This window comes from Spea bombifrons, chromosome 11 (genome assembly GCF_027358695.1).
Source record: "Spea bombifrons isolate aSpeBom1 chromosome 11, aSpeBom1.2.pri, whole genome shotgun sequence".
NCBI lineage: Eukaryota > Metazoa > Chordata > Amphibia > Anura > Pelobatidae > Spea > Spea bombifrons.
This window is the reverse complement of record NC_071097.1, coordinates 22,490,291-22,562,379: the sequence shown is the minus strand read 5'-3', so window position 1 is coordinate 22,562,379 and position 72,089 is coordinate 22,490,291. Positions and strand designations below refer to the sequence as shown.

Below are 72,089 nucleotides of genomic sequence, written 5' to 3'. Positions count from 1 at the left end.
TATTTCAGAGGATTGCCAAGTAATTTACATTATAGCTAACTTTCCATGGCCATTGAAGACCTAATCTGGCTTTAAATAATTTTCAGGACTTCCCTTTCAACATACAAGGTGGCTCCAATAACATTTGGGGTTAAATGTATCGTTCAAATTCTGTATTAACTGGATTCATTTGCATATCTGGAGCGAGACGATAAGCCTGGCTGTGTGACTGCTGCCGTATATGCTATAAGCATTTTATTCTGCTTACGCTCTGCGTTCTGCTGCCTATTCCGTCTTGTTTCGCAGATTCCATTATTAATATTCATTGCGTGTTCTCCACAAAGCCACCTGACTTCTACAGTGTGACAATCCAGAATCAAAAAAAATAAAAAAGCTCTAGTGTGGAAATCTTTTCCTGGAAAAAAATAGAATAAAATACTGTATGACGTGGGACCCTTTTTCCACTAATGGTGCATCTGACATGGGGTCTACAGATCCCACCTTTGTCATGATGGATGTTCTATCGAGATGGAGTGTTGACAAAACTGAGAAAATGTCTATCAAAAACATGCAAAATCTGTAGGTCAGAGTTTATCATTCTTCCCCATAAACTTGATGATCTGTACATTGCTTATGATTTGTTAGGGAGAGTAGTGGGTATATGGGCTACAGATCAGGTTGTCCCAATGCCCCAAAAGGCATTAAATACCCCTGATTTGTAAAACAATGGAATGTGATATATATATTTTCCAGAATTAATAATTCTTGTGCTTTACGTTGACCAAAAGTTTTCATGTGCTATAATATATGAACACTTTGCTAAATAGTTGGTATATGCAAGAAATTTGACTTAACGTAATTAACGTAACTTAACACATTACTCCATTTATGGAGTCAGAAACTCTTATGATGACATTTGGTTTTTATGTTTTTAACATTTGTGTTTTTAAAGCCCACATACAAGCATCGATGATCCATGTTAAATTACTTATTTGTCATATTAAGCACAAATAGACAAATCTGAACTGGTTTTACATTTAAGGCACGTTCAAAAGCAACAAGGTAGAGCTGTGTCTGAAAATGCATTCTGTTCTGGAAGCTTTTCTCAGCCGTAGAATTTATTATTGTGTTTCCATGCTGTTCTCTGCAAAGGCAGTTCCTACTGAAAGGTCATGAATGCTTTGCCACTGTTTGTTGGTTACTTAGCTCTCGATGGGAGCATGCCAAAAAAACAAAGCGGAATCCAAAAGCTTCCACGGCTAAATGCCTTCACTAAATCTTTGCGCATTGGCAAAAAACAACCATGCATTGTGAACTGGTGAGTTAGCTCCAGAGTGCATATTAATGCAAACTATTATCAATACATGGTACAGAGATGTTTTCAATTATGTCTCAATTTGAGCATTATCTAGACATTTATAAAACCTATTTGTTTTACTTTGAGAAATCACAGTTTTGTGATATTAAAATGGACAAAAATTAGTCAGATGAAATATTGAAAAGCATTTTGGGTGCTAATGTGAAAAGGAAGAAAACTGATAAGAACTAGAGGTCAGAGGCTTAGATGTATTGCGTGGAAGTTTTTATTTACTGAAAAAGAGGCAGATAAGCTGAATAGCATCTCAGTGGAAGTGGTAGAGGCTAATACAGTGACGCACGGGACAGGCCTGTGGCTATCCTGAATCTAATACACACAGGGCCGAGTTTGAGGTTTGAGTTTCAGTCATACCCATACCTAACAGGTGTATCAAATCGAGTGCATAGGCAGCAATCTCCATAGACAATAGACTGGGATTAGAATGGGTCATACTAAAGAGCTCAGTGACTTTAAACGTGGCACTGTCATAGGACGCAACCTATATGTTTGTGACATATGTGTCTGCCATGGCTCACTGTAATTGCTATTATTGTGAAGTGGATGCATCTAGGAGCAACAGTTCAGGCACAAAGCAGTAGACCAGGCATTCTCACAGATAAGAAGCATATAAATCACCTGTCCTCTGTAGCATCAGTCACTACAGAGTTCCAAACTACCTCTGAAAGCAACATCCGCCCAAGCACTGTGAGTCAGGAGTGTCATCATATGGGTCTCCATTGCTAAGCAGCTGCACACAAGCCGAAGGTCACTATGGGCAATGCCAAGTATCGGAAGGAGTGATGTAGACTACACCGCCAATCGGCTCTAGAGAAGTGGAGGCATATTCTCTGGAGTGACAGTCTGATAGAGGAATCTGGGTTTGGTGGATATAGTTTGTGTTATTTTAAGGGTTTGGGTTCGGTCCCTTATTTCTACTGAACTCTAAAGACATTTTAGACAACTTTGTGGGAGCAGTTTGGGGAAGACCCTTTTGTGTTTAAGCATGACGGTGCTCCTGAGCACAAAGCAAGCTCTATAAAGACATGGTTTTGATACGTTTGGTGCAGAGAAACTTGAGTGGCCCGCACAGAGCCCCGAGCTTAACCTCATCGAACAACGTTGGAACGCCAATTGTGAGCCGTACCTTCTCGTCCAACATCAGTGCCTGACCTCTCAAATGCTCTTTTTGGATGAATCGGCACAAATTCCCACAGAAACTCACCAAAATGTTGTGAAGAGCATTCCCAGAAGAGTAGAGGATATTATAGCTGCAAAGTCATTGACATAACTTTGTATGCAACTTGTGTAACACCAAGCTTGTGATTTATACATCAGTGGAACCTCAGGAATGTAAATTATTCTTGTATGCAAGATTTTTTTTGGGGGGGGGTGGATTACAACAGATTGTAGGCTTAAAGTCACTCATTCGAAGCAAGTTTTAGATATAGTGTGAACAAGAAGAAATCATGCAAATTTTTCCAGACACAGCATGCAGCAGTCAAGGGTTACTGTATCAATAGGGAGCTTCCTGACACAGAGAGAGAAAGTTATGGGAACATAAACTCAACTAAATGTTAACTTGAATGTCTATTGTTTTGTCAAAGCATACCTAACATTATTTACAAAAAAAGTTGTGATTTATGTTCAATATTTTAGAAGAGTGGAAGATTTACATTTCCTCTGATATGAATTCTATCTTAGGTATGTTTTCTGTAACTTGATCAGCTATCTATCATGGCTTTATTTTATTGAAAAGAATGAAATGTTGAAACTGCAGTCACTCAGAAAATGTGATTTGATTTTAAAGGTGTTCTTCACTACTTTTATCCCACACTCGAAAGTATAGAATAAAAATCCTATGATCATAAAAATTGAGTCTCAATAAATTATGGTTTAACTCTCTTGGTCTTAACATCACACACTCAAGACTATCTTGGTGTTAAAGTCTGTAAGAATTTACAGCTACCTTGATATAACGTCATCAGGCCCAGTTTTATGATGGAAAGTGATGGATATAGCAATATTGGCAAACCTGGGAAACTTTAAATGATCTGACCCTGAGACACTTTAAATATGAAGCGTGTCATTGCCTATCATGGAGAATCTATGTGGCAACTCATCAAACGTTATCCAAGTGACTCTAATACCTGTTCTCATGGAAGCCTTGATTTGTCTTTATATAAAGATACTTACATGAGAGACATTCATTCAGACGAGTATGGCAACCATAACATACTGGTAGCAAAAGCAATAATTAGCACTTTTACATTTCATTAGATCAACGTAGAGTATGAATGAGTCAGATCCAGACTGAGATGTTCACCCTGAGACTGGTGCAGAAATCCTGAGAGTTCCCAAGTATCCATAGTGGTCACAGAGAAGATGGGATCTATATTTGTATGGTCCAATACTGGAAAAAAAATGTAGAATCCTGTGAGCTTTCAGGAGATCTTCACACTGAAACCACCTGCTAATATTACTTAAACCACTTTTTATTGCTTTAAAAAAAAAGCATCTAAAAAGTTTTCACTGTTCAAGTCTGTGGACTATTCCTTTTTTTATAATTCATACTGAATAATAAGTTATTAATCCTCACAGAAAATGAGAAAAATATTAAATAATAATAAATAATAGTCTTCTCCACTTTATGTTATGATATAACAGTATATCTATCTCTATATATATAGTAACTGAACGTCCTTTGAAGCACAAGGAGTTAGTCAGAGATCTTTCAGAATCACTTGTCTTCTAGGGTAAAAAAAGCCAATTCCAGATCCAGATAGAATTGAAATATTTATTTTCTTCAAATCAAAACACGCCAAAACAAAATAAATCCAGCAGCTCCCCTGGCTGGGAATAAGAAGAGACTGAATTGAACCAAGCTGGGCTTTTTAAACCCTCCTGATTAGACCAGGTGAGCTATACTCGGTCACCTGTAAATCCTGGTCTGGATTTTAAAAGCTATTGGAGCACCAGCCCACCCGGCTCTTCTGGATACTCCACCCCAGGGACCCATTACACAATTTACAAGTCACCTCCTATATTGTAGTTTTTTTTATTGTGCTTCTTTTTCCCTGGGGCTTTAATTTTACAAATAAGGATACACAAAATTAGCCAAAGTAGGGCGTATATACCGCCCATCCACTACTGTACCGGCCTTTCTGTCACAATATATATATATATATATATATATATATATATATATATATATATATATATATATATATATATATATATATATATAGTACAGAGAGGGATGTTAATGGCAATGAATGAAATTAATAGAATATTTAAATAAAAAAAAGTTCTTGTTTTGCTTGTAAGTATATATAATGTGCTCAGATCAATCTTTTATTCTTTATTGAGTAACTCCATATTCTCAAAGAATTTTCTTAAGTTGCTGAAGAGTCTGTTTCGATTCACAAGCCCCTTTTCTTTTTTACAAACTAATCTTATGTATATTTTATTGTTGCACCACAAAAAATACTAATTATTAAGATATATTGAAATGGTTTTCATTTTTTTTTTTTTTTTACAACCTTTATGTAAAATGACCTCATAAACATTTCATCTGCAGTCTTGTGAGTCATAGCACATCTCAATTATAAAGAAAATCAATAATATCCACAAGATTTGTCCCTGATTTCTATAAAACAGGGACATTGCTTAGAAACAAAGCAACACGGATGGCACTTTCTTTTTTTTATCATCAATCATGTTATTTCCTTGGAGTTAAATCAATTGATGGGCCTTCATGAATTTATGTAGACCGTATATTGTTGTATTTTAATTTCATACATAAAATTGCTTGTTGTGTTATATCTCAGCTCATGCCATTTTCAAAATGCATATAATATATGATTCATATGAAACATAATAAGAAATAATGAGTAAGAGAAAAATATGAACATTCATTATCACCAGTTTAATATTCTGTCAGATTTTAGTAGTAGTATTACCAAGTAGGAAAGTTGGACCATACTAAAGGCACACTCCTAGGATCATATACATTTTAATGTACGTGATAGCTAAGAGGACTCTTTACATTTCCATGGTGTCCCCTTTTCAACTGCATGAGGGTATTCTATAGCATCCCCTCATATACAGTTTTGCCTTTGCCCACCCTCCAGCAACTTTACATGCAGATGTGTTTGGTGCAACACATCTCCTTCGCGTGATATACTTACCACCGGCAGGGCAGATGGCTAGGAAGCAGCCGGACAGGTAGGTACGTCTGGGAAACAAATCGGGATCGTTGAAGTAGCCAAGAGTCATACACGGAAAACAGAGCAGATGCAGACCCACAGTAGGTCAGTATACAGGGCCAGGAACACAATGCTCTAGCGATCAGGTTAGGCTGATGTCTGGTTTATATTGAGCCTTAATTGCCCAAACGAGAGGCAGGTGTTTCAAGAGCATTATGGAACAGCATGGTCCAAGGAGAGGCAGAAGGAACCTGCAATCCAAGATCCACCCGGTAGCGTAGCGGATAGGTGAATTACCTAGATTCCACAGGGTTGCTGGTTCGAATCCCTGTGGTGCCTGACGCATGCTTTAATTATCAGACCAGCTAACAGTGTTGTACTAAAATCCTATCCAATAGTACAAATCTTCACATGTATATAATAAAAAGGTATATTTACTCAATCAACATCTCTGTTTATTTTTTCCATCTAATGTATGTTCAGAGTATGTTATTGTCCCCCCATTAGGGGCTATGCAATAAGGTTGCGTGGATTCTTTTTTGATACATGGCACGTATTGTTAACCTCCAAGCGCTACATATACGTTATACATGGGTGTGTACTATACTCTTTATACAATCCAGATCCCAAAATGCAGTATGTTTATTATCTTTTAAATGACATTATATGATAATAGTGATATAAGAGTATAATAATATTTATAACAGTTAATAGTATTCATAATATATATATATAAAGAATGTGTAACTATATTTCATTATCATATAAATGTAAACTATTATTAATAAACATTTGCATACTTTTGCCCAGGAATGTTATGATTATTAATTTTGTATCCTTAAGGTATTGCTGACATTTTTACTTATAGGGAATGATGAAGCTGATCCATTCATGTGTGAGATGTCAATATTAATGATTTATATGATATGGTGTAATGTTAATGTTTGATGTTTGTGACATGGACCTTATAAGAATGCTGAAATCCTGAATTGAGTCAATGTTTTAAGGGTAAAAATCCAGAATTATTTCATGTTTATTTTTCTGTGCATTTCTGCACCTCTCTTTCTCTTTAAATCTGTCTACTGGCCTGTGTGCCCCCTACATGACCCCATTAGGTATATGTCAAGCAGCATTATACAGGTTTTTTTTTGTCATTACATATATTAAGATTAAAGTTCCTAGCCGCCCAATTTTAGAATGTAATTTATTTTTAGCAAATGTATTATTTGTGTTTCAGCTCAGATCTTCCTATTTAGTTCTAAAATATATTAATCTTGTAAAATACTAATTATTTTATGTGCATGACCAAAAGCAGTTAACATAGGCTTCATCTGGGTTTTATGTGTTTGGATTAGAATTTGAGGTCTTTGAAGTCACTTTAATCAGAATAAGTCTTTGCAGCTAATGCAAGAAAGATTGGCAATAGCCTGTCTCTCCTCCTGGGATGAAAAGTTCCAGAACGTTTGTAAAGTAATTATAAAAGATTTTTATATAAGTATTGCTCAAAGAAACTTAAAATGGACATTTCCAGAAAGCGAGATAGGTTTCTTAAAACATATACAATATTTTTAGTCATTTGAGTTCTAGGGGTCAGGGTACATTTTTCTCATGGAAAAAACCATGGTTGATATGCTTCCTTGTTCTCCAGATAATGTTGTTTATAAAAATTATTAAATTAATTTTAATTATAACATATTTTATGCTGCACTTTTGCAAAGTACAAAAACTTTCACATTTCAGCGTTTTCAGTGATTTCTTTTTGTATTAGTGACATCACATTTGCTTCTGCGTTTACTATGACATGTGCACCGTGATGTAAGACTGTAATTACACGTGTGCCTTATTTAGGTGGGTATTGATGGCAGCTTAAAGGCAATCTAATATTCCATCCCCAACTGTTGCCACTTACAGTCATATTTCTTACATTATCCCAGAGAGAATGCATGCGAACATTCTGAAAATCAATGACCATAATGATAAAAGCCTTGTTCACGCACTGCTGCCTGGCCAACAAATTGACCTTCTTAGTACGGTATGCACTCAACGTTTTTTAATGACGTCTACATTTATTCAATCTCTAAGAATCACCCATTTCACTCAGTGCTGAGAAATATGCTGTTGTATTCCAAGGAGTAATAATGATATACCTACTTAGGTTTGTTTCAGGATGTCGCTTTTGCGATATAAATATCTTACGGAGCTTCCATTCACCGTCTCCTTTGCCTCTCAAATGAAGACCTCAGTAAAACTGGTTTTAGAAGATGATAAAAACCTCCACAAGAAAATGGTGTCTTAGTAAAGAGTGTGTGTAGGATATTTGGACTTGAAGTTGAGTAGTGTGTCTAGTTAAAGGTTGAGAAGACCTACCATACTTGACTCTATTATAGTATTGACTCGATAAAGGGAGGTTGATACTCTTGAAAGCTTGTCCTTAAAATGGAACATTAGTCCAATAAAAATGTATTATATTATATTGCAATACTTTTTCCATTTTACGCTACTGGAATTACACAGCTATCCCAAATTGCATAACGATGGAAGATACAGCATTTGACCACATACAAAGCTAATTTCACAATAGATATACATTGTTACTACAATTTTATATTATTTTTGTCTATTTTGCATTGCGTCCGTTTAGCCTCTATCTTGCTCATCAACTTAGTGGAGAACCTTATTTTTGTTGAATCAAGACTAAAAAATGATCACCTTTATATGCTAATATGCTGATATGTGAAAGAGAAGACTGACGTTATGAAACCTGAAATGAGAAGATATTGTATATATATAACTTTTTCAGAGTGTTACCTTGCTGCTTGTAAGGTACATTTTCTAAGTATCAAGACTTGCTAACACATTAGTATACGGATCAGGAGATGGTCACACAGATCCCAGATGGTGAATGTTGTCAGAACAACACTCTTTAGGCTTGTAGCAGATTATTAATGTATGGTGTGGGATAAAAATAGATACAGGATTGGCCTACTTCATAAAATATATTTAAACTTCCAATACGAGTCTGCTATGAACTATGTAACAAAATGTCTAGGTTAAAAGGTCATGTAAAGATGCACCCTAACCCAAAAATCATAAAAATCACATTCGAAAAGTCATAAACAACTAGTAAACAGCAGTATGATTTGGAATCAAGACCATGAGTTAAACAGAGGGACAGTTTAATGTCCTTGGCAAGTTGGCACCCCTACTGTAGAAACATAGAATAGAAAAGTGCTCTGCTGCAACAGTTGGCCTCTTCTTTCATTGTCCAGTTATTCTTGCCACTGACTTGGCTACATTAAGCCGCCCATGAGCACGGAGGTCTGAGACCCCCATCTGTAATGTTCCCTAAGCCAGTGTAGGAGCTGACTGAATGTGAGTATATCTTATGCAGGGAGATGTATTCCACCAGATTCCCTGAACAGGATTTATCTCGGGATGGGGAACGGGGCAAATACATATGGGAGGATTCTGAAGAACTCCCCTAGGCATTTGTAAAAGGGACATCATAAAATGTTAAAGGGACTATACCGCTATTATATTCATTAAAGTGGTGATATCCCACTATGTTGAAAAGAGGCAGGTTTAATCCTTAAAACATAGAGGAATGAATTACCAGTGCTCACAGAGATTGTAGCATGGGAAATAATCTGGTGTTTTTGTTTTTACATTTGTCTCATGGCTTTATGCCACACAGTAAGTTGGGAATGAGTGCAGACATAGTATATTTCAGTTTAAAAGCCTATTTAACTAGCAGCTACAAACCTCTTTCAAAGCTCACAAAAGGTTCTTCTTTTTAGTATTAAAGTGTGCTAGCCTTTAGATTGGGGGGGGGAACGATCCCACTAATGATTAAATGGTTGACATATACAAAGCCTGCCCTCCTTTTTCTCACAGATATTTGGTTTTAACTTGGTTTTGTGACATAATTTTGTGCCCCCCCACCTCCGTATGCCCCCTAAAGCATGGAGGACAAGTCTGGAGATGCTTTGGTAAGTCTGGAGGGGGGGGGGTGGCATATAGGGGTATAAGGCATTTCTGGGGGACAGGGGGGCATAAAAGGGGTTGTAAGACATATCTGGGGGCATATAAGGGAGGAAAAGGCATATCTGGGGCAGAGTGGCAAGCAAGAGGACAGATGTGCATAACTGGGGGCAGGTTGGCACATAAAAGGAAATAATAAAAGTCTTATATTCAGGCTTTTCCCCCTAAATTAATATTCAATTTTTTGGGGGGTCATCTTATAATCAGGGTCATCTTCTAATCAAGCAAATACAGTATATATTTTAATTAATTGTCCTGAATTTGCATGTCCATGCCTTGAAAGTTGCAGGTGCCCCCAATGAATTAATTAGTTAATATGTGAGTTGTTTTGTGAGCATGAGTGTATGCAACTGGATTCAAATCTGGCCAATCAAGTTAAGCCTAAACTCAACTGGCCACTCCCCTTCTTCAATTTTGTCAGAATAATTTTATCTAGTGATTGTTTTTTGTTTGGAGAAAGGCCACACGGAGGAAATCAGAGACACCCAGCTTCAGGCACATAATTGCAATAAAGACATATAACGTGGCTTGACTTTTTTAACATCCTGTTTTTTTCTTGAACACTTTTGGTTTACTGGATTATCTTTCAGAGAGATTGCGCAATCAAAGATCCTTGCTTTAAAAGGCGCACTCTACATTGATTTTCACCTTCTTGCGTTGCTAAATTTTCAGATTAGAGCGACTCAAATGCCATTTTTGTTTTTAATGGGGATTTTTTTGTTCTAAAAGTGGGGAATTGATGGAGTTGTAAAGTGAAGCAATCTCAGTGATTACATTTCAAGGGTCATCATTCATGGAGGAAGGCTTTTAAATACATGAAAGCTACATTTCTCTTGTGTTTGTCTTTAACTTGCATGCAAAACTGCTCTTGTACCTATAAGATCTCTAATGGATGTTAGTGTTAAGGACCTAACACCATAACCCCTGGAGAACACATCAGACGAATTATAAATACTTCCATAACCTAGGAAAGGGATTTTAGACAAGTCTGGCAACGGCATGGCTTTTAATACTACAAGAGTTCTAATGAATGAATGAAGGCTTTGGGGAAAGCAAAGCATAGTTAGTTAAATGTCTACTGAATGAACTATATAACTGGGAATATTATGAGTAAGAATTAATCTTGCAGAGTCAAGTATGTTGTTGTTGGATCTATCCTTTATGCAAATGATTATGTTGATGTTATGGTAAAATACTGTTGCCCTGCTCGTGAGTTGAAAGATTTCATCTCTTTAACAATATATTGTGAATGTGACCTGTAAAAAGCAGAACCAACAAACGTTGTTAAAAGTTGCATTTTAGGAGTTTATTGTTCTGCTTATGTCTATATATATATATTTGCCCTTTACAAGAATTCGTCATAATTCACCTTTCAGAAGTTCACAATTTCTTAAATATTGCAGTCAATCGAAACGTTGGAAATGTGAATGGGATGGTGTTATAAACATAATAAGCTGAAATGTTCAGAGAATAATGCAAAACAATAAGTGAAACAGGGACAGACATTAATTTTGAATAATTCATTTGTCCAGGCTTTCAGTTATTGACCAAAATAACATATTTATTAGCAAACACTACTTTTTATTTTGCTTACAAATGTGCCATTTTTCTTGTTTATTTATGCTATTAATTATGTTAATTTTGTATTGTTTGTGGTGTTTGTGTGTTTTTTTGGAATGGGGGTTCATTTTGTGAGTTTCATGCAAGGCCATGCGAGGCCTCATTGAACTTGGATGTTCTCACCCACAAAATGTTAAGTTTTAGGCCCTCACATGCATTTGCAAACAACTCCCATTTTAGTGAATTTGTGAGTGGTTTTGCATGCAAATTTAGTCGAGTCTGGCCCTTCGAGTTGACCCTTAACTTGACTGATCATTTAACCTCTTAGTGAACAGACACATTTGACAAGACTACTCAATGTAAATTAGCTTCACTTTATTAACCATATTTAACACATTTTAAGTACGATTTATACAAAATTTAGATGCTTTAAATATCTTATCTAGTCCTAATAGATAATGACAACTGCTTTTTTTTGTATATTAGCACACATTGTACAGAACATGCCTGTTTAAAGTATAAAACTATATGATTTAACTTTTTTCTTCACATATGTGAAAATAGAATGTTTTAAAAAGAAATATCCTAGACTGGTCAAGATAAAAACAAAAACAAATGTCTTAGGTACACACAGAGAACTTTTTTCCAACGTACGGAAGGATTTATGCATATTTTTCTCCATCGCCAAATTCAGCCCGTACTGTCAGTGTGTTTTTGGGCCGTGTTTGTGTTTAATTAATTCCCCGAATAAATACAGTTGCCAGACGTTTGTACTTGGATGGACAACGTGTTTTCTAAACTGCATGAGACACAAAAAATACCATGTTATTTAAAAACAGCAGGGGTCAGGTCTTGCCTGTGGATAGTATAAGATAATAATAATAATTATGGTCAAATGAATGGTTCACAAATTTACCAAGGAAAATAACACGCCAACAAAACTGAAATAGACTGCATTAAAAAAATAATGATACATTTTGTCTTGCATAATTAATCTCGCCATTAAGGATGTGCATTATAGTCCTATAGTGAATTTAGGTTATAAATATTGTTTTCTCTAAAGGAAACATTTAACAGAAATTCAAAAGTTTAATTATTATTTATTTTTAAAGTCCAACTAATGTTTCTTTAAGAAAATCAGCTGTGAATACATAAAGGCAAAAAAGGACTGGGAGGCAAGTACACAAAAATGAAAGAAGGTCCTGGGAATCTGACTTCAAGAAAACAAACTGTGATCAGGAGCGTAAATTAAGTGAACAGTGCGTTGTTTTACAGAAATTGATCTTACCCTGGAAATCAAATGGTTAACATAGAGATAAGTAATAGAAAAAGCCGCAGATAAGGGAGGTCATGGGAAATGACATAAGGGGAGTGAAAAGCTGAGACCTCGACTAACCCTTATCAGTACCAGAGAGAAATAAAATACATTGCATGTATCTGGCAATCAAAGGGTTAAAAAACATCAACACATTGAATAAATCCCATGTTAAAGGAGATCCAGGGAGTATGACTTTATTGGTCGTTCGTACCAGTGGTCTCTCCCGGCCAAGTTACGGCACCAGGATTTTAAAAGCCTGTACGAGCGACTCTATTGGTCGCCAGCAGGGGGCTCGTCTGTGGTACGCGTTAACCCCCTATTAACCCCTTATAAAAACCCGGAAAAAAACGAAGAAAAAACGAACACGAAGAATGTCCACGAATATTCGCCCAAGTCTAGAAATTACGCAGGTGAAGAGTTCTGTTAAGAGGCATTTATAGTATATATATATATATATATATATATATATATATATATATATATATATATATATATATATGTGTGTGTGTGTGTATAATTTTTTATGACCACAATACAAGTATTTCAGGAGTACCTACATTCAAAATGTTTGATTATTGTTATATTATTATGATTACTGTAACCATTGCTATATTTTTTCCAAAGCCTATATTTCAGTTGGTATCTTTATAAAAGAAAAATGAAAGAGTCAAATATTACTTTAGTGTTTCTTTAGTGGTTCAATTTTTAGAATGTACAATTTTTTCACAGCCAGTAAAAAATATCATCTTATTTCACTATTGGAAATATGAAAAGTAAAAAAAAAAAACATGTTCCAAAAAGCATTCAAATGTTTATAGCGCATGTAAAATTTCATAGTTTAATTAAACCCAATGATATTATCAATAAGACAATTTTGTCAGCTTTATTGGAAAAAAAACTTGTGTCTATTGCAATAGATATTAAAAATGCATATCTCTGCATGAGAACAGCACTTTTTGCCGCTGTGAGCAATGACAGTAACATACAATGCATTCCTAAAATCCCCAAGGATAACTTACTTCTGTTTAAATACAAAAGGAAAACAGAGTTAACCCAGAGTTAATAGACTTTTTCATTTACAATATGTACAAAAGATATTTAAATATATATATATATATATATATATATATATATATATAGTACAATTACTGAATGCTGAATGTCTAATATACAAATGGAATACGTTTCCATAAGAAGCTTAATTAACCTAAACATATTGATCAGTCCAGTCATTTGGTTTCATACAAATCTTAATGTTAACAAAATTTGTCAATTTAATTTATTGGTATGAATGTCCTAAAACATTGGAGCCGGTGAACGTTTGTGGGATGCACACAACCTCCGCTGCTGCCGGCAATTCCGCCGGGGTTTGTGTGGTGGAGGACCAGAAGGTCATGTGATGCCGGTGCTCAGTCATAGAAGTACTGGCCACCAGCAGCAGAGGTCTACATCACACAGACCTCCACCGGCTGCCCCACTAGACACCAGGGAGTCTGACGCACGGGTCACACATAAATGCACTGGTAAGTCGGGGGGGGGGGAGAGTGGCATGGGGGGGTAAGAATAGCATGGGGGGTTAAGAGTTGCATGGGGGGTCCAATGGTTTCCTGGAGGCAGAGTGGCATATAGGGGGTTAAAAGGCATATCAGGGAGGCAGAGTGGCATATAGGGGGTTAAAAGGCATATTAGGGAGGCAGAGTGGCAAATAGGGGGTTAAAAGGCATATTAGGGAGACAGAGTGGCATATATAGGTGTATAAGGTATATCTGGGGGGCAAAGTGGCAAAAAGGGGTTAAAAGGCATATCTGGGGCAGAGTGGCATATAGGGGGTATAAGCCATTTCTGAGGGCCAGAGTGGCATATAAGGCATATCTGGGGGGCAGATGTGTATAACTGGGGGCAGGTTGGCAAATTAAAGGAAATAAAAACAAAAAAAAATCATTTTTTTCAATCAATAGTTTTTAGTAAATACGGAAAAATAGTTTACATGTGAATTCATATTTACTAGTAGCACTTTTTTTCCTATAGGGTAGTCTAATATTCAGACTTTTTCTTTTTTTCTTAAATTAATATTCAAATTTTGGGGGGTCATCCTATAATTGAGCAAATACGGTATTTTAATTGTAGCTGCAATGTTTTTGGAATGCCATATTGGCCCCTGCATATTATGGGTTAGCCTTTGTTTAGTGGCATACATCAAGATTTATTTACTGTCATAATTAAAATAAATTAGTGGATGTCATTTATATATTGGTGGGCTTCACTTACAAATAACTGTTCTACAGGGCAGATTGGTTAAAATAATATTAATATTATTTTTATTTAACGCATTGTTTCAAACCATCTGGCATTTGTTTGAAATAATCAGTAACTTAAAGAATCCAGTACTTAACAATAAAAAAAATGTATTTTCAAAACTTCCGCAGACAAAAAGTGCCATTTAGAATGTATCACTGAACATCAAAGAGAAAACAAACTGTTTCCTATTTACTTCTCGGTACATTTTGTCTGGATAGTTAAAGCTCTATCACCCTTCACATCTATGACCTTTAAGAGTATGATTGGATTTTTCAGCACAAAATATACAGCGCTGTGTCTTACAGATAACAACATCTAAGTTCAATCTATGTTCTGAAACTTAGTGCAACTGTTTTAAAACATTGACAGGTTTAGAATACAGTCTACATTAAATATACGTATTAAAATGGTGTTAGCAATTATGTAGTTCGTGTATAGCAGCTTATAGAGGATGCGTTACTTTTTCAAATCCTACAATGTATAATCAAGTGCACTTAAGAAACCTATTTAAGAGTGCTTGTGTACTGCGGCGGGCTGACTTCAGTAAAAGCAAGCCTGCTCACGCAGTGTGTGTGTCAGCAGCTTGACAGGCGCATCGTCCAGAGAGGGCTAAAAGGAACAAGATAAAAAAAAAAAAAACAACCATCAACCCAACACCAATTTGTTGGAAAAATATTGTCCACAGCTTTATTACAACCACAGAATTAAATATATAATATATATGATATAAACATATAACAATACCAAACAATAAGTCATTGTCCAAACAACATAATGTAACCCCTTACACATCCCCCTACATGCCAATAACACATAGACAATGCCCCCCCCAGATAACTGATATAACAATAAACATCACCATACCTGTAAGGTGTCAATAACCTTACCAAACCAACAGTAGGGGCATACCGTGACACCACTACACCCCCAGGTTCTGAGCCACAGACCAGCTCGAAACCTACCATACCAACCAACAATACCAACCAATCAACCAAAACCAACCAAAACATTCCAATTCTACCCCCCCCCCACCTACCAATCCAGCCCCGCCGCTGTGACAAAGCGAAGCCAGAGCAAAACCAAAATTCAGGGAGGGAGGGTAAGAAGCTCAAATTAAATGTGACCGTTACCTAAAATGTCCACCCATTTATAGCACCCAGAAAGACCCCACCTACTAAACCCTGTAACCAACCCCAGAACTAGTAACATATTAAAGCCCTCCTCCTAGCTCTGTCAAGGCCTGCTCCGCTAAGCTGCGCTGCTCCTCTGGCTACAAGAAAGAACGGTCTGGGCAAGGTAAAGGCTTAAGGAAGTATTTATGTATGTGTGTGTATCTATGTATGTTAGAGTGAATGTAAATGTGTTAGCATGTGTGTATATGTGTAAGTGTGTTAGCATGAATGTGTATGTGTGTGCCAGAGTAAGTGTATGTTACCATGAGTGTGTGTGAGAGTACAGATATGTTATTGTCAGTATGTACTCTAGCATGTGTGCATATGTTAGCGTGAGTGTGTAAGTCTGTCTGTCTAAACATGTACGCTAGGTTACTGGGGGGGGGGCAAGGGGCCCATGGAGTTTCTTGGCTTCACCTGCCCCTTGGGTCAGAAGGTGCCAGCCTTCCCCTGTCTGTATATAAAATACAACATATACCGTATTTGCTTGAATATAAGACTAAAAGACTAAGATCCAGATCCCGCAGAGCTGCAGGGGACCTGGATCCTCTTCTCTGTCAGCCGGTAAAGTATGTGCACAGTTAACCTCCGGTTCTACCTGGCACTAATTTTCATTTTCTTTTTTTACATGCAATTCGTTATAAAGCCTCTAGTGTAACAATACCTTTATGAAAGAATTCACTTACTGATTGTATCCCTTCTGTCCTCCCTTCATGTGTTAAAGAGCCAATGTTACAAAACGCTCCGGAAAGTATTTCAAATAACAAACCTAAATAAAGCATATTTCTGTCCATGTTAAATATTCTCTTCTCCTGGCAGGAGGGCATGCGTGTCCTCAAAGTAGAGTGCTCATTAGACAGGCAGCAAAGTGGGAGTTATTGAATTTGCTATATTGTGGGCATTGCTGCTTCGTTTACATTACCATGGCAACTGACTGGTTTGCCAAGCAGTACTCTTTTTTTCTAAAAAAGGCAATTTGGTGGTTGCAAAACAATTGTGATAGACACAGACCATAATAAACAACAGTTTAGGTATATGCTACAAGGGTGACAAAGTCACTTAGATTCCAACAATATATTTTTTTATGTTTTTGCCTATTGTCTGTGTTTAACCCTAGAATGATATGTTGGGCTTTAAGTAAGATGACAAAATATTTTCGTAAAAAATGGGGAACCTCACGGAAAATGTTAACTGTAGGAACAGACTAATCTTTGTTGACCTCCTTAAACATATGGCCACTCTGCCCTTGTGGGTTCCCATTACTGGGACTGAAACCACCTGTTTTACATTTGAAAGAACTTTAATTTTTCCCCAAAATCTGCAGCATTCCACCTTTAATCTGCAGCTGTCTGGAAAAAAGCAAAATATGACAGAGTCAAAAACTGTTTCGCCATAAATGTGGCATATTAATCCAGTCACAGCGCCAGCTTTCAATACCGGAGAATTATGCATATTTAAAGAACTAAAGCATGTAATTTGTTGCCAATTTTATCAAACAGCTGGAAATTGCAACAAAAGAATGAACTACAGTTTATGTTAGATAACACGATAATAATTATAGTTACTGTTGATTTTGTTATTGTCATTCTTTGCCAATAAAACATCTGATTCACAATGATTAACACTGGAGGGAGTTGTGCCAATGAAATATGTCTCAAAGTTGAAAAGAATTCTCACTTGGGACGTAACTCAGAGACCTTGCATTTTTTTGCTTGCATATACACTCACTGAGTGAGTGCTTGCATATACACTCACTCCTTGCTAGTACCAGTTGGACCCCCTTTTGCCTTCAGAACTGCCTTCATTCTTCTTGGCATACTTTCTACAAGGTGCTGGAAACATTCCTCAGAGATTTTGGTCCATGGATGGACATGATGGCATCACACAGTTGCTGCAGATTTGTCGGCTGCACATCCATGATGCAAATCTCCCGTTCCACCGCATCCCAAAGGTGCTCTATTGGATTAAGATCTGGTGACTGCGGAGACCATTGGAGTACAGTGAACTCATTGTCATGTTCAAGAAACCAGTTTGAGATGATGTGAGCTTTGTGACATGGTGCATTATCCTGCTGGAAGTAGCCACCAGAAGATGGGTACACTGTGGTCATAAAGGGATGGACATGGTATGCAATAATATTCAGGTAGGCGTAATGATGCTCAGGTGGTACTAACCAACTGACCACTGACAGATGAAGTGAATAACACTGATAATCTTGTTATCATAGCACCTGTCAGTAGGTGGGATATATTAGGCAACAAGTGAACATTTCATCCTCAAAGTTAGAAGCAGGAAAAATGAGCAATCGTGAGGATTTGAGCAAATTTGACAAGTGCCAAATTGTGATGGTTAGACAACTGGGTCAGAACATCTCCAAAGCTGCAGCTCTTGTGGGATGTTCCCGGTCTGCAATGGTCAGTACCTATCAAAAGTCGTCCAAGGAAATAAAAATTGAGAACTCACGGCCAAGGGTCATGGGCGACCAATGCCCATTGATGCATATGGGGGCAAAGGCTGGCCCTTGTGGTCAAATCCAACAGAAGAGCTAGTGTAGCTCAAAGGTTCTGATAGAAAGGTATAGGAACACACAGTGCATCGCACTTTGTTGCGTATGGGGCTGCGTAGCAGCAGAGCAGTCAGGGTCAAGCCCAAGACTCGGCCTCCGAATTCCCCAGATCTCAATCCAATCAAGCATCTGTTGGATGTTCTAGATGAACAAATCAAATCCATGCAATTTACAGCACTTAAATAATCTGCTACTAGCATCTTGGTGCCAGATACCACAGCACACCTTCAGAGGTCTAGTGGAGTCCATGCTTTGATGAGTCAGAGCTGTTTTGGTGGCAAAAGGGGACCCGATATTAGGTATAATGGTCATAATATTATGGGTGGTCTGTGTATGTAGGAAGTTTTTTGTGCACTGGAAGACATAATCACCATAAATAGTATATATATTGAATGTGAACAGGAGAGCATTGGTTGTCCAATATTTCTCAGCACTGGGATACGCTAAATCAGACCTTACTTTATGAATGCTGATCCTGCATAATGAGTAGTTCAGTGGATGAGGACACATTGTAGCAATCTCACTGATTTAACTATACATAATACATGACCAGCCAAGATCTCCCATCAGCAGAAGCTCACTGGGTTTGGGCTATCAAAATATGACAATAAAGATATGAATCATTATTATTTATTTAGCAAATTTAGAGGGTATGACAAAACTAGAATTGACAGACTCAGATGGACTGTTACATCATGTAAAGTAGAAATGTCATATTATACAAGCATGTATATATTTTATTTTAACTTTAAAGGTTTACTATATACATGCCTGAACCTGTGATCATTTTGCATCAACTTTGTTTAATTAGGCATGACATAAAAAGCCATCCTTTTAATTTAACATTTTCTGAAAGTGTAATATTGGAATGACATGTAACTAAGCAGTAACTAGTTATGACTCCGAAGTGAAACCAGGAGAAAATAGGTAAGCTATAGCGATTAACCAGCTACTATTAATCTTAATAATAAATATTTGTAATTTGCTCTATTGTGAGAAAAGTGGTCTGCAAAGTTAACAATAATATATGGTCAGAAAGTAGATTGAGATGTACATCAAATTGTACTTTCTCCTCTCTACCTTACTTTAATTATGCTCAATTATTAAAATAAATTCAAATATTTCTCAATTACGAATAGACTTCTAGTTAGGCACCATTCAAATGGTGAGTTAGACTTGGTAACAAAGAAGCATTGGGTCACAATGGAATCTAAACATGTAATCTAAAATCTCTCTGGTTTTGTGATGAGAGATACTTAGTTATCACATTTTAAGCACTTACAAACATTTTGCAGATGCCAGCCTAGATAGATTGAGTACAACCAAGACTTGAATAATCCAAGACTTACCCATAAATGAACAAAATATAATCTTCTGTCTTAAATACATTTCAAACTAGTTTAATTTCTTGATGCATTCGACATTGATTTAATAAATAAGGTACAAGTAGAGTAGATGAGAAACATTTGATAACTGTCCTGACACTAAGCTTTTCAAACAACCATTTCAATTTATTGTGGTGATTAATGCTTTGCAGTCAACACAGCTGTTGATTCATAGCATACAAATATGTTCCGCTTTTTCTTTTTTTTTTTTCTTTAAAAAATCTAATTTCGGAGCCTGCCAAGCGTCAGTTCTTTTCTCACAAGATTGGCCAAAGTTTCTCACGTACAGATAGTCTCATCTGTATGTAGGACCTGGCTTTATTCCCACAATGTGAACGAGTCTGGATTCTCGTGATAGTTGACGACATTCATTTTTTTAATGACATATTTATATTCTCAGTATATTTCTTCTGTGTTAAATTATCCCTCGGCTGTCTTGCTCACCCACTTCGACAGCAAAAAAAAAATATTGATACATTCAAGCTACTTTGACTGTTAAAGCTGAAATGTACTTTGTTGTCTGAGACAAATGTACTTTATATCACAAGAATATTACAGACCAAACAAATATGGAAGACTTGAATATATATATATTCTATGTTATGTTTACCCACATTTTATACACCATTCATAATTAGTATACCTCTTGCTATGAATCCAATGACCATACCTACAATATGGTAGTACCTAGTGGCGCCGGCAGGTACTACCTCGACTTTTATGGGAAGACTACGTAATCGCCAACCACAAGATGGCCGCGCAGGAAGTGACGTATCGGCACTTTGAATTTTGGCGGGAAATCTCCAATTAGTGCCTAATTTCCTGTGCCTATTTAAGAGACTTCCTAACTCAGAGACTTTGCCTTCTGATGGTCGTGCCTATCTCGGTAGTGCCTTCCCAGTACGCGTTCTTGTTGGTTCCTGTTGTTCCTGTTATTGACCTCGGCTTGTTCCACAACTACTCTGATCTCTGGTATCCTGACCTCGGCTTGCTCCTCGACTATCCTGCTCTCCGGTATCCTGACCTCGGCTCTCTGGACCATCCTTTGCCAGTCCTACCTGACTACGGTGTCTCCTCTGTACGCTGTGCCGTGACAGGTACACAGCGAAATATAACTAAAGAAAGACCTCATCATTGCTGATAGATCCTACCCCTTTCTCGTGCTTATGAGCAGTTGTTTAGTGTAGAGAATTATTATTCTATATGACCAAGAGCACTCTGAATTCTCATCCTCCTTATTTTCCCCGAACTACCTTCCATGCTGCCCATAAACTAGCCTCCTCCTGATACATCCCCTAGTCTAGATCGGCATGTAGTAACTAGTAACCACACAGTAGAATTTCTTGGGAACATAACAATGAAAATATAATTGCCATTGTGTTATTCATTGGGGTCTATAGTGGACAATTTGATGATGCTCTAAGGACCTTCTCAAACCTTGCCACAGACACTGATGTTCTTATAGCGACACTTTGCCTATCCATGCCCAATGGTTCTTTTCTGGCGTCTATGTTTCTAAGCAGATATAGAAACCATTTCTAAGCATGCAAATTTTATTTTTATAGCCATAATTAAGCAACCAATTACAATTTTTGTTTGGAAGTTGTGTTCCAAAGTTTTTCATGATACGGTTCATTGCTTTCAATGGTTAATTTAATTGTTTTGAACACAGGATCTTGATGTTTAAATACATTAAAACACAACATGGTATAACGTTGTCTAGCCTGTGAGGATATTTTCTCTGCTTCTATTTTCTGTAGGACACTGGCCTCCTCCCTGTGTCCTTTATCCATTCTGATCACACGCTCAGTTAAAATTCCAAAGCTTTATAGGCAATTTTATTCATCCCTTATCTAACATCTTGTAGTACACCGGTGTATTATAACTCATTTTATTTGCCAATTAGAACTACTTTTATTTGATAGATTGTCCTGATCACTTCCTGACTACCTCTAGAGTAGTCCTCTATTGCATCTAGAAACATGGCTAGCGCTATAAGTTGAGGTGAAGACAATGTTTCAATTGTCCTTTTTACTATTTTATTTAACTCTCGATCAGTTAATTTAATATTTTTTAAGCAATGCTATTATTATTTGTGGCTTCTGGTAACGGAGATGAACACAGGAACCAAAATATCTAGGTGTTTCTTGTTGGGCTTTATCTAAAGTGAATTAATTGGGTGCATGTACCCAACTGCAAAATAGTCTATGTGAGTTGGTTAGTTGAATTTGTGTATGTTGAATTTTAGGGTGTATAAGATGTCATTTGGCCCTGTATCTGGGTGGCAGATCGGTCAGTTATTCTTAATTTCATCAATTACATTGTTACATTTTCTTCTTGTTATAAATATTTTCTCAGTGGGCAATTATTCGATTCCCATCAGTAATGGTATTTTAGAGGTCAGGGGTCCCTAGGCACATGCCAATAAACAAATAATGTAATATTCCATCCAATGGTTCCTGGAATCCTATAGTCAGAGAGCAGCCAAACTACTAGGACATGTAGAGATCTCTGTGAGATGGCTCTGCTCAGCACATCATGCAGAGTGGAGTTTGGAGAACAGATTACTGATAGCATAAACTATAGTTTTATTGTATATAGTGAAATGTTATGCATTCACATGAAAATCCCAAAGCATCATAACTACCGTAAAATGTGCCACGGATGAATAACCAATGCATATGGGCATTCATATAAATGTGTACATAGGCATCTTTAATGCACTAGGGGCTCAACATTTAAATTAAAGTCATGGAAAGAACCCAATGCCAAATACAGAAATAGAGAAAAATGGCTCTTTATAACCAGCTGCTCATTCAGAGAATTCTGATTTCTAATAGTGAATTCTTTTAGCATTTTGGGAATGAGACATCAAAGGGTTTCCTGTTTACTTTCTAAAGAACTAAAAGAATTCTTTAAGGATGATTATTCATACAAACAGAACAGCATGCAATTATTCCTTATGCAATATCATTCACGCCATGCTATATCTTGTCAGCCCTTATATATATTTATATCCTGATTACATATATCATACTATATAAAGACTAAAAAGAATAATTCAATGGCCATAATATAAAATTTGATTTGTTTGTACTTCTTTACATAACTTTTGTTATCATAGCGCATTCTATGTGTCACAAAGTATTTCCAACAGTTGTACCAGTTGTACCAACGGGCATCACACATTTATCATTCCAATATTCAATGTATATAATAAATGCTATACCTATTTAAACATATTTAATGCCAACGTCCAAAAGTACCCTTTCATTATCGTAGTGCAGCAGAAAGAAGACATGATCCTTATAATATTCAATTGCATTTTTATTTATTTTTTTTGAATTTAGAAAACATTTAAGTTTTTTTCTGTAAGGGTTCAGACATTCAGCTTGATATAAACCAATGGTTCTCAGAGGACAAAGCCAAAAAAGGCTGTACCACAAACATACGTACCGACGTGTATATCATCAGTGCCTACACAGATGATTATCCTGGATGGAGACCAGGGTTTTGGCCCCCCAAAAATGCAGTTGCTGTTTTAATAGCTACCCATTTGCCACCAGTTTGTCTGGCAGCTGTCACTATTTCCTGAACAAAATATGTCTGGAACTGTACGATTCTTTCTCGGTTCATGTAAGAAATGATGAATGTCTTTAAACAGTAGCATTTTGGGTCATCTATGTGCAGACTATCCCTCATATAATGTGACGTTTTAAAGCTGAATACCCATTGTACGGCGTTACGGAATATGATGAGGCTATATAAAACAAAAAATAATTTAAATAATAATAATAATAATAAACATAATAATAATAATTGAATAATCAAGGTGTTTTGGGACACATTGAATGACAACCCGTCGATTAGTTAATCACACCATCTCTTGGGAATGGGAAAGTATACTCTGCAAAAGTTGCACCTACCAAGTAGACATGGCTGCATTAGTAAATATCTGATGTAAGCTACATTTGAGACTTAGCCTAAAATAGTTTGTGTCCTTGATCGCATTCTCCCAAACCTGCAGCATCAGTATTGCGGTAATATGTATTCCTACGGGATAAGCAGAACATTTACCTTTAAAAAGCCCCTATGCCCTTGCATGAGTGTTCGTACAGACAGAAGGATTGCTCTTCTGGGAGATGAGAATGCATTAAGGGGACAGATCCCTGTGAGATGGAATAGAAAGTCATCAGCAAATACTCCACTGGAAAGTATGCCTGGAATGCAGTGAATGCTTCATCTAGTGGGATATACTTAAAAAAGCAAAGACCCCACAGCACAGCTTTCATCTGCTGCTCCTGGCTCTTATTTGTCTTGCTAAACCTCCCCATGGAAACAACATGCCTACTGTCTGCCTCAGTGTGCATCCACCAAGGGACTGGTCTGTGTGTGAGACTGCACTCCTCTAAAGCCTATTACACAACGGGGGGGGGGGGGGCAGTCACATCCACCCCAGCCTGGCTCCTCACAGCACTCTGTGACAGATTTGGGCACCTGAATAGAAGAGACAAATAACTGATCAGATGTTTTGGACTTGATCCCTTTTTTTTTTAATTCCTCCCCACCACTCCCCCTGCTTCTCTCCCTCCACTTCATCGTATGCTCTGACGGTGACGCTGCTCCTCTCAGCCCATGGTAAGAGCCACCCAGAGAGGAAAAGCGCTGCCTGGACACCTCCTGCTTCTCCTCCTCCTCCTCTTCCAGCCAGACCCAGGCGCTGCAAGGCACCTCTGAGACGCAGCTAAGGCTTCTTCATCAAACCAACCCCGGGAGATCTTCCCAAGGCTTTCAACACAGAACACAAGCAAAGGGGGGAGACAAGACATTTCCAAGAGAAAACATGGAGGTACCACGCCTGAGCCAACACATCAGCAGCCCCAACAGTCCCTGTGAGGAGATGATAAAGAACCTGAGCTTGGAGGCTATTCAGCTGTGCGAGAGGGACGGTAAGACGGCTCCTTTAACCCCTTGTGTGCCGCGCCCCTCTATCTCTATCCTTAATGCCCTCTTAAAAGCCCATTCATTCATTTGGTGATCTTTGTGTCTGCGGATTCCACAGAACAAAAGATCTCAGTGTGGCTCATGCTCAGCATTAGGGGGGCTTTGGTAGCCGCACCAGGCTGTATTGGGGGGGGGTGACTGCCAGCTATCGATCCTCCTGTGCCCTGCATGCTGTGGCTCTGGGGATGATTTGCATTGCAGCATTTTCAGACGGTGCTTTTCCAACATGCAGTCATCCGTAACTCATCCCATCTGCCCAATATTTCAGAGGCTTTTGGTCTTTTTAGGGGAAAATCTCTATATTTATAGTACCACCGCATATGTGCTATAAGGTGCATATAATAATGATAGTCTACATGTGTGTATTATAGCATGGATCCACTGAAGGCATGCACACCTTGCCTCTTTGGCATTGAGCTAGCAGTGGTCTTATTTTTTAAGATATTGGGGAGGGGGGAGCTTGGTTTGTTGGGGGAAGGGAGGTTAGGAGGTAACATTGTAATTTCAGCACCATGGACAGACGAACCAAAAAGATTCTAGGCTAAGGAGACCTGGATTGCAGATCCTCTGCACTGAACTCCAAACAAATCTGCAATACTAGGGAGAGCTGGGGAAGTGATCTGTTTGTAGAATCTACATTATGAGAATATATGAATTTCAAAAGAATATTCCTATATTTCACCAGCAATTAGAGCATCGAGTCTCGTCTGGTGCAGACGTGAGACATCTGATGGGCTTCAGTGGTGGTTGTTGCTGACTTGGGATCTTTAGGAGATCCCTGACACACCTGTGTGTGTATTTTGTGTGTGCAGAAAATACTATCGGTGGTAAATGGACTGATTTGCAGAATTATACGCTCTGCTATATAGCCTCGCCAATGCGTGTTAAAGATCCATTGTCTCTCTGCCATGTGCTGTTTGGAATTTATATACAATTATTACAAGAATACATGTGGCATGTGGATATACTAAAGGGTTAATGACAGATTGATTTACGATTAAACCAAGGAGAAATGTGCCCGTTTGCTGCATTGATGTGTGAAATTGTGTTTTTTTTTTCTGAGCAAATGCATTTTCTCAAAAGGTGAATGTATTGCACTGTAATGCAGGAGAAATAATCGTACAATGCATGGGAACCCAAATTTCCCTCTGAGGCTGGGTTACAACAGCCTTCATTCTTCTTTCTGGTAACATGCAGTGGCAGCTCATTTGAAAACCATTTAAAGGGGTGTCATTTTTGTTTAATGCGGGATTCGGTTGTTCCATAAAAATAAATTCATTAAAAAAGATATCACACTTTTCCAGAGATACTTATTCCAGAAAATGTCGATTATTTTGTAGTTATTAATATTTTGACATTAACGTTATTACTAATATTACAAATAATCTGCGGTTTATGTATTCAAAACCCAAATCTGGACTGTAACCGTGTAACAGTAAATGATTTATTTTAATTCTCTTATTCTTTCCTTTGTTGAGCAGAAATAATGTTTTCAAAAAATAATAATATATTGCATTTTCTAACCATTAGCGATTATAGGCATGGGAAACAGTAGGGTCGTCTCAAAAAGGCTTTACTTCACAAACTTGCTCGTCTCGTAAATTATTCATTAGATGACTATGCAGAATTAAAGGAATTTATTGTTCGCATTGCGTTTAGCTTTTCTTTTTTTGGTAAATCGAAATAAATGTACGCTCGCTAATTGTAACACGAATGTCACAATTGTGACGTTTAATGCATATTATATTTGTCATCTGTGTATATATTTTTAAGGCTACACAACAAACCTGGGCATGCGATATGTGAGTGCATCATTATTACAACTTTGGTGCAGAGGTCACATGAAAAACATTAATTTGCGAGATCTTTGGATGGAGAATCAACCTTACATAGCTTTCTGTCTGAAGATTAATGATGATCTAAAAAGCAACGTTAAATTCATTTTTATATGACTAAAGACTCTAATATAGGGCAGAAACTACACAGCAATTGCCACCCAAATTGACCTGCATTGTGCGCCTAACTAGATCTCATAAATGAATATTTTCATGCACCTTTGTGTGTATATATATATATATATATATATATATATATATATATATATGCTGCCTTTATGTTGGATTAACATTTTTATTGTGTATGTGGAAATTTTGGAAATAGTCTGTCTGTTGCAAGAGGTTTGGCACGTTGGGCCCTGCTATGGATGTCTACCTGTTTCCCGTATTCTATGCCATTTATAACATATTTTACAAAATATTTCAAATTGCTGTTAAATGTACCCCCAATCATAAGGGAGGAGACCGAACACATTTTGAGAAGCATCATAATCTCACCAGAAGAGACAGAAAATATAAGCGATTGGCAACCATTTTATGGCAGACACCCCCCCCTCCCCGAGTGCCACGGTTTGTGAATTTATTTGTAGCAAAAAATGTTGCTCACCATCCTACAGTTAAAGGTTTGTAGGACGTCTGCTCGGACTAGATGTGGGAGTTCCATACTGAGTCTATAACTCTATTATTCATCTAAGATCTCTCCCACTGGAGCAGCAGCAGGGGGGCAAGAAACGGTATGCTCTTTAGAGTAGGTTGACTAGATATAGAGAGCAGAAAAAACAGGAGAGTGCAGCAAAAAAAGCTTTTAATTCTGTACACCCCCTGCTGTCAGAGTGGTTGGGGCTGCTCTCTTCCTATCCTTCTAGTTGGTCTCCTTCCCTTCACTCTGGCAGCTGCTCCCTCACAGGCACCGAGTCCATGCCTGGGCAGAGACACAGTTTGCATGGTACAGACACAAAGTAGTTTATTTCAAACATGCATTGCAGATAGGATTAGTTAATATTCCAACTATTGAGACTACATTTCCCGTGACTTTCAGTCAGGCTAGATTTATACATTTTTCAGATAGACCGTACTTGATTGGTGCGTAAACCTAAAATAAACATTTATGTACTTTTTTATTGCAAAAGTTACTAAAAGATGTCTGTTATAAAAATATGGCCACAAATGCCTTCAAATATAAAGTATGCCCTCCTTTTGTGGATTGGATAAATCTGCCTTCGCTCATTTTTTTATGATAAAAGAGCAGAATTTAAAGTCACATATTAGTTGCACAGCATAATCACACAAATAGAACATAAAGCAGATCTTTGAAATTGGTAAATGTCAAAGATTAGATCTGCTGAATAGAAGCAATGGTCGTTTGGACCTTGTGATATCGGATCCATAGTCTTGAGGTAAAACCCTGCTTCCCAGGGTCTCTAGGTCAGTTTCTTTTTTCTCTGGACAGGGCGTCTATGTTTGGCAATGTACACTTCATGTCTATTCATATAAATTCCCTTCCCTCTTTCTCCCTAACCTCACCCTTATGTAAATCTTGCCCTATCGACATGTGCAGGTACTCCCGCCCCTTTCATGATGTCACAACCCAGGTATGCAAATTGTATGTACTATTGGGGACTTTCATTGCAAAAACGAGTATGGGATTTAATCAGTGGAGTGATGAAAGAATAAGGCCCAAAAATTCTCCATACGACCCAAAGAGGAATTGACGACTAGGATGTCAGGGTTTTTCTGAAAGGTAGAATACATTTTAAAAGCAAATATGAAACATTGCTGTTTGCAATCTAACTCATTGTGCAGAGGCATGAACATACTGTATTATAAGACTGTTAAAAGACCCCAAATGTTAAAGAGACAGTCTAATGTACCTGACAGCCCCTGTAAAGAAAAATGCATATCAAAGTACTATGTGAATAACCATTGATCCAAAACGGAATAAAAAAATATATAAAATTGACACAGAAGAAGCTTCCCTCCTGCTCCATGGTTGACCATTGAGCTACCATTGACATTAATGGCAGTGCGTTCCGCACATGCACATTGAGGTCTGAATAGACCCCGTCCCCAGCTTTCCCCGAGACAGCACTGGAGCTAACGTGGAGGTAGGCGTATCACGCGCAGTGAGATGTGTTTGGATGAACACGTCTTCTGCGGGGCATTCTGCAAAATGGTTGCTGGGTGGTGTCCACAGACATCTATTATTGTTTCTCACTGTAATGGTTATCAGAGTTGGACTGTAGGGCGACTGGACTAGTGAAGCAAACATAGTGCTTCAATGATGTTTGAAATATCTTGGCTTCTTATGCTGTGTCCGGTACAGATCTGATAACGGTTCTCCCTAATAAGCAAGATATTATAGTTACTAAAGGTTGCCTTCAAATAAATAGTCAGTACTGTCTCTGCACGTGTTTGTCTACTGACTTCATGGACATTGAATGTATCCTTCATCGCTTTACCCTTTCTATCTACCTGCTATCGTCTCTAGCAAATATGATTATTTCCATTACGTCCTGTTTTAATCCACCGATTTGGAAATACCGAAGCACAACTGATTTTAATTTATCGCCGCACCCAAAGTCTTCATTTTTCGAGCTGTGCAATGATTCAGAGATGTGTCGTGTGTAATATTCTTGTCATATCTGATGCTAAATAACCCGAATATCTGTAGCCATAACATAGTATTTAAATCACCTAACAAAATAATGTTGGTCAGTTTATATCCAGCTGCTCCCAGCAGTGCATGTTATAAGGATTTTTTAAGAGGGTATAGGTGGGCCTGCTTGTGGATTTCTGCTAAGAAGATGTTGCAACTTTATGTCCCATTCAATGCGACTTTATGTTAATAAAAATGTGTTAAATATAAATATCTGTCAAATTATGCCTTTTTAACATTGCTTCTCTATTAATATTTTTTTTTTGGTTATATACTGTATATATAACTTTTCTTAATTTTAAAATCTGTTGTTGCAGAATTATATCAGTCCTGAGTTAAATGGATCGGTTTAATCTAAGGGGGAGTGGGGTCAAAATAGTTATTTCTTGTGGTGTCTTACACCCATTGATGATATGAGAGTTCCAATTAGCTGTGGCGTATTTGAACCATCAAAAGTTGATGCTCACTGAATTTAGTGATTTATATATTAGCATATGCACCTAATAATTACAGATTTATATGTATGCCATGGGAAAACATATTTGAATGTCCTACATCTACACGATGGATCTTCCCATTTATACTATCTCTCATCAATTGTTAAGTTCCTGGTTGTTGTTGATTTGTTTCAGGAAACCTTTGTAAAGTTGAATGAAGAGAAGGAAGATAACTCCAGGACAGGGAATTGATTACATAGTGATGGCCCTGCTACTCCGAGATGTAGATCTCACCTTCTGTGAAGTTAATATTTACTACATTTCTCCAAAGCAATAAACAACTTGTGTAGTACACTTTCTCAGAAAAGCAAGAGGATGCTATAGCACAACCTAAATTATCTTACATATATTTTTTTGATGGACAGAAAGGTCCTCTTAGTAGCTTCTCCAGAAGGACCATTCCAAATGTTGGTTGTTTTGAATAAGTAAAGTTTTGACCAAAGACATAGCCTTCAGTTGAAGCTTATTACAATTGAGTGGCTAACTGAGATTTCCTAACTTCTTATGCTTTTAGAATTCCAGGAATAATATGAGATTATTGAGAGTGGTAGCTCATATCTATTCACATCTTTACCTCTTCATTTGAGTATGTAAAGCTTGGCCGTTGTTTGAGATGATTTGGCCAAGAATGCACCATGTATACTGCTTTGAAAAGAATGTAAAAAAGTCCCAATATGTTTTGCATGTTAATGACATTCCATGTGTCACATGACCATAGGAAAACAAAAGTTGGCTTTGTTCATGTGGGAATAAAAGACGCAAAAGTTGCTAGGCAGCATCTTAAACCTCACACCAAAATAATTGCTTTAATGAAGATACTATTTATTACAAGCAGTCAATAATCTGTTATTTTACATCAAACATCTCTTATTTTCAACAAAGCTGGGGGGATGCCAATCTATTGATTTTTCTCAATTCTTTATTTTGTTGTGTTTCGCAATATATGCTATATGATGACTATAGACATCTTTTAATTAGGACAGTTCATCAGTTGGGCTGCCTCATAGATCATGCCCCAATTCTTTATTATGACAATGCTCAATGTACGCAATGATAAAATGAACATAAAGCTTTAGATAAACAGAGATTATTTGTTTCTATTTTTTTATTTTTAGTTATGTTTTACTTATTTAATTTGTTACTTGTATTATATCTTTGAATAACGGTAAATAGACAATAAAACTAGTCCTCTATTGTTTATCAAGGTAGCTGGCTCTACTATCTTTTAAAGATAGTTGTAACCTAAAAATAACACGTACAATCAGCTTGACCCTCCATGGTGACTTATTATAACCACCACTTCCCAAGTGGTACTGTAGTTTAACGCAATTTCCAAAGCCCCTCATTTTTTCGGGTCAGCTCTAGTAAGCGGGTTGGAAATTATGAATGCTCTTTATTCTTTTCAGTAGACAGAGGAAGAGAAATCCATTGTTTGACAATACAAGCTGGTGGATTTTCTCTTCACTTTCTGCATTTTGTGTTATATTAATAATGGGGGTTTGTCACTTCCAGTGTATAGAGATTTACAATAAAAATATAAAGTATGATTTGCAGAATACACATGCACAACATATGTATTCTCAGTTCCCTAATACCCTAGTATTCGGTATAGCTTCTCTTAATTCAGTTATTAAATATATAATAGTATACTGTCCCTCCTGTTTTTGGTTTGACAGTTAACTATTTCAGTTGTTCGTTATCTCTGTCCCCCAGAGCCATTATCTTCTGGTTGTGTTATTTTTCCATGTCTTCCATAAAACATCTTTAGAATTATAACACAAGACTGTTTCATTCTGCATGGTAGAAAGATAGATTTCTTCATATTTGCCAATTTAGTCCATTTGCATCAGTTTCCTGAGCTTCTTAGAGAAAGAATTGCCTTTCTTCTGTTCCCAGGTTTGCTTATGGACCCCAAAGGTAAGTGTATTCTTAAAGGTGAGAGTTGAGCAACTATTGTCAGATGCCGGCTGAAACAACATTATTTAATATCAATTTTCCTAAATATTCTGCTCATCATATAATACAGGTTTCACAAAATATACATTGACTCACAGCAAGGTACTACACAGGTAATAGCTATCTGGATTTAAAAGCAAATAATATTTTTTTCATGAGTGACCATTTACAGACTCTGAGAGCCAGACTAAAACTCATAAACATAAAATAAATTTTACATTTTACCCACAGGGGCTGTAAATTATATAGCCTTAAAACTCTACATTATAGGTTGTGGTGGAAACAGTTTTCATTTCCCACTATCGATGTTAAATATTCTAGCCAATGGGAAAAACATTTAACAAATATTGATACTTTTAAAGGAACTATGTAAACTGTCTTACAGAAAAATTAGGTGTTTTATTCCCAAATATATATTTATAGAGGCTCCCTTGCCCCTTAACCACCATGCAGATTGTAAGCTCATAGGAGTAGAGCTCTGTTTTCCTTCTGTACCAGTATGTTTACATAAGTTAACTATATTTAAAATGTCTTATTTATTTACACTATACCCTGTTGTAAATGCAATATGAAGTCTGCCAACACTATATTAATCTATATACAATGTAATCTTTTAATGTGAAATTATGATTTTAAATGAATCAGCTCATATTAGTGTATTGTTTCATTTTGCCATAATTTCTCTGCATTGCCTGTAATTATATTTCTTTACAACAGTTAACTAACCTCTATCTCCTGTCAAGTTAAAGTCTGGCTTTAATTCAACATGCATCTTATCAGCTGAACCCAACTGTTGAATTACCATCCATGACCAGCTGATAAGGACTCATAAAATAACTAAATTTTTCTATAATTCAGTATAAACATGAATTATTAATTTTGTTGTGTGTACTTGTCAAAAGGGGATAAGATGGACACATTCAAGTACTGAAGGGTTAAAACATTTAATTAGAAAGTATTTCTGGAACTCAATACTGCAGTAAAAGTCAATGGATTATGTTTTATAAAGTGTAAGATCGGAGAGTATTTAATATTATTTTAGTAACTTTCATATAAGTTGACAATTGACCTTTTAATGTATCTTAAACCAAACTAAATAATATTTTTATTTGTGGCTTCTCAGAATATGGATAGCTTTAATTTTTAACACATTTTTGGACAGCATATTGTTTAACAACAAAGCACAAAATTAACAGCGACCATTTTCCATATGATTCTTCCTCACAATTGTTTAGATGTTTTTCTGAGTTCTTTATAATATTGTTGGCTCTGGATAATTCAGAAGGAAGCTAGAAATTCCTCTCCAGTAGTTCCCGAAATTAATAGAAAATATGCTACATAATCAATTACACAAAGTAATTTAGAATTATTCCTTTACACATTTAATTTAGAATTATTCCTTTAAGTGATTTCAAGGGAAATCGTAGGCAAAAAAATAGAATATTAAAGTAAAGTATAAATTATAGTAAAGATATGATTTTTTATGATAATGTAATGCTATTTTCAGTGTTATTCTATGTACATAGAAAAGGTACTATTTACTTAAAAGTTGTAAATAGTACTAATGTGTAAAGACAGCCAAACACATAAACTGTCATCAGTTTTCAAGGTTGATTAAGAATGTAAAATGTGATCCATAGATACACACCATTTTGTGGATTAAAATATGCTTTAGGGCTGGTAGGAGTTATATCATAATAGCCTATAAATTATAATGTTACAAATAAGATCAAAGTGAAAGGTCATTTACCTAACACTACTTTTCTCCAATCTACTTTATGAGTAAAAAATACTTGTCTACCTCCCTGGACACAGATGTCTGCCACTGTAATCTCGCTCTTCACCAGTTTACGGGGAGCATAAGAGTAGGAAACCTTGCTTTTGAGCTTTCAGTTTGGAGGCACACAGAACCATGAGGAAGTATTGAGAGACATCTGTGTACCGGAGAGACTCAAGCCTCAGGATCTACTGTGATCGATAGGTGGACCCTCTGTAGATCCACATAGCTGGGGCCCCTGTTTGACCATAAAGCTATGTTCTCTTTGCTTCAGTGGAATAGCGGTGCAATCCTTTACAAAGTCCATGGTGATAGATGTTTCTAAAGTGATGTTCCGAACAGCCTTATTGTGACATTGTGAACATTTTCCATCAGACTGCAGCTGAATCACCTGCCCTTTCATACCAGCTTGTTCTTTTTGTAATGAACAACCCTTGATTCTCATGTAAGCACATCGCTTTCATTACAACTACCTACTACTGTCTAAACTCAAGCCTGTTGATATAAAGGCACCATAGAGATTAGTTAATGTGTACAAATGGAGGGACCCCCCCAAAAAAACAAATGAAAACAAGGCAGGGAGCTCCAAATTTGTGTTTGCATTTAATTTCTTTCCTCTCTCACACACTATCTCTCTCTCTATCTCTCAGTGTTTCCCTACTCTCTCCACTGACTGTTTCCATGTCCCTGTCTCCACTCTTAGGGGCCAGATTAATGCAGATGGATTCCCTGAGAAAGAGAGGTGCAGAAACGGTTCTCTTTCTCAGTGGATCCATCTGCATTATTCCGGACTGTGACAGTATTTACACAAAAGGTCATAGGCATGGCGCACCCCACAGGGACGGCCTTTCCCCTGTTCCACCAATCGGGGGAGAGGGTGCGTGCAGAGGCTCATCCCTTTTGCGGAAACGCTCCGAGAGGCCTGGCTACCAGGGTTGATACCGGGGAGAAGCGGATAAAGAAAAAAGACAGAAGAACAAGAGAAGAAGTGAAGCTGCGGAAAAGGAGACGGGCACATGGAAGCGGTTGGCAGAAAAGGGGAGAGTGAATGAGAGTGAGTGTGGGAGAGTTAGTGAGAGTGTAAGAGAACATGAGAGAGTGTAAGAGAGCATGAGTGAGTAAATGACAATGAATTTCGTTCCCAAATGGAAAAAGCCCTCAGAATTTCATCTGAACTGAAAGGGAATGCGAACTGACAGGAAACAAAAGTCCTCCACAAATGAATAGATCAAAAACAAAATGAAACATTTTTGGTCCATTTGCACGTCTACTAGAGGCTAGATTGGCTGAAAGGTTTTTATCTGCCATTGTTATATGTTTGTATTTAACAATATGGCTAACATTCTTGTGGTCCATCAGTGTACCGGTTAACGGCATGCAGTATCAGTTCTTGCTTCTAATCCAGTTGGAACTGAATTTTTCACTCAATTTTTCAATGAAAGCGGCCTTCACAATTCATTATTAGCATCACTGTAGTTGTGGCCTTTGTTTTGGTATAAATAGTCCTTCTAAAATGATTAGCAAAACAATATGCAAAAAAGGGCATTTGCAATATATATTTGTTACTAATAAAAATTATTTTGATACACATCTAGTCTTTTCTTCCGTTAAATCTGATTCACCCGTGTCACCATTAAGATTGGTGGACCTCCAAAGGCTGATCTGCGGATCTCCAAGTAGGGTCATTATAATTTCACAGCCTGGCATTCACTCCTTACAAATAAAAAGATAAATGGAAAGGCAGATAAAAGATAATTCTGTTCAAGGGGAGGTTCTGATTTCTTAGTCCCCCGCTCCCTGCCTGGACCACCAGGAGCAGGATACATTATATGTTTTTTTTGTATAATGCATATTCATCCCCTTCATGTAACGATTTTAAACATATTTAACCATGTCAAACATTCATTTCCCCGAAGAGAGTCCTGTGGCATTGGTAAAATATAGCTTTGAATAAATTAGCTCTTACCACTGGGATTTCGAGCACTATCAGTTCCTGGAGGCTAGAATGTCTCTCTAGTACAGTCAAACTGTCACAGAGCTTATGCGATTAAATTATTTGATGCAAGGCAAGATCCACTGCATCTCTCTACAGACATCAGATAAGCAGCGTAAGTCACCGAATAACGTTTATGTATAATCATTGGCTCTTCTCCATCTGGTAAAATCTATTACGCCATCAATATTTATTTTCTATTGGTCATGAAATGTAATGGGGCAGTTGACTATACCATACAGCCCCCCAACAAAGAATGCATTTTACTTGTGTGTAAATAATAATAATACAAGCATTTACCTTTAGGAGAAGCTGCAATGTGCTGACTCCTCTGAAGTTTAGTTTTTACTCCACTTTTGGTATTTGTGTGCAAGGGGGTCTCGCTAGACCCCTTAACTCTTGTGTCCAGCCATGGCTGGAGTTGGTTAGTTGTCTGTATGCCATGTATGTGCAAGGAAAGTAGGTGACGTGTAGTCAAACATGTTCTGCGAGCTGATAGTGATGGGGGGGGGGTTGTTGACTTGTTCCATGCATTTGGAGAAGCAACTAACTTAAAGGTGATGCTCAGCTGACAGGTGCATTTGATGTCTGGAGTGTCCATCTGATCTCTACATTAACAAATGTCTGAAAGTTACACTTCCACTGTGCTTAGGTGAGATCTGCTGGTTATTCAACGTTTAGAATGTAGCAAAAAGTCACCGCTACCTCCAATCTGGTTAGCTCGCTTACCTTATCAATATATTTTACCTGCACAAGGTAATATTCCATACCTCTCAACCAATACATCGTTTAATTTGGTTTGTTATAAAATGCATACATAGTAAAATAGATAGGATGATACAGGAATTAAAAAATGTTTGCCTTCTTTTTTATGTTTGCTTAATTGTTCTTATCTTTTAAAATGGGAAGTAATCCTTCATTGAGAACCCTACTGAACTTGAGTGAGAAGTTGGCTGATACGTCATGTGTCGTCAAGCATGTGTACTTGGTGACTGCACACCTGACAGACTTGTCCACCTTACATTGGCATCCGATTGCTTTACATCTTTTAAGTCATTAGTTAAGACAAGGCAAGATTTTCTTTTTTATATTTATTGAATAAGTTACTTTAAAAAGATGTAACTGATAGGACTGGAAACAGAGACCTCTCGTATAGGGCAGCTTTAAGACTCAGTTTTATGACGCAGAACTATAGCATTCTACATATGTATTCTCGGTAATGTAATTTGCCTTAGCATTATGCTAAGTTAACTTAGAATTCAAGGTAACTTAGCATAATGCTGTGTATGTAGTTACTAATCTAATAATAAAGGCATGAGGGTAATAAATTGTGAAGTTGCATTTTTATTTCTACTTCGACAAATGAAACAAATGCTTTCAACTGACATCATTTATCTGTATTTCTGAAACAAATCAAAATCCTTTTTTTTTTTTTTTTGCAAAGGCGAATTGCTCATCGTTTGTCCTCATTTTATAAAGGCTAATAAAATGTTTATTGTAATGTAAATGTCTTTTCTTGTCTTCTAGCCTTTCTGCTTTGCATTTTGATTCTCAGAATGAAGGAAATGGTGTCAACATGAGAGGCACAGCTTAGAATGTTAATATTCCTTTGGCTCCCAAAGCCCTGACTCACGCGTTTTACTAACATAAAAATACACATACATCATTTTCTTATATCAGTCTTGCTTACTACAAAGTCAGGCTCCCGGAATGGCCGGTACAAATGGACAAGGATCCAATATTCTGTAAAATAAGTTCTCTCGTGAGTGAAAATTAGACTTATTTTATATGAACCTAACATCACTCCAATTCAGTAGGCTATTTCCCCAAATACGTTCTCAATGTATTTTGTATTAATGTAGGGTGATTTTAGCTCGTTGACCTGCAGCACTTAGACTGCTGGGAAGTATAAATGGCCACATCTCTTTAGTCCTTGGATTACTTTTATTGAAGGAGGATAACAGATGACAGGTAAACATGAACATTTCAGCCTCCAGTTAGGTGGAAGGTAAGGATTACATAAATTGGATTCCGTGATTGGACTCCTTGCAAATAATACAGATAGGAGTGATTTAGAATTTATGGACCTACAGCTTAAATATTGTGATTGAGGTTCGCTACCTTTTATATAGTCTGACATTTAGCTCAGTCCATTCCCTGGCAGTGGCCAACTTTCCCTTGCCACTTGCAGCTAGCCAAAACCATCGGCAGCAAATGATGTGTAACAACTAAATGTTGGAACCAAGCTGACATTTTACTGATAAAAAACAATTCTATTGTGACAAAAGCATGGCAAAGATTTTAAAATAAAAGCAGTGTCATACTATGGCCTAGGTTCAGGGTGGCAGCAGTGCCCTATCGGGTAATCAAGCTCCTTGTACTGCCACTTCTCAATGGGCCAAAAACTTTGGAGGTTCCATAGCACGTCCCTAAGGGGACTTTATGTCATATCTCAGTGCTCAAAGGGATAGAGGTGAGGACGGGGCAACTAGTTGTGCTTCCATGTTTTAGGCGAAGGGCAACATCTGAAAAAATCCTAGTAACACTAGGGTATAGTTGCATTGCAATAAAATCCATTGAGTATTATAACAGATACCACAGGCTAAAGCATTATGTCATTCCAGATATTTGGCTGGGGGTCATTAAATCCTTAAGACCACACGCCCACTTATCCATAACATCCAATGGACTGAATCCAGACATAAACATATTTTATTTAATGCAGTAAATCTGCGTACAGTTTGGTTGCTAATGAGATCATAATATTAGAAAGTCTGCATAGGTGTTAACACACTTTTACATGTTCATAGACATCAATAAAATCATGGAACAGATTGAGACAAGTCAAAGGAAATCTGAACAATGTCTATATTCTGTTTGTTTATTTTTGGTTTTGGTTTTCAATGAGTCTTAGTCAAAGCATGTAAACGATCACACGCATTATGCAAAACTATGCAAAATATTATACCGAACAAGAGGAAGAAAATGCAGGTAGTTTCACAGATGTAGGCTTCAATAACATCTTCTGATTTGCATATGTCTGTTGTTTAGAAAGTGTGAAGCGAAACGGAATACAGTTCAAGAACTATACCCGGTGTTCACAGAAAAGCTCATTCATTGGATTTGTGAGGTTGGACTGGGATCCAGATAAAGTTTCCAATAAAATATTGCTTTGAACTTAGATATAATGAAATGTGAAGCATACTATTGAAAAATGAAGTTGTACTCGAAACACTAGTCACATGCAAAGCCTGCTGGAAATGGTTGTGTCTGTAACATTAACTGCACCATCCTAATTCTCTATGCATTCATCTCAACATCTTTAAAACATTTTCTAAACCATTGCTTTTTTCCTCAAACTTCCAGTTCTGTTGAAGTAACCAAATACTGTATTACAAGTTAGAAGTCTTACTTATCTTTAAACATACCCATGAGTTTTCCACTTTGAGTTTCCCTTTGAGTTTTTGGATCCATGGATCCATGACCTAGAAAGCCAAAACAGGTTTTGGTTTAATATTATTTTTCTTTGCTTGTCATTGTTGTCAGATAACTTGCAGATAACTGTATATTATTATTAAGATAATAAAAATAGAACAATCTGAAAATAAAAAATATGTTGTACATAAACATATCATTTTAGAGACAAAGTGTGGCAATGTCAAAGATAAATCTCACCAAGATGTAAAAAAAACATGGATAAGTGTGACTATATAGATGATTAACAAAAATAACACTGCAGAATATCTCAAATATTTCTTTAGAAATGTATAATTTCTTGATATTTATATGAAGAGTCACTAAAATCTTCATTGATGCCGTGTGGTAGAATTGATTACAGCAGAAAATAACCTGATAACTCACATATGCACTGGCACACATATTTACACACACACTCACGCTAAAACACATTTACACTAACATACAGTTACACATACTCTCTATTCACTAACACACACTTACACACTCATCCCAACATACACTTACACATCTATGCTAACACATACACACTAACATATACACTTGCACTCATACGTACTTACCCCCTAACCTCACCAGCAGCTTTCCTGCTTCTCACACATACTTTCACTGCAGGGTCACATGACATAGCATTATGAAAACCCCTCTGCGTTCCCACTTCCGTCAGTGACCTAATCCAGGTCAGAGCTGCCCTTTGTTAAGAATTTTGGTATATCCTGGGGGGCAATTTTCCCCCTGAGTCAGCCCGTCCCTACTTGTGCTCACGTTTAAAGCCATGCCATGGCTCTATAGTAGACCTTAAATCTGGAGTATATAAGATCCCGCTACTAGATCTGTAAGACTTATTTTTAAAACAAATGGAAACATTTTAGAATCTCTTCCTAAAAAGAAACTTGTATTTCCAGTTAAAGCACTTTAGGATATGTCCCTGTGCACCCACTAAATGCTAAATTGCTTCTATTAAAATATGCATCTGTAGTTTAAGAACATCTACAAATGGGTTTGTGTCTTAAAATGATAATAATCAAATCCAAAATATGATAAAGACACATTGAATTTTATAAAGCACACTGGAGGATACGTATATAGAACTATTCTGCTATAAAGTGGTAAATGTAAAATATTCAACAGAAACATTTTATGTCTATCACTTTGACCATTATAAACTAAAACGGCACTTTATACTTAACAGTCAACATTTTTGAAAATGTGCAGTGTTCTTACACAATTAAATAAAAATATATATAATATATATATATATATATATAATAGATATAGCCATCTTGAATTTATAGAATATTGGTGGGAGCCTTGCTATAATTTTAAAATTTCTATAAAAATTGATATCTCAAATTAAATGAAGCCCCTCTGAGGTTATTCACTGAAGCGGGAGTTGACATGACAGTTTTTAAGTTCACTAACTTAACTTTGAAGGGCCAACTCCAGTGAAGAATAGGTTGGATGGCCTTTTATTAATATCAGTTATATTCTTCATGAGAGCGACCTCAGTGATTGAGCTTTGCATGCTTAGACCTTCTTGCAGAGGATACAACTGGGAATGGGCCTTTATAATAGTGATTAACTATCCTGCAATTTCCATTGCCAACGTGCTTTAGTAAATAAACCGTGAAACTTTATTTGTAGATTTATTTCTAAAATAAAATGCATATATGCCATATGGACAAGAAACAGAGAAAGAACCAAATTTGTCAAATTTTGACTCCTTACCTCATGGGTGGACCATCTGTATAAATGAACCAACTAATCAATATGTAAAATTCAATGAGATGATGAACTCACTTAAGGACACACAGACTTTAGAACGCATTTTAAGCTCTGTATGATTTGTCTGCTTATTTCGGGTTGGAATATATTCTCTTTACTTTCAGTACTATGGTGTTAATTATTGTAAAATTCCTTTGCCACTAAAACAATGTTCTATTCCCTTTCATCAAGCAGCACGATCCATTTGAAAGTAACATATAAAGCAGCTGAAAGTTAAATTAATCTCAGTGGTAATCTACAGCTCGCTCAAGAAAAGTAGTCCCTTTTGGTATATTCATTGTTTAAATTATCCGTACTAATTAAAACAAAAAAAAAAATCACGGTTAATTAAAGTAATGCATCTCTTTGCAATTTTAATATCTATGTCTTAAATAAAGGTTCGATTACAAAGAATTTCTATTTTTGACTCATTTCATATAAAACCATAGTGCTTATTAACTACGTTTAACTGCCTATTGTGTACCTATCAGGAAACATAATTAGCCAGTGTCACTGTCATTACTACATAGAAATCCCATAAACAATGTGCAGAAGATATCCAGTCATCATATAAATGCTTTACTAACCTAGAAGCAGAAATGTATGTATAATGCATAAAAAAGAAGTTCCTCCTAAGACCCCATCATGTACTGTTTTTATCCTCCCCTGGGGTTTCTTTATCAAAAAGAGATTTTAAGTGAAATATAACATTTCAGTTTGCGGTTTTAACAATGCATTATGAAGGGTTACCCAGGAGCTTTCATGTTTAGTGAGTGAAGTTCCACTTGAGTTCTCCTTGGGTTTCATATAACAGTTCCTACAAGTAGTTATATACCATTTCAACATGAAACATATAGGGGTCACCCCCAAAACTGTTAGTAGCAGCAACTTTTTCCATGTACAGACACTTGAAAGAGACAATGAGTCAAGGTTTCATCTCACTTTGGAAGTTAAAAGGACGATAACACTAATCACCATTTACCAAGCAACTCTCTGTTCAACCATCATTGATGTGACTGCTAATTGTATGTAAATCTGTGGGGCACACAAAACTTTAAAGTAGTGATCACTGGGAATTTTCCTTGTAAAAAAAACTGATTTGCCCATCTTCTTCAAAATCTATAGTAAGTACTCAATCGGAGGAACCATAATCCCAAGAGTAAGGGTATAGCTGGCCTTTGGTGCATAGCAGAGCCAAGCAGAAACACTATTTTGTCTGCTCACTTGTCCAATACAGAGTTACATTGGCATGTATTAAATCCAGGTTGAATTGTTTGTATGTTGTGTTTCGTCATTAATTGAATCCCACGTGTTACCAAATCACCATTAATTTAATATATGTGGCCAGGATGGTTTAATCATTTGACTTGTCCTTACTATACCTTATGACATGTTTGTCAAACCTGCGCTAACTCAAACATTAAGTTGTGGCTTAAAGGAATCCGCTTAAGAGGAAATAAATTAGCAATGCAGATATGAGAACAATTTGTTCAAGGTTTGGCACAGTGCAGCCTTCGGATATTCACATACGATCAAAGCACCCCTCTGACAGAGAATGAGTAAGATTGTATCCAAGTTATTGTAATTGCATGTAATTAAGACTTTTTTTACACAGTTTATTAAAAATGAAGCAAATTTAGGGGGACAAAAGGACAATTTATTCAACAAAACTATCCTTCATCCAGTCTACACTCCCCTCTTCTATAAATGATCCAACAAACATCAGTGGCAGTTGTACATTAAGCTTAATATTCTAACAATATTTAGATTTCGTTCATGCTAAATGTATTCATCGTGAAAAATAAATACTTGCTGACTTGAAAAGAAAAACTTTCGTTTGGCTGATTACTCAAGCTTATCTTTCCAAGTATCAGCCATTTCCGTCTAATATTGTACCCATGCGTCTTCATTTTAATATTTACTTATAGTATCTGCAGTCTACTATTTTGCAGGTAGTGCATTGTTAAGGTTTACTGCCCTAACTGTAGAGCTTTCTCCAGTTCGAGTCGCAGCACGGTTAAAACTGACCAGTCCTCAGCTCCTTACGTTTGATAAAGGATGTTGGAACCAGCTGCAGAGTAAAGACCTCTAACGCTCCTATACAGTACCCCTGGGGTGGGCTGGTTTGTTTAGGATAAATCACCCTGGAAAGTTTTTCGAAATGCTTATTTCCAAAGTAGACATGCAGCTAAGCTTTTATGAAAGTTTTTTTAAATCCTCAGTCTCACATAATAGTAAGATTAATGGATACAATTTAATGATCAATCTTTGTCAATGTAACCTTTAATGCATTTATACTCTTAATATATATATGTATATGGTAATGTGTGAGCTAAAACACTGTTTTATATATATTTATATATATCCATTTCTTCCAATGCTAAGAAGTTTATGGGGAGTTTTTTATGTGTTTACTACTGGTTGTTTCGCATGGGGTATTAACAGTACTGGTTTTCATTCAATTCAGGACACGCATTTATCCTAAAACCTCATAGTAAAAATGCAATCACATTTTTTTATGGCTTACTCAGATAGTTTTTTGCTTTAGTACAGTTTTTGTACTTTTTATACCATGCTTATATTCTTTTTCATTGTTGTCTTCTCAAGAAAAGAAGAAAAGTTTTGGTATGCATTTTTTTTTTATTTGTTTAATATCTTTACTTTTTTTTCCATTATTAGTCTTCTGCTCTTTTTGATTTTTCTTAGCTTTTTTAATACGTTTTCACAAGGTGGCACAGTGCTTGAATACTGCCCCCTACTGATTACATTATTATAGACAGACCTAGAACCAGCCCACATACATTTTGATAGTAGTTCATGTGATCAGTTAGCATGGGCTCTGAATAAATCAGATTCAGAATAGAGCATTTAATGGGAGCCACGATTGATAAATAAATATAGATTGCTTTAGATCCGTTTCAAATCATTTTATAAATCTTCCAAGATTAGAGCATCGGGATAATTTTTTTCAATAGATATGTAATCAAGATGTGTCAGCCAAGCATGCACATGAGGGACAAGCAGAGGCATGGCAGGGTGGGGTGAAGACTGGTGGCATGTTTCTGTAGTAATGTTGATTTCTTGGCAATACTTATTAATGAGTTCTAACTGACATAACTGTGACCTTGAACAAACTCCTCTATGATTAAAGAGAGTGACACACAATTCTGGGTAGGAAAATCACGGTTATTATCACTTTGATCTTAAACCTTTCACCAGGGGAGATTTGAAACTCACACAGGGCTGGTGCTACAATTCAAGTAGTCTACATTGCGGAGCTAGTGGCTCATTCCGCCATGGTCTTCTTTCCTATGTTAGCAAGTAGATGTATGCAGGTGGGGGTACTGCTGACATAAAGGGGAGTCGGATACATTAGGGTTGCTCTGGACCCACAGCTTTTAAAGGGTAAAAACATCAGCAACACTATGCATTATACACAGCTATCTGCTTATAATCCCGTAATGCATTTAGGGAAATGTCTGCCCCACATTCTCTTGCTTTATACCCTTGTGTAGGAATGTATACAATGAATTGTGGACGTGTGCTCAGAGGAAGGGGCAAATGAAACATGGCTTAGGAAGATGATTTATTTTACTTTGCATGGGCCTTGCCATTCATTCATGTCATAGCTGCATACCTGGTGAGTGTCACTTTGTCATTCCCTGATATACTTTTTTCCTGGGTACTCATAGATTTTGAAGGGTATGAGTGAATGACAGCATTCTATAGCCTAACACAATTCTTCTAAATGGCACACATAAACGGTTCTTTTTTGGACATATGAAAATGTAAGGCATTAACTAGTAATATTTATCCGCTTCAAAAAACTTTACTTGCTCACATATCTTTGGCAATGTTGGTGCCTATTTGGAAGATTCAGCCAACTACAGACCAGTGATGAGTCTTACATCAGTAGTTAGGAAATTAAAGGAGACTATGTTACAGGAAACCATAGTTAACCATAGTTAAGTATCTGTAAATGGTTTGCAAGATCAGAGACATAATAATTGCGCTGTTTGGGCTTGGATGTGGTCCATGGGATCAGGGTTGGGATTCGTACTATGAAATATTTTTTTTAGTGATATTACAAAAGGTCTAGAAGGAAAAGAAATCTATTTTTGCAGATGATACAAACATTTGCAACAGTGTAGACGTTCCTCATGGAATAAGCCAAATGGCTAACGACTTAAGTAACTTAGAAGAATGTAAGTTTGGTGGCAAACTAATACATAATTACATAATTTTAGATGAATATATGAAAATAGTATGCAAAATGCAATATACCCAAAACAATTACTGAAAACTATAAAAATGCATGCAGCTTACAATTTCCATCCATGAGAACTTTCTAAATGAACTGACCCTTGAAATATCAGCCCTTTAATAGCCATTGTGATGATTCTGCGTAGTTACTTGACAAATGTGTTAAATGGCTTTAATGCTGCTCCTTATGGAAACCTTGACTTGTGATTATTTAAAGATACACCTTATGGCGTCACCTGTATTCAAGCACCAATTATGATTACAACATAGATCAGATTACAACAGCTTGGACTGAGTCAGTTGCAGACTATGTGACCCTAAGAATCTGCCCCTTCATCCTGAGATTGAGTAAAAACCCCAAGACTTGGAAGCAAACCCTGAGGGTTCCCAGGTATGTAGATTTCCTATAAGGTAGTGTACATAAGGTAATTTTACTTGTGCCTTTGACCCTCATATCTGCAAGTTAAAAATTAATACATTTTAGAATACATTACCCAAAGTTAATGGTACACAGCACAATTTGTCCTGACCACCTTGACTTTTATCAATTTAATCAAAATGTTTTAACAATTTGGCTGCTGGCTATTTTTTAGCTCCAATAAACGGCTTAATTATTAACCAGCACAGTATCAATACATTGGACCAAGTTTTATGAAAATCGTGATACTTTTTTTTCATTGCTTCTTACAGTATAACGACATTTACTAGTAAATTCCAAACGTGAAAGACCATAAATCTGGCAATTAACTCTTAATAATGGTAAATAACGGAATAGAAAATGTTTTTTATCCTGCAAGAAATTTACATTTAGTTTACATTATATATGCACCATGGCCCTTTCCTCCGATTCTGGGTAGGCGCATGCAAATAAGGCAAATAACACTTATCACCTTTGCCTCTATATCCACTTCATACATGGATCTCTTGAAAGTAATTGCGCACTGTACAAGACAGCCTGTAGACATGCATGCGCCTACCCAGAATCCCTTGTGGTTGTGGCAGCACCATGAGATTTCTGAGGGAAAAACAAGCCTTCTGGCTTGTCTGGTGTCTGTAGATGAGTGTTTAATAATACTTCTACTACCCCTTAAATTTAAATGGAAGGGTTTCCATCACCTTTACCCACCATAACTTATGTAATGGTATATATATATATATACTGTATGCTCACATAAGTATTAAGTTTACTTTTTAAAAACAGAGTTTCAAATAAATAAGGTAGGACTAATAACACTTTGTCACATATTTTTTGTCAACCTGGTAGATCATTAACAAAACCTCTTGTAGACATTACTTGTTGAAATGCGTGTTTTTACACCCAGTAATTTGTGGTCCTATCATTATAGGGATTGGAAACCATTAGACGTGATTCCTCCCACTTTCTAACTTGACATTTAGTGCTTTTTTGATTGACTGGTTTATTGGCTTCATTGCCCCACCTTAGTACCAGGCTTAAGATTGCACCAAGCTTTAGAATGCATGAGTTAATGTATCACTAAATGTATTTTTTGTGCATATTTTAAAATTTATTTTAGTTTTTCTTCCTCGTCTTGTTTCTACATTCCTCATTGAAACAATTTCCTATAAGCTTGAGGCTCGGACATAAATGGTCCTAACCCATATTGATTTTTCTGAAATATTTATATCTGAACCAGCTACTATCTATTTTACAATGAAACTTCTCATTTATGTTATTAGAAAATCAAGCCGAGACAGCAGGGTAGACAACATCGGCAAAGGAAAAGAAAGCTTGGAACTGTAGGAGTAGTCAGAAAGGACATGATACTTGTGACTTTGTGTTAATATTTTATGTTAGTATTCTAAAAAAAGCAGCGGTGGGTGATCCGGCAGTGTCAGGTTCTAGGTGAATGGCTGACCCAGTCCATGTAGGAGCGGAGTTCTAGCATACTCTCCTACATTCCTGACATCATGGGCTATCTGTCTATTTAACTATCTCATCATAATAAATCTGTGAAACATTTCCATTCATAGCTAACAGGGTGCTAACTGGAAAATCTAAAGTGGTATCTTTGAAGCAGGTTAACTTTTAACCTATGCATGTCTTATCTGTGGCCATCGTAATGGATAAGGCATAGTCCCTTCTACAAAAAGGACACTTTGACATGTGTAATGACAGGATCTCTTGAAGCGGATCATGGTAGTCACTATGACTTAGGGTTTAAGGATACTGAGACAGTACTTTAAAATGTAGTTTTGCTAGTGAAGAATAGATGAGCATTATTATTATTATTGTTTTACCGTATATAGTGCCATCATATCCCGTAGCGCTGTACAATAGGTAGACAGGACATAACAAGTAGTAAATAAATAACAATTTGACTTACAGAAACAACAGGTGAGGAGGACCCTGGTCAAATGAGCTTACAATCTAGAGGGATCTAGAGCACAATGTTTTGCCTGTAGCAAGGCACTACCTACATGTATTTATTTCATACGGAAGTCATTATCTACTCGTATACAATGCATTCAGTAAACAGCTTGCTTGCCGCGAAGGAAAGCTTGTGCTTGCAGGTTTAAGCATCACCACTGAAAATCAATTTAAAAAGAGTTGAGGCGGTTGCTAAATACTGGTGCAGGTCACAGCAAGTCTGATGCCTTGCCAAGTATTCTCACTGCAGTATATCTGATAGCACGCTTTCCAGTATGAGCTGACTTTAGACTTTTCTGGTTAAGTGATGACTACTGACTTCTCTGATAGGATTGCTTACTCTTCGGAACTTACAGATCACAGGCAAATCAGGTAAGAGGTATGCATCTTCTGCAACATTGTCTTACATTCAAGAAACAAAAAAGATAAAAAAAATAATACACTCTCTTTTACACAACCTGGCTTTTAAAATGATTTATACAATGCTCTCCATTTCCAGGTGTTAATTCAAATGTTTTCAGAAACAGCGGGATCCATCATTTTAGTGATATTTTTTTTTGCTGTTTTTAAGCATATTCCGGCTATGATGGATATGATGGCTATGACAGATACTAATTTGTTACAGTTGGTCTTTTTTGCCGATGTAACAGTTTTGGTTTTTTTTTTAAATCTCACATATGCAATACATGTGCACATTAATGATTTCATCCTATAGCCATAGGTGATGTCATAGTTAAAGACATCTTACAAGCTTTCTAGATACAATATTTTAGGATTCTGTAAAGCATCTTGAGTCCATAGATAGACGCACCCAACTCCAATAGTCTTTTATTAGTTCTACCTCTATATGTCTGTTACTTATGCTGCCACCATCAGGTAAGGTTGGAAAAGGACTATGAAAAGCTGTTATGATAATGAGAATTTAAGCTTTATTATTATTTATTGTTTTATATAGCGCCATCAAATTCCGTAGCGCTGTACAATGGGTAGGTTTTCTTCTCTGCTTCAAGCACTTTTGGCTAAATAGCGCAGATATTCAGATCCATTTAAGTACTAACCTGTTTGATTAATTCTGTTCTCCAAATGATGGACATTTTATTCAGATTGGTAAGGTGCTTATGGGTTTTGTGTAAAACCTACCAGTGTGTATTAAAGTTTGTGAATTCTGCGTGGTAAATATTCTCTAGAGGCTACATTACTTAGCTCTTTTTATACTCTATGTTCTAAAGTATAAAATAACAAGCAAATGACCATCTACTTTGCATGTCCTCCAAAGAATTCCTGGGCAAATATTATGAACATCTTAATGCTTCCGCAGTAATATCTGCAAAGGAAGATCCCACACAGGAACAACGTTTTTCCTGCGAAAGCTATTTTTTCTTGAAATTTTTGGAAAACAAAATTAAAAAATACATAGTGAAAAACACAGATTTTTTAAAAATTTCAGCTGTATCAAACATCTATACCCAGGCCCAATCTGGACGTCTTTGCCCACTGGGCTGCACACTACGTGAGCATAAAGACGTAGATTGCAACCACTTGTATCCAGCCATCAGCCGCACTTCTCTCATCAGGCGGCCACTGGCCTTAAAGTGCCAGGGCTGTCTTGTCATCGCCACCCCGGCTCCGCCTGTAAAATACAGCGATTAAAGCATTACAAGGAGCTTACATTTTATGTCGTGAATCTTAAAAGTCAACTTGTTTTCATGTTCTTTCAGTTGCATAGTGCATCTGTAATTTAATACGTGAAGGGAACTCCACCTACACAAACTTTTTTTCAAACAAAAGTGAAAAACATCCTGTAATTGCTACAATCACACAATTGTCTTTGAGTGACATTACTGGCTTCATTTACAGCACGCATGAGTCACCTGACGTATATGCTAACATTCATTATATGCTCTGAAAGCTGGAATTTACTTAAAAAAAGGGTTACATACAGTGGGTGTGTGTGATGATTACTACCGAAGAGTCTTTTTATATGAAGAATGGGAAATGATTGGTGTTAATGACTTGGCACCTTTAGATCGAATAAACCCATTAGCTTGGTCTGCAGCAGCGACCTTCCTCCATTCAAAGACTTGCCTTAGATTTGCTTGTTAACATTAGGTTATACTAAGTCCAGGAATTTTGGCATTGTAAAACTAAATGTAGTAAAATAAACTAGTTTTGTTTATTTTATTGTGCCAAAGTCTAGTATATAACAATGTATACACAATTTTATACCTGGGCTCACTGTAAATGTAATTATTGATATAATGATATGAAAATATCCTAGTCTAGTTTATTTAATGTTTAAATTAATAAAAGCATATGAGGCAGCATTTTACGGCATGTGTTACATGATTTATAAGCAGAACTCTCATATGCCCAGCCGAGGCGTATTTAGCATTTACCGTCCAGGCTGCCATACGCCTAACCCAGGGCAGCGCCAGCCGTCGTCCTCTCTGCACCACCCTACTTACTGCTGAAATCTGCGGTATCATTTCCTTTAAGGGCATGAAAGTCCTTTATAGGGTTAATAGGCCAGGTGGGGGGAATCAGTGATCTCCTTTTTGACCATGTCACTGGACAAGAAAGAATGACATTTGAAATTAGAATATGGTAAGAAAACAAAACATGCCTCGGTTCAGTCTATGAAATACTAAAACAAACACAAAACTATAATGGTGCATTGACATGTAACCGACACCTCACCCTTGTTTTTATATTCATGTTGTGTAATTCAGTGTTTTTGTTTTTGGGTAGGTAACAAAATGTTCAGCCTTGAGCTCCCAAAGGGGTAAATGTGACGTACAGTAAAGCAGGTAATGCATAGTCAGCTCCTAATACAGCTAGATATTACGGTTCTACTCATTGGTTATTCGTCTACTATCTTCGGCTGGGGTCCTGCACCATATGGCATACATTGTTTTCTATTGAGTAAACTGCACAGCATCTGGTGAGGGGGTTTATGTCTTTCACCTATGCAATTAAAGTAACAGCAAAATATTTAATCTTATAAAGTACAACTGAGTTAGTTCACTATCATTTTCCTTGTAAGGCTCCTGCTTGCTTGAAACCAATACAGTGCATCCTATTTATCAAAACCTTGTGTAAAATAGGCTGATCTCAATACAGAAGAAATATCAGTGAAATATTATTATTGTTATTATTATTTTATATTTGTATTACTCCAACTATTCTTGAAGCACCAAGGTTCAGTTCTTCAATATAAAGCAATGCCAAAGTACCCAAGTAAGGCCAACAACGGGAACCAACAATGGGACTCTTCATCTTTGAAGGCCACTCTCCATGAAGGGATAAGTGAGCACCCCCTCTCAGAGCTCCCTTGTCTGAAGGCATGCAAGAAGCTGGCTCTTCTTGGTCCTTACCATACTGCTGGGTCTTCAGGTGGATCCAGCTCCATCGTGGTCATTATCAGTGTACAAAATCCCATAATTCTTTCAAATAAAAAATAATAATAGTCACATGTGCACAGTGTAAACAACAAAGTGGGTTATAACGCCAAAAATAAAATAAAGAGCCATTCAGGGATATATAAAAATTTAACCAGTGCCCGGAGAGGTCTAAATGTGCATATCTAAACCAACAAAGTGCACCATGTACCCCTCACAGGGACGTCTATGGTGACACACACAGATCACAGAGATTTTCTGTAGGCTCCACAATCACCTCAGGACCTTTCCCAAGCTTCCCCCCTCCTGCCAAAAGGCCGACAATGTACGCAGCGCTTCTTACAGCACATACATTGAAAGGGGAAAGACAATGTACTCACTGAACAAGCGGGGGCTGGGAAAGGAACATATTTTACATAAAGAAATGTTTGTGGAAAAAATGAACACGACTGTTCCTTCAGTGCCTTGGAACGTATTATCTGCTAGTTACGTATCACATTTCTTAGGGAAATCGGTAGGCCTTTGGTGACTCCAGGTGCTGTAATACCAAAAATATCTAATAAATATAAAATAAGAAGAGTAGTATGTATAAATTGCATAATCCTGGTCTCCATAATCAGAGCTGCAAAGATTTCCGGATTACTGAAACAAAATAACAGTTGGATGTTCAGGATTAAGCGCTGTTGACTGGTCACATGCTAGATTAATCCTTTCTTGCTTCAAAAGAGAAGCAACATCTATTACACATCAAACACTTTAACAGCGTAATTTAAAATGGTTTTAGACTTTTCATAATTCCATCTGAATGACTTTGATGACTCGACTGGATTTTTATTTTCATAAAAAATATGTATTGGTTTATTTTGCCTCTTTGCACTTGCCATGCAGCTCTCCACATAAAGACAGATTGTATTACTAATTTTTTTTATTATTTATTAGCACAACTCAATTGTTCACAGTTTCTATTATATTTTATCTCATTATATTTTAAAGAAAAAGTAAAGGAATACGTAAAAGTAAAGACATATATCCATGATCAGAAGTAGTGCTTTCCACCTAGAGGAAGCATTGGAGGAAAAAGCTTGTTCCCGCACCTGAGTTTTTTAGACATATATATACCTACACATCCATGCTTACACACACACACTATTACACATCCATGCTCACACACACACAATTACACATCCATGCTCACACACACATACAATTACACATCCATGCTCACACACAAATTTACACATACAATTATACACCCATGCCACACACACAATTACACATCCATACTCGCACACTCACAAAATTACACATCCATGCTCACATAGTCTATATGTGAGCATGGATGTATAATTTTGTGTGTGTGTATGGATGTGTAATTGTGAGTGTGGCATGGATGTGTAATTGCATGTCTAATTTTTTTAAGAAAGAGTCCTTAAATCTATTAAAATATTTTTCAATATTTTTTTTAGAATTGAGACATTTTTGCAGTTTTTTCTTTTTTGAAAAAATAACTAACACTAGTAATTAGGCCTAGTCAAAAAAGACCCAATAAAGTTTAATGGACCATACAACTTTCCATATTCAATTATGAAATTTGAGGTCAGGCCTGTCGAATGCGTTTATATATTTTTATTACAACAGAGAAAGGACGTACCGGTTCCTGTTCATTGTTTAGCACATCGCCACTAGATAATCTCCTTAGAAATCTAGATCAAACCATTCAAGGCTAGACAGCCTATTTTAAAGCTGCTAGAGCAGACTGACAACAGAAGGTTTGAATAACAGTTGGCTTCATTAGTTATTTTATAAAACAAATACTTTATGTGTAGGTGCTACACTTTTTCATAGATGACTTAAGAAAACATGGATAGATGTATATCTTTCTATATTTTTGTGTTTACCAAGAAGCTGATAGATTTGATTTCTGTATTGTTTATTAGAGCAACCCAATTTTTTTTCTAAACACTATCACTCTTGAACACAGTACATACTGACTCATTTATCAACTAGCTTTATCCAGTTCTTGCAAAAGAGGTTTTTCATTTTCTTGTTGAATGCCTACTAATTGTTGTAAGCTATATGTATTCCAATATCACCTATATGGGAAAGTTCACAGTGGTATAGTAGTAGGGGGACACCAGGGGGCGGCCTAAGACATTGTGCTGCCTGGATCCAAGAATGAAACCATGCCCCCAACCTCGCCCACATCCATTATGTCATGCTTAATAAATTCACTATCACTAACACTATCACTAACACTCTCACCCATGCTCTCTCGATGTATCCGTTCCTCCTCCACTGACTTGCTTTTGTGTCCCTGTCTCCTTTCCTACAGCTTCTTATCTTGCTTCTTTTTGTTCTTCTCTCTTCTTTCTTTGTCCGCTTGCCCCCCCACCCCTGTAACTGGCATACACACTGGCACATATCTGTACACACATTCTCACATTTGCACAGACTTACGCACTCACGCCAACACACATGCATATACATACACAGCCATGCTGTCACACAAACACACAGCCATGCTCTCTCACAAACACACATCCATGCTCTCACACAAACACACATCCATGCTCACATACAAACATTTACACATCCATGCTCACACACACACTTATTAAGACACATCCATGCTCACACTTACACAGCCATGCTGATACACCAACATTTAGACATATATGCTTCGACAAACTTACACAAACATCCATACATGCATCTTCCCAGTCACTCCCTTACCCTCTCTCTCCTTCCCTCAATCACCCACCCCAGCCACACCTCAATCCAGCCACGTTCCTGCCTCCCACATTGCATTTCCACAAAGGGGCAGAGCTTCCGGGCACACCCTCTCCCCCGATTGGAGGAACAGGGGTGCCCCCCCCACCATGGCTGCACCTTTATGCAGAAGTGCACAAGAGGTTCAGATAGATTTGTAAAGGAGAGAGGCAGAAACACTTCTCCTTCTCCATAAATCTATCGGGAAAACATTAAAACATTGCTCTCCGGAGAAGAGGATAAACTGGCCTGGAGACCTGAGGAAGCAGGGCTTCATCCAGAGTGTTCAAGTCAAACCCAAAGAATCCCCAGTGATGCTGGTAGTACATATCAGTTATACGCTATAGTATGTTCCTGCATGCTTCCAGGGACATTGAAAGCACCAGGTTCTTTTATGTTATGGTACAAGTCAAATAGCAGAACCTATGCTGCGTTTAGAAGAGTTGGAGTGGTCGCTTTCCATACCCCTGACTATCATCTCTCCGTCACAGCAGATGCAATCAACAAATTAAGCAGCTTCTCACTGCAATGTTTGTGACAAGCACATTTTCAGTGTTAAATTGCTGTAAACTGTTAGTATAAGTATGGGCGTAATGTATACCTACAAATATATTAACACGTATTGCAGCGATAAACCAGGAGCATTTTACATGCACAAAATCATTGCTCATTTTACCACCCTCTAGCTCAAGTGCTTTTATCTTGACATCTTCCAGAATTTATGTGTAGTACTGCATTTGAGATGGGATTGCTTCAATATACAATTACAAGTAATTACAAACGTGTATATAAAGCCATTAACAAAAAAAAAATAACCCAAGACTGAAAACTTTTCTTTTTTTTAATGAAGAGTTTATACAGCTGAATTTCCTAAGTGATGGGTTGTTAAGAAATTGTAGAAAAAATAAGATTGTCGGCTAGGCTTATGGGCTTTTTCATCAAAGAAATTCAAGAAAGCACCTTGCATCATCAGCCCCAGTTGTTAAATCAGTGCTGTGTTGAGAATTGTCTCTCCCCAATTTGCTGTTTAATTCATTTATTAGCCATACCACACACACAAATATATATATATATATATATATATATATATATATATATATATATATATATATATATATATATATATATATATATATGCATACCTGGGAACATGTGGGCTCCAGCTACCCGGAGCCTATCCTGCCCACGACATCAGTGGGCGTTTCTGCTGATATCGGGGAACCACCCACATTTAAAGGGGAAATGGGTGGGAGTGGGGCGTGTCAGGACCCCGCTCCCACGACCTGAAGGATTCGGGTGTTGACACAGAGAACCAGAGAAGCGTCACTTCCAAACCCGGAGAGTTCTCAGGTATGCATATATGTTTATACACACGCTGTGCATTAGCAAGCCATTGGCTGTTCAATGTTGCTCAATGACTTGCCTTTCTACAGTTCTGTTACTTTTTTATACACCCATAGAGAGTCACGGCACAATTCAGCCAGGCCAGTATTGTTTCCAGGCAGGGCCGGCCGAAGACTTAACGCCGCCTGGGGCGAAGTTTAAAACGCCGCCTCCCCCCGCCGACGCCGGGGGGGGGCATTTTAAACTTCGCCGACGCCATAATCTACGACCCCCCCAGTACTTACCTTTAAACAGTCCTGCGGCGAGTCTCCCTGCTCTGCCACGGTGCCGGCTTGTAATGCTGAGCGCCGGAAATTGACGTCACTTCCGGCGCTCTGCATTACAAGCCGGCACCGGGACCGAACAGGGAGACTCGCCGCAGAGGAGAGAGAGAGAGGGGCGCCGAGCGGGTAAGCGAAAACCACTCGGTGCCCCTCTCTCTCTCTCCTCGGCTTCAAAAAAAAAAAAAAAAAAAAAAGCGCTTGGGGCGGCAATTGCCCCAGTCTGCCCCATTATAGGGCCGGCCCTGTTTCCAGGAATAATATTCATATTTTCTTTACAAAACTGCATGACGGGTAAGTGAATGTCCGCAGCCATCAGGAACAACAGTATAAAAACAAATCTTTACGTAAGCACACGCTTCTGCATACACACCGTCTGTAAGGAACATAGATCCCAGCTCCTACCTGCAGAGTTTCTCTCTTCCTGTAGCTGCAGGCTGCTGGCTGTGGGATCCTCATACAGTAACTATGATTCATTCGACTTCTACTTACTGACTGCAGCATGTGACAAAAAGTGTGTGTGGCTGAGATGGGTGTTTGTTTGTGTGGCTGAGAGTGGTGTGTATGATTGAGATGTGTGAGATGTGTGATGTGTATATTTTGAGTGCCTGAGAATAGTGTGTGCATTAGAGTGGTAGGTGTGTTTGAATGGACACCAGTGTTAAGTGGTTCAGTTTACGTTGGTGTGGTTGTGGTCAATTGGGTTAAGAGTGGTCAGAGGGTTTGTGTTTTGATCAGTGTGGCAAAGAGTATGAGTGTGCGTGCATGGTGTAATGAGTAATAAGTATATTTAAGTTTGTGTTAGCTTGGCTAAGTGTATGTAAGTGAGTCAATGTCATAAAATGGTCTACCCTTGGGGGGAAAAAAAGTCCTTCCTATTTGAAAAAATGTCAGGGCCCTTCCCCATTAATAATACTGAATTTTAGTTCCACTCCATTGGAAGTTACCATACTTTTGTTTTATTTAACAGAAAAAGTAAATTTTATAGTTAATAATATGTCCATTTGGGACTGTTCAAAATGCATTTTATCCAAAAGTGCTAATTTTCTCATACAATACAATAATTTGAATCACAGATGTTGCACCAAGTCTATTAAGCATAGTCATTTTTTAAATTTCTTTTAGAGCTTATGTGCCAACCTTTTTTTCTTAGTAGAACAAATTTACATTTTAGCAATTGCAGGTAAGTGATCATTTTTGCATACAAGTACAGAAAACCCTCAAAACCTTATTACAATGTTAATAGGAGCTCATACTATTGAAGTCTATTATGCATGCATTCTAGTCCATTTTACTACTTGTGTTCTTTAGTTATTGTGGTTCTTTGTATCATTTAACGCTCCCCGTGCTATCGCTACTGAAAGCTAGAAGCATACCATGATATAATTGCTCTGTAGAAAGCCTATTGTAGACAATGGGAAGGAACACAACCCAAAAGTCTCTAAAGAATGAATGTTCTAAATGGTATGCAATAAAGTCTTAAATATGCATAAAAAAATTAAATCATAATTTTAACAGTAAAAGGTATTGTTACATACTAAAGTTTTCTTAATTTTTTAGCTACGCTTGATTAAAAAAAAGGGTCTTATTAAAGCCCGTCATTTAAATTGAAATTGCAGGCATTTTGAAGTTCAAATGTAAAATGTAACATTTCCCTTTTCACATTTGCTGCTGATTTTAAATGTGAGTAAACATTGCACAGCCCAGTTTTAAATATCAGGTAATTAACCATAAATGTGATTATAGTTAATCTGTTTATTAAATGTGTTGATATGTTACTCATGCTACGCAGGTACCCGATGAGCAGTTACTCTATGTTTACATGGCCTAATCAACTTCAGCGTTGTAAATCACCTGCTAATTAATGTATATTTTTAGGCTCCATATACAGTTTTTTTCTTTTTTTTTAATGACTACATCAGCTTATAAAATGTAAAAATCCGAAATTGTATCAAAGGGCACAAATACCCGAAGGAATAGTTAATAGGCGTTCCAATGAATGAAAATGCAAATGGACGATGACAGAGAAATGAAAGGAATTTAATCACTGGCCACGATGATGGGTCTTTCAAACACTTGGTCAGGACACTTTTTCACTATCCACGGCTCTCTCTCTAAACCAGGATAGATGTCGGAATTATACATTATTTTAGCCCATTCCCTCCATCTTTAAATTCTCTTTCCTATAAATTTTTCCTGTAATTCTCCACTCATTTTACTATTAAATACCGTAAACATTCCATAAACATTCATACATTTCATGTTTATTTAAAGTGGATCTGCGACCTTCTCAAATCCTACATTCCATAAGTAGATCAATATATATATATATATATATATATATATATATATATATATATATATACACATTCTATACTACCATTCGGATCACTCATGGTTTTCATGGAATAGAAGTAAATTTCTAGCTGGGCTAACATAATTGCAAAAGGTCTTTCTAATAATCAATTAGCCTTTTAAACTTAAACCTGGATTAGCGAACACAACGTGCCATTGGAACACAGGAGTTATGGGAGTGATAAAAGGCCTCTATACGCCTATTAAGATATTCTATTAAAAGCCCTTTTAAAACATTAAGTTTGTGAAGTTACGATGAGCTGAGAAGCATTTATTACAAAAGTTAATCAATCGGTTACAGATAAAGCCCCAACACTATTGTTACAGGAAAAAAATATTAATTTGTTTGGCCAAGTTCATATTATTATAGTATTATAGCATAGTAGTCATGGATACTATACAAAAAAAGTAATGTAACATTTCTAAAATGTAAAAAAAATTATACCTTGCTTAAATATAATACCATGTACCATGTATACTGTTACATTTTATGTGTCATGCTAATATACATGTATTTTAACGGTTTTGATAACTGGAATGAATGGAAAGTGCTGAATGTATACAAAAGCCATGTGTGTGGACTTGGACAGGCAATCTGCGGAATAATAATGCCAATTCATCCGATACCCATTTTGAGCAGGGGCTGATTGTTCGGAGGACTGAGAGCTGTTGTTTTAACACTCCAATGCACCTGTCAGACGAACATGAATAAACAACAAATAAATGACCTTGGAGTAATTTGTAACCTGATACGATGTATATTTACGCAACGTACAGTATTATAGAAAATATTGAAGCAGGGTGTGTATAATGTTTTCTTTGCTTTTTTTTTTGTGCGCAGGGAATAAATCTCAAGACAGCGGCATTGCAGAAATGGAGGAGCTGCCCGTCCCTCACAACATCAAAATAAGCAACATCACATGTGATTCTTTTAAGATTTCATGGGACATGGATGCGAAATCCAAGGACCGAATCACACACTATTTTATTGATCTTAACAAGAAGGAGAACAAGAATTCCAACAAATTCAAACATAAGGTAAAATATTCATAGCAATAATGTTACAATTTCTATCTATGGAAATAGAATTTTGAAATGTAAGAAAGTATCTGAAATATGGTAGGAATAGTTCATATTTTACACATGTTATATTGTTGTCCATTGATGTAGTAAAGACAAATAATCCTTTGAACACAACAGCATAAATGGTGATATAATGACCGTCTACTGGTCAAGCACTGTTCTACCACACCTTCGTCAGGATCATGACTCAGATTCAGTGTCTTTAAAGACATGTGGCTTAAAGTAAAGACTTGCCCAAGAGTTGATGAATGAAGAAAGATGATGGTGATCTTTTGTGTGAAACCTATTTGCTGCTACAGAAGATTTAGTCCGGCAGAAAACTATATACAGAATCCATTTATCTAGGTGACAAGTTCACTGTGAGCTTAGTTTGTAAAGTAAAAAAAGAATGTATTTTTGGCAGCTTCTGAGTAATAGTTCAAAACAACCGGTAGCTGACAGAAGCATCTTTTCCACAATCTCTTTAACACTAGTAGACACTAAGCCATTATGTTTTAATTGGTTTTGCCAAGCGCTAGGGACAATGCAACCTTTCCGAAAGATATCCAGTTAAAAAGAAATGCATCATCTGTTCATCTTCAACTTAAAGCGGATCAGTCACTTTTCTATATATACAAATTAGAAAAGAAATACACTCACTGGCCAATCACATAGCAACAACTCAATGCATTTAGGCATGTAGACGTGGTCAAGACAACTTGCTGAATTTCAAACCGAGCATCAGAATGTGGAAGAAAGGGGATTTAAGTCACTTTGAACGTGGAGTGGTTGTTGGTGCCAGACAGGCTGGTCTGAGTATTTCAGAAACTGCTGATCTACATTTTCACGCACAACCATCTCTAGGGCTTACATAGAATGGTCCAAAAAAGAGAAAATGTCCAGTGAGTGACAGTTGTGTGAAAGAAAATGCCTTGTTGATGTCAGGGAGAATGGGCCGACTGGTTCGAGGTGACAGAAAGGCAACAGTAACTCAAATAACCACTTGTTACAACCAAGGTATGTAGAATATCATCTCTGAAAGCACAACACATCGAACCTTGAAGAAGATGGACTAAAGCAGCAGAAGACCCCACCGGGTGCCACTCCTGTCAGCTAAGAACAGGAAACTGAGGCTACAGTTCGCACAGGCTCACCAAAATTGGCCAATGGAAGACTGGAAGAATGTTGCCTGGTCTGATGAGGCTCGATTCCAGCTGCGACAGGTGGCAGGGTCAGACTTTGGCGTAAACGGCATGAAAGCATGGATCCATCCTGCCTTGTATCAATGGTTCAGGCTGGTGGTGGTGGTGTAATGGTGTGGTGGACATTTTCTTGCCACAACTTGGGCCCTTAGTGCCAAGTAACCCAATTTTGGGCGGTAGGCCAGAGGATCTCGACCTGGTCCTCAACACACACATGTGAGTGTTTACAATGGATGGCTGATGGATGTCCACCATTTATACCTACTGCAAATTTAAAAGCAGTAAAACATCCTGGTTGTAATTATTCAGTAATATCAAATAAACAGGGCATTGTGCCATCTCCAGAAAGCCCAACGTTGGGCAGATTAATTGAAAGACAAATAGCCACATGTTTGTCAGTCAAAAGCTGAGTAAGGATTATTGGCGCTGTAGTTCCACGGATAACAGTTCTTGATATGTCCATGTCCAAGTGGAATGGCTAAAAAAATGAAATTCTTGTTTTTCTTAAATGCAGAAGCTTTGCAGACGCCAGAATTTGTGCATGCCAGGCATGATTAATTTATTCCTTCATTTCACTCGTTAGCAATCAGTTTGCATAATGCAAAATCACTGCCATCACTTCAAGTAGAATTTATAAAAAAAAAAGGAATATTCAAAAAAAAATTGTAGACAACAAAAGATGTCTTGTATTATGTACTACTTTGCTTATATACAATTTAGAATGGTAAGCCTTGTATATTAACCACAATTTCTTGGAAAGATTCCTATTTTTACATCTCTACAAAGGGATTCTTTTTTCGACGTTTCATACACTTTTCCGATGGTACATGGAACAGACTGAGTTTTCATTTGCATGAAGAACACTGTCTCAACACATTCTAATGAGTACTTGTAACTAAATGACACTTTATTTTCAGTTCCTTTATAATTGGTGACTTGTGAAAAAATCTGCTGAAAGAACAGGGATTGTTTCATTTGCATATTCTTTAAAAGCGCCCAGAACCATGTTGTACAACTTAATGTTAGATTAAATTATACATAGAATTAAATGAGCTGTAGAGACCGAAAAGAGATATGTAAAAAGTGTGTGGGATCTGCCAGAAAAAAATAGCTACTGTCCTAGTAATGCTGGCAATATGCGTGCGTGTTGGTATTTTTTGGTATAGATTACCCCTGGTTAGCTTCACCTGCACAAGGGACTGATTTGGCCCTGCAGAATGTATGGTGAAGATTGTGTATTGGAAAATTGCATGCTCACAGTTCAGTACACCCCAAATGCAAATATTTGGCCAAGTGAGGCTAAAGTAATTGCTAATTATAGCTTGGTTTAATGTCATTTTGTGTGAAACCTGCCCCCTTCCTCTGTTGATATATATCTATATATGTTAATTTACTTATTTACGTTCCCTTTGACCACTCTTTCTCCATTGTCTCATTTTTGGCACCTTATTACCTCCTCAGTTCCCATACATCATGCTGAGTTTTAGGTACCCTTCTTTTTTACTGTATCCAACCTGTGTAGAAGATCTGATAATATAATTTTGAATTTGGTATAGTGGTACCCATACGCTGTCGAAGCTCAAACGCATCTTTCCCTCAACGATCATGCTACTTCACACATGGATTGTATGTCCGTTAGGAGCTGAGGTTTAAGCAGAAGGCAACTAATGAAGCCCAACAAATCTGAATTACTTTATTTGCAACCCAAGATGCAAACAGGTTCTGCTATCCACTTAACCTCTCTCGTCTTAATGTGCCTTTCCTTATACAGACTACTCTTCTACTGGCCAAAGTAACCATACCCACTATCCTTATTTTACCAGGACCTGATTTGGAACATAGTCTCATTCTCCTATAATAACCCACAATTGTAATACATAAAGTCTAAAGATAACATGAGATGTCAATTCTCTGCACTTCTATAGATTTGTCAATTTGTTGGATCATCCAAAAATATATCTACACTATTCCACTTTTTTGACTGCTTCAGCTGATGCCAGATTAAACCCATCTTCATGATTCAGACATAAGGATAGATTTCTGAAAGACTGGGTGCTTTGTTTGGCTAGGGAGAGGTTGCATGTAGAATCATTCATGGAAAGGAGGCATATGTCAAATCTCATCATTTACACTGTGAGGCGTGGACGTCTTTTAATGATGGGGTTAATCCTGATTTCCTATGTCATCACCATTGATGTTTTAAGAGTTTTTTTTTCTTTTAGTTTCTACACGTTATCATGATCTCTATACAAGTCGTAGTAAACCTCACATCTTCAGCTAAGTATTTTCCCTCGCCTCGAGGACTTCTTATAGTTCGGTTTCTGAGAAAACAATGATATAAGAAGAGGTTTGGTGTTAGTATGTGCAGACAGAAAGAATTTACTCCTTTGTTTGTTTGATTGACATGTGATCTAGAGATAATTTTTTGAGGTTGATACCGCTGGAGTTATAATTGTTTGGAATGTTATTCATAACACTTGTAAAACATGTATTATCATATTGCTGGCTGTACCTGTTATTCAGCTTTGTTGTCTTGTCTAATTATGACCCACTTCTTTTGTATTCTGCACTTGCTTGTAGTTTCACCCTGCTCCCTAACTTAGAAATGAAAAAACAAACATTATAATACATATAACAAAAAACCAACAACCCAAAGTACAAGATCAATATGTAATTCCTTAACTAAAGAAAGTTGCAAACTTACGATTTTCTTTTAAAGGAAAGACAAGAGCAGGAGGATATAGTAGAAACGTGTAAATATTTAAAAGTTCACATGGGAAATCGTAAGACAAGACATCCTGGTGAAATATACGGGGGTCAGGGACTTTAGGTCAATAGACGACTTTAAGGTCATAGGAATCATTATCATGGACTATGTTGAGAAGCATGTATAATATCAAATTAGGCTCACCTAATATTTCAGGTCTGTTGAAGACTGACAAACAAATCAGTCAAAAGGCATTACTTAACTTAAATATGATCAAAGAGCTATGTCACTATCTCACCGCCATTGTACATCAATATTTAATCACTGTATAGAGCTTGGGTTGAATAACAGGGGCATTTAGAACCCAATCACAAGCACTACCATAAATAAGCCTTGTGTGGAGTCACATCACACATGACCCCACACAACATCCCTTCTAACATAAAAAAGTCTACGATTATCATCGTGTCAGCCTGCTGGTCCGTTATCCAGGTTTACTTTCTTTCCTTCCATGTAGATCTACAGATGCTTATTTTCCCCTTTTTAGATTAAACTATGATATAAGCAACATCCAACTTCATACAAGGTTTGTAGCAGAGGCAGGTGAGACCGTGTTTTGTGACAAAAGCATGTAGCTGAGGGTCAATAAAGTGAATTTTACTTATTTTAAGGTCCCATAGGGCAATAAGGCTCAGAAACAGCAGTATTCTGATGAAGTGTGATTCTATTTACAAATGTACATTACCAATATCCCCAAAACAAAAATGATACAATTAAAGCCTAGCTCCAAATTGGAGACCTCTGTGGCTTCAAACTGCTGGCCTAGACTGACCAGCCCAACTATTCACTGACTTCCCGGCCAAGCCCAGCTAAGCCAGTCTCTGGAACCTCCCCCAGACACACGCACCGGCCTAGGGAGGTGATGCCACACTTGGCTCAGGGATTCAAGGCCTCTCCTTGCCCTGGGGGCACTTGCTCTCCCCTCCCCTTCCTGATTGTGAGCCATCACAGGGATTAGACGACCACTTTCTGCACATGATGCAGGCTTCATCAAGATCCTAGACTGGACTTTAAAAATCCAGTATGGATTTCCAGTCTGTTGCGACACTGGAATTGGAGTACCTTATATTGTAGGAACTGGATGAACAAAAAACACAAATTTCCAATATTACAATATTGTCCAGATTATAGGCGGCACTTTTTTTCTTGCATTTGATCCCTTAAATCATTGTGCATTCTTTTACTGGGATTTATGATCAGGGTGGTGAGTGATAAGGGGAGCATCAAAGAGCCCCATACCTCTTTATCTATAAGAGGACTCTCCGGCATCCTCTCTGACGTGGCTGACAACAAAGCAGACCCACCACTGCCCTTCGGTACATTTAGGGTGTAGCCTGTGATCAAATAATTTAAGTACTTCATATCGACAAGGTTTGACATCACCCAAACAAAAAAAACATATATCCTCCCACAATGTATTTATTATTTTCAGTAATTACAGTGGTTATATCAAGGAGTGCCAAACAAATAGCAGATTATAGGCATTTTGAAACTGTCTAAAACAAACAACTACTTAATTACTCTTCTGGGCTCTCTGAAATAGTTTCAGGGAAAGATTCGAACATCACAGAAAACACATAAACACCATAACTTTCTTCATTTAGATTATGTTTTCTGATTTACAGCAAGAGAAGTGTAAACATCTACACCGCAGGAGAGCTGTATATTGCCCACAGAAGCAACTTGATGTGCCTTAATTCATGCTTACAAAATAATTTTGCTATGATTTATTATCACTTACTTTCTATACCATAATTGTATAATAGACAGCTACACACTGCCCTGGAGGATGTTGCTAGTATTGAATCTTCTAACTTGTTTGTACTTTAATGAGGATAAAGTTAAAAGCAGTAGCTTTTTGGAGTTCAGCCTGTAGACCATACAAGTATACAATATATATATATATATATATATATATATATATATATATATATATATATATATATTGTGACAGGCCTCCCTTTTCCTTGGGATTTTTGTCAAGGATCTTGGCTGTAACCACAGTCTTCTAGGGTAAATGAAGTCCAGGACACGTCCAGCTCAGCTTCAATGTTTATTTTAAAGGAATAAACAGCAGCGGTTGTAAGTTGAATAACAGTCTTTGTTTAGGACAGAACAGGTTACAAGTTACCATGAATATGGCTTTGCAGAGAGAAACCACCCCTCAGTTCATCAGCTCTCCTAGCTGGCATAACAGTGGCTTCCTCCTCTGAATCAGGCTCAAACCCTTTAACCTTCTGCCTGCTAATTAATCAGCCACAGGTGAGCTGTTACTTAGTCCACACCTGTGGAGCTCCTGTCCAGAATGCAGGCTCTGGACTGGATCAAAACAGCAATTAGTGCTGTTGGAGCACTGGCCCACCCTGCTCTTCCAGATGCTCCGCCCCAGGGACGCTTACTAGGTTTTGCAAACTGCCAGTAGTGCAGTTTGTAAACAAACAACATCTTTCCCTGGGACATATTTTAAAGCAGGCTACTATTGACCAAGGCTGGTCTAATATACCTGCCATCTATCACTTTACCACACCTTTTGTCACAATATATATATGTGTGTATATATATATATATATATATATATATATATATAATATTCCGCTATAAGCTCTAGCTGTATACTGTATGTAAATTAATCAGCTTTATGTCAGAGTAATAATTCTGAAATTATTTTTTTAGAAACACTGTATAGGTTTTTTTTTTTTTTTTAAAAAAACCTATTCTATAGCATATATTTGCATATCACTAGAAATATACATTTTAAAATTATTTTAAAAAATAAATATCTATTACTGCATAAAAATTACATTTCACACAGATTACCAAACAAATCTCATTGCTGATGAGTTGGAATCTGCTTAATTTAAAACATCTGTGCAGGGTGGATTTTGGATTAAAATACTTATTTCTGTTGGAGATCTTTCTAATCAACAAGAAAGAGTTTATTTTTATAAATAAAATGGGAAATGATCCCACATGTCAAATAGAAGCATGTTTTAGTTTTGATTACTTTGACCATAGTCTTTTTAATTGTAGTTTAATTTGGGAGTTTTACAGCTATCTCGAAATACATGCCAAATATTTGGACGTGTCATTTGCATATAGACACTTACTAACCAGTTGGATATTTTTATGTTATTTAAAAATAATATATTTATTATAAATTTAGGATATTAGACTATTTTTAAACATTCTCTGAGTTATTTATAAAGCACGGTATAGTATATAAAGTGGTCTTATCACTATTACAATTCTGCTGTTGATTGGGTAATTCCAAGGGTTGTTATGGTGATAAATTTAAAACTCTTTACCAGAAGTATTCTTTGTAACTATTAAAAAACAGTATTTGATTGCTTTGATTGGAAAACCACTTGTATGAGATTTTAAGGTGCACAATAATGTGTAATTGGTGCCTAAAAAAGAAGCCAAACCCTCTCTAGAATGTATGTTATTTTGGTCAACCCAATCTCCCTTGGAGTTCTGCTTTTATATTGGCCGTGCAGGAAATCATGTTTCAAAGAATATTAAAATCTAATAAGTATCACTTTTGTAAATAAACATTTGGGTACAACTATTTAAATGATTTAGATAATATCTACTGTATTTCCCCAAGTATAAGACACTCCCATGTATAAGACATAAGGTTATTGTACTGGCTTCCTGGGCATGATAGCAATCACACTCCTATCATGCCCAGGCAGCCAGTACAATAACGTTATGTAAATAAATGAAGATATGTTTGTGTGTGTAATAGCATGGATCTGTGTGTAGAGGGCACAGGGAGGGGGCACAGGGAGACTGAAAGTGATGTGCATGTACTGGCTGCCTGAGCATGATATGAGTGTGATTGATGTTAGCTGCTAACAATTGTTAGCGTCTTATACATGGGGAAATACGGTATTTATTACTTGCTTCAGAATCCATAATATGATGAAATCAAACCAGAGTTCGCCATCGGTGCGTATTTTTTAACAGATGTCTACAAGTTTGAACTTAAAAGTAGATTTGCTTGGCTTACAAAGTGTAAGACTTTATTAGCTTTCCCTTATGATTTTCTTACACATATTATGTTCAACCATCTCTTGAAAGCCAATGAAAAGCGTATTAACTATTACATCAAACGTATGCCCGTAAGTCTGTAAATCTCCTATTAAATTACAGTATCCCCCCTACTGTAAACTTTGGCATCAGACCATCTTTTGTGAAACACAAGACCTTGCGCCGGAGGAGAGTCTTTCAAGACTGTAATTAATGACCTGTTATCTTCTGTTGACATAATTTCAACTATAAGCTATACGCTGTTTATCGGTTGCGCCTTTATTACTAAATCTAAAGGCGAACAATTAAAAATTTGTTTTAGTTTCTTTTGTCAGAAGTGATAAAGTGTGATTTTCTTTGAAATCTCAAGTTTGAAGATTATTAGCTTAATTAGCCCTCATAGGGAATACCGTAACACAATATAAGCTATTAATCAATTGTACTCCAGAGAGAAATTTCTCTCCTCTAACCCTCCACCCTCAAAAATGTTCTTCAGGACTTATTTGCCTGGGGACGATACGCTGATGACATTAAACTGTCTCCTGCATCACATATAGTACATGCTTGGTAGACCTAACTACAAATGTAAACCGGTCTCTTTACATGAAATAGTTAAATGTCTTACGATGATATACCCAGAGATGGCTGGCACACTACAGCTAGCTGGATACATGCTACACTCCTATACATTTGCAGCATATGACTTAAGGACAGGATCTGCCACACAAGTGACAATGAAGATACATGGGCAACACCATCAGGCACTGGCCCTAGGGTTTCTGACCTGTTTGCCCATTGGCCAGTCTGGCCTTATACCAAAGTACTAGCATTGTTCCATCTTGGATTCCAAGTCCGAATTAAAGCAAAGATATACATACATTAGACACACTTGATATGGCCATGAAATCATCCAATTAAATAGTCTGTTCCATTAAAGATCAGATGAATCATTCAATATGGAACAGTGTGGCTGTTTGAAAATAATGTTTTCTCGCCCTTCTCTGACTTTACATTGATGAAAAGGTGCAGCCAAGCCATTTTTTTTTTCTTCCGGGTGTAAAACAAACACAAAGGAATAGTTAATGTAACAGAATAGCTCCCTCTTGTGACGACTTCTCCTTTTAGTCTAATAGTGGATTAGCTAAACCAATTTCTTCTGTCAGGTTGATAAACAGGTACAGGTATTGATATGTATGTATGGAGCTTAACCAGTCAATGTTCTTTACATAACCTTTTCTTCTGTTCTTCGGTTAAATCGGGCTGTTTGCCATCACAAGGAGGTCAGAACAGTATTAATTCTACGTCAGCAGATTCCATCAGTACATATTGTGGGCAATGTGAGCAACATGAATTAAGAAAGGTCAATAAGTAGTGGGTGAGCTGGCCAGTGGCCCTGGGACTGGACTGGCCTGGGCCCCTGGCTTGGATTGTTGAGCTGCACTTGAGCTAAGCTTGACAGCAAATCAAGATCATTATATGATATCAACATGTAACCGTTACCATTGAGATTACGTGAATATATTGTACATATACATACACACAGATGTGAAATCAGTATTATTCACACACCAATTGCACACATGCGAAGCTGAAATGAAATGTATGTGCGGTTAACTAAACAGTTATAGATCATTACTCTGGCTCCTGAAGGGACAATCTTAAGGAGGAGAACGAGAATATATATATTTTTTTACCGTGTTTGCAACTGTTATATAGAGTTCTTTCAAACAAAAATATTGACATCATCATCATCGGCCGCCATATTTGCCATAATAGCATTTTGTCCAATGTAAGGTATCTTAAATAACTGTTGTAGAGTTAAATTAAAGGAACAGTCCCATGGAATTGCCTGTATTTTAGAAAGTGGGAAACCACAAAACAAGGATGATTTGTGGGACGGAGATAAAAAAAAAGTAGGATATTTAAAAGGTATATAAACGCTAGAATTATAACAATGATGTCATAGGATGAGCAAAGAGTTGTGCACACTCAATTATCTAATTATGCACGGCTATGTCTTTAAAATGGTCTGTTTAGTTTTTTAAAAAAGTTGTAAGTTATTGATTGGTTCTATACTTCTTATTAGAATTGCTTTTTCATTTTTAGGATGTCCCCACCAAATTGGTAGCCAAGGCAGTTCCGCTACCAATGACGGTCCGTGGTCACTGGTTTTTAAGCCCAAGGACAGAATATACTGTTGCTGTCCAGACCGCCTCTAAACAAGTGGATGGAGATTACGTTGTTTCTGAATGGAGTGAAATTATTGAATTCTGCACTGCAGGTGGGGACTCTGTTTTTTTTTAATGACATGAATTTTTTTTTTATATTTCTTTGAAAAATATTGTCATAAAAATCCCATAAAAAATATTGCTCATATTTACAGATTATTCAAAGGTCCATCTGACACAGTTGATGGAGAAAGCAGAGACAATTGCAGGACGTATGCTTAAATTTTCAGTTTTTTACCGAAACCAACACAAAGAATACTTTGACTATACCCGGTAAGAAAAAAATATTTTACAAAAACTATGATTATGAAGGAAATTTTGTAAAAACTATTTTTTCATTAAACATTATCTGACTTGCGTAAGCTCAGGGCTGGCCTGTCCATTAGGCAAAACTAGGCATCGTCCTAGGGCATCAGACCTCCGGGCACATATTCCGTGTCCCAAACCTACATGAACAATGAGTCCTATTATGTAGGAGTCCGATGACAAACACCATAAACTGATTTGATTGGAGTGGCAGAATGGAATTGACCAATATTATAGACATTCTCCAATTTCATATTGATCTTGAAAGCTATTGTTTGAAAGATAAAAGGCGTAGCCTAACTTTAGTAGTTTTGTTAATATTTCTCTTAACCTGCAAGTCTCACTGTTAGAATATACTGTATATACCTGTTTGTGCAATAATTCCTTTGAATTCAGTGACTTAAATGGTTGCAGTAAGCTGGCATTAAAAGCTCTTGCAAAGACAAAAAAGCTAGATTACAGATGTCACATTGCCTTTATTTGTGGTTAATGAGGAATTCAGATACCTAATTTTGTTAAAGTAACAAACACTGCTTTAACTTTACAAATAATTTTATATATTAATGTTAGTTACAATATGAGTAGAAAGACATATGTGAGACATTAGGTCTGTAGTCATATTTTCTTTTGAGAAATGATTGTCTAATGGAAGTATTTAATTTTCAGCCAGAACCATGGCAATGCCATGCAGCCCTCTCTAAAAGATAATAGTGGCAGTCATGGATCTCCCATCAGTGCAAAGCTGGAAGGGATATTTTTCAGCTGTAACACCGAGTTTAATACTGGGAAGCCTCCACAAGATTCACCGTATGGAAGGTACAGGGTGGAGATACCTGCAGAAAAACTCTTCAACCCAAACACCAACCTGTACTTTGGTGACTTCTACTGTATGTACACTGCCTACCATTACGTCATCCTCGTCATCGCCCCTGCGGGTTCTCCAGGTGATGAGTTCTGCAAGCAGCGCCTTCCTCAGCTAAGCCTCAATGATAACAAGTTCCTGACCTGCACTGAAGATGAAAAAGGCCTCGTATTTCACCATGCCCAGGATATTATCCTGGAAGTCATTTATACTGACCCTGTGGATCTTTCTATTGGCACAGTCGCAGAAATCAGCGGCCATCAGCTCATGAGTTTGTCCACTGCCAACGCAAAGAAAGACCCAAGCTGCAAGACCTGCAATATCAGCGTTGGACGTTAAAAGCCCATTTGGCCTACCAAGAAGCAGTTAACCCTCCCTTCTTTCATTCTTACCAGACATTTTCTCTGGAAGCATGCAAAATGCAGCTGTCACCAAAAGCATACACTGAATCTAGAACTTCTTAATCCCTAAACCCCTTCGCTGCCTGAAGAAACCTCCACTGCATTGCACGGTAGTTCCTCCTGCAGCAAAGGATTCAACTCTGAGTGCCAGAGACGTGAGCAAACCCACCTCTTGACAACTATGTCACTCAAATGGGTTAATAGCTTTTTTTTATTATTATTATTCTTATTACTTGTGAAGTTGATGCTGCTCTTAACCGTTATGAACCGTTTTCTTTCTCTAATAACTTTCATACTTACGTTGCCGTCATTGTCTAATTTATGCCGTTTTGTTTTCCCTTCGCTCTTTTGCCAAAATGTAACTAAACCTCTATGTAGACTGCTTTAGCAAGGTAAACAATTATCAATTACGGCTTTATTGGGGTGTCTAAATAGCGATCATTTTTATCTACTAAAACTACTGGGATAACGCAAAAAAAAAAGCATGAAAAGTTGTAACTGCAGCATGATTGAAATCTCAATGCCTAGAATATTTCAGCACTTCCAGCTAGTGGCTTGGCAGTGTTAAATGTGAAAGATATTAGCTAACAGGAAAAATACTGTATTCCACCATCATAAATAAGATAGAAAAATATTTTATTTGTACCGTTGTATAAAATATTTACAATCATATAGAATATATAGAGCACATTTATTAGCATCTGTATACATGTCATAAACCGTTTTCCCTTATCAAAGGTGTAGACTGTAAACTTCATAGTCGTGTATACGTTCTTGTTACTCTTGCTTCAAATATTTTAATTAAAAACAAACATAAGTCATTCCGATTCATACAGTATGTTCAAAAATCGAGTCGACAGAATGAAACCGTCACAAAGTTCCAAGAAAATAATTTCACTTGCAAATGGTACTTTTTTTTTTCTCACACTCAATAAACTGTTTTAAAACCATGCATTTTGGATAAAAGAGAGATAGAAGTGTCAGTAGGAATTTTATAAAAGTGCTTAGCAAGATAGTAAAAATAGTTACTGAGTGTTTATCTGTGTGGGTGACTGCATGGGACTTGGTAGACAAGGGGGTATTGGCAACATGAGTTGCTATGATCCGTTTTCAATAGAAATAAGACTTTACTATGATATATTAAAAGAGAATATCATCGTTCTTAAAGGGTAAATAGTATAAATTCCTAAAATATCCAGAAAGTGCAAATTATGTAAAATATTTAAATTTAAGCTTATGTCTGCTTTAAAAAAAAAAAAAAAAAAACAGACAGCAATCTATAATGAGAGAAGCTTTCGTGTGCTGTAAAATCTGATGTAGAATACTCAAAACGTTTCCCCTTCTTGCTAGGAAAGGATTATATTATATTATAAAAAATATCACAAACTTTATGTAAAGTTTTCCTGAATTCAGCATAGATAATATTCAGGAGTGGAGAACGCATTGTGCTGTATACAAACTTGTCAAATGTTATTGCCAGGGATATTCTTTTAAGGAATAAACATAGTAGCTTTCCATATTATAGAAAAATATGTAAAATTACGGTATTTT

At 37.0% G+C, this 72,089-nt stretch overlaps 1 protein-coding gene across 3 annotated transcripts; it reads left to right on the top strand.

The window, feature by feature from the left end:
• The first annotated feature begins 24,412 nt into the window (after positions 1-24,412).
• PHYHIPL (phytanoyl-CoA 2-hydroxylase interacting protein like) lies at positions 24,413-71,359 on the top strand. 3 transcript variants are annotated; one of them, XM_053450160.1, is made up of 5 exons: positions 24,413-24,830; positions 58,520-58,716; positions 68,848-69,022; positions 69,125-69,242; positions 69,942-71,359. In XM_053450160.1, exons 1-5 carry the CDS (start codon positions 24,725-24,727, stop codon positions 70,474-70,476), a joined length of 1,131 nt encoding a protein of 376 aa, XP_053306135.1. In that variant the 5' UTR covers positions 24,413-24,724; the 3' UTR covers positions 70,477-71,359. The 3 variants fall into 3 exon arrangements, with proteins under 3 accessions (XP_053306135.1, XP_053306136.1, XP_053306137.1); XM_053450161.1 differs by lacking the exon at positions 24,413-24,830 and adding an exon at positions 31,655-31,790; XM_053450162.1 differs by lacking the exon at positions 24,413-24,830 and adding an exon at positions 47,359-47,864.
• Positions 71,360-72,089: the final 730 nt, after the last annotated feature.

What these genes read in the sequence shown, in the direction of transcription:
- PHYHIPL (XM_053450160.1), top strand. Translation starts at nt 24,725, where the DNA reads ATGGAGGTACCACGCCTGAGCCAACACATCAGCAGCCCCAACAGTCCC. An exon ending in TCAGCTGTGCGAGAGGGACG is followed by an intron (nt 24,831 to 58,519) that starts GTAAGACGGCTC and finishes TTTTGTGCGCAG; the next exon opens with GGAATAAATCTCAAGACAGC. An exon ending in TATTGAATTCTGCACTGCAG is followed by an intron (nt 69,023 to 69,124) that starts GTGGGGACTCTG and finishes TCATATTTACAG; the next exon opens with ATTATTCAAAGGTCCATCTG.